Source organism: Vicugna pacos, chromosome 3 (assembly GCF_048564905.1).
Source record: "Vicugna pacos chromosome 3, VicPac4, whole genome shotgun sequence".
Taxonomy (NCBI): Eukaryota; Metazoa; Chordata; class Mammalia; order Artiodactyla; family Camelidae; genus Vicugna; species Vicugna pacos.
Window position 1 is genome coordinate 104,489,080 of NC_132989.1, and position 72,089 is coordinate 104,561,168.

General features: G+C 36.1%; 1 long non-coding RNA gene across 1 annotated transcript; it reads left to right on the plus strand.

Annotated features, from left to right (window-relative positions):
• The first annotated feature begins 29,092 nt into the window (after positions 1-29,092).
• On the plus strand, positions 29,093-42,947 carry LOC140689973 (uncharacterized). The gene is made up of 3 exons (XR_012065121.1): positions 29,093-29,758; positions 37,126-37,160; positions 42,604-42,947. It is a non-coding gene; the product is annotated as an uncharacterized lncRNA (long non-coding RNA).
• The last annotated feature ends 29,142 nt before the right edge of the window (positions 42,948-72,089 follow it).

Below are 72,089 nucleotides of genomic sequence, written 5' to 3' on the forward strand. Positions count from 1 at the left end.
ATAGTAATCAGTCTTTATCCTCTCATGGAAGAGTTGATTTTTGAAATTGGACAAATTCATTCTAGCCAATTTTATATAATGAGATGTGCCATTAAGCTGAGTAATAGTGTTTTCTGCCCCAAATGCAGCTTTACTACAAAGTAAAGAAATGGATTTTCTCGAGTGGTTCACAAACTGATCCTGTTTCAATTAGTAACTAGGAGTCTCAAATTTCTTCTGAGCTTTGGCTGTTGTGAAAATTGACATATATTCATACAGATGTATCCTATTCAAATGACTAATGTCAAGAACACAAAAGATTTCTAAGTGTTAACTGCATTTGATACCGTTATTATTTTATACCCTTGCCTTACATAGTAATGCAAATCCTTTAATACAGGGGATTGATTAATTTAATTCATTCTTCAATGCAAACCACAATACATTATTCAGCCATCTGTTTTTGAAAATAAAGTTTTATTGGAACACAGTCATTCCCTTTCATTTACATATTGTTTATGACTGCTTTTATACTTCAACAGAGGAGCTGAGTATTTGAGACAGAGGTAGGCTGTCCTACAAAGCCTAAAATATTTACTACATAGCCCTTTATAGAAAAAAAGTTTGCTGACTCCTGCTTTAGAAAATACTATATTGGTAATAATGTATTTTAGAATGATAAATCAAATGGCATCTTGTTGTACAGTAATAGTACCCTATACTGACAAAGGATTAAGATTCATATATATGCTAAGGCTAAACAAACAAAAGGCCCCCTCTGAGGGCCTCTCACTCCTGATTATTTATTATTTATTGTGGGCAAATTGGTAATCTGATTAAAAGGAAATACACTCCTTAGTCTCTCCCATTCAAGCCAGGGACTCTTGTTTGGTGTTGATCAGCACTAGACCACAGATTTACCTTCAACTGAAACTCATTGGAATCTTTCACATGTACTTATTTGACTTATGCCTAACAACAGTGAAAAGAGTTATTCTCAATACAGTAAAAAATTTGGAGGGGAGAGGCAGTCTAAATACAGATTTTAAAAACTTAAAAAGTATGACTTACAAATGTTATGCTAATCAATGGTCATTTGTATCAACTGCCTCATTTCAAGGAGCATTAAAGAAAGCTTTTATAAAAACAAAAAATTGGGGAAAAACCAAGTTAATGTAAGGATAATAGCAGAAGAGTTAGACAAGTCATAGGGTGAAATTAGCGCACAGAGATGTAAAGGCTCCATCCAGCACAATTGTAAGAACCAAGCGACAGATTTGGAAATGAGCTTTATCGCTATCAATGCAAAGGAAAGCAGTGATTATTTATATGATTCACCTTGCCTTGACTGTGGCATGCCCTGCCCCACACTGCCTTAGTGATTAGAAACAATGTTTTGGAATTTGATATTACACTGCCCAGACGGGCAAAACAAGTTGTGCGACACAATGGAAAATGAAAATTCAGAGTTCCTTGATCAAAATTATTAAATTCCAGGTAGTGACAGAAAAGCATTGTACCAGCGACGGCCCTTCTCCACATGTGGCTCCGTGTAACTCAACACGCTGCACATCCATGAAGCAGACCCTGATGCCTACAGCTTACTCGGTGGGGAGTCACTCGGACTTGTCATATTCATTCTAAAAACATCATCATCACCATCATCATCCTCATCATCGTGTCAGATGTTCATTAAGTGTTCACTTTGTGCGGTTACTGCTTAAAAATGTGAAACTATTATTCTCCCTCCAAGCCAATAGTTTAAACAGTATTGCTAGTTCAACATTAGGAGGAAAATATTCTCTAGGAAATAATTTCAAAGGAAATACTTTAGACAGTTACAGATGTTCTAGAGCTCAGGCTCAAACATGGTCTTCCCCAAACTGAAGCCCATGATCTTATCAACAGTTCATCTACGATGTTCTGGTAACTATTTTCTAAGCACTATATTCTAGATACTAAACTGTGGCTAGATAGTGACTGGGAAAACAGAGCTCCCTGAACTTCAGAGTCTAAAGGAGGCTGGGGTAAGTGGAGCAGAAACAAGAAAATAAACAACTAAGTTACAATTGTGGTCACTGCTTTGAAGAAAATGAATAGAATGTTGTGATTGTGGTTTGTCTCAGACATGTAGACACAATAGTCAGGGGATGCATCTCTGAAGAACTGCTTTTTAAATGGAGTTCCAATGGATGGGAAGAAGCCAATATTCATAACTTCTAGGACATGAGGTTTACAGGCTGAGGAAGGGGTGGTACAGGTGCCCTGAAGTGTATAAGCTTGAAGTGTTCCAGACACTGAAAGAATCCCAATGTGGCTGGACTGATCTGACCAACCACCTGGGAGAGAATGAGGTTAGAATTGTGTGCTGGGAGAAATCCTGTAGGATCATACTGGTTATATTATGAGTTTTGTCTCATTTTAATGCAAAAGGAAAGCACTGAAATATTTTATTTACTAGACTGCCATAATGAGATTTATAATTACTACATATGATTTCAGCTACTATATCCTGCTACGTTGAAGTGGAGGGAAAAATACAGAATTAGGTGGCTATTTCAGTCCATCAGGCAAGAGAAGACACTGGCACAGGGAGATGGAGAAAAGTGGACTGGTTTGGAGGAAGTTCATGATGTAAGTTGTGGACTTTGTGATCAGTGGATTCTAGGGGATGGAGGAGACGAAAGGAAGCCAATGTTTTCCTCTGAGGAGAGACGAGCCAAAGGATTACGGGTTTGGAATGGGGAAGGGAAGAAACTAACTCAAGGATTAATTTTTTTTTTCTGGCAACATATTCATTTAGGTATTCAAATGGTACTTTCAAGCACAGAAGTCAAGAAACCAGTTGGATATATGTGTCTCATGATCAGAGAAAAGATTTACCCCAGAGATGTAAATTGGCTTCTTCATAGTATCCCAGGCTTTTAAAGCCATTCAGGTGAACGGGCTTTCCAGGGAACGAAGCTAGATCGAAAAGAGAATCCAGCCCTTGATCTAATCCTAAAAATCTTCACTTTTTAGAGCCTGATAGGGTGGAATATTCTAGCCAACTAGATGGACCGGAGATGCGAGGGTATACCAGCAAACAAGATTAAGAACAAATGACCAATAAAGTGGGAAGAAAATTTAGGAGGGTATGAAGACACAGAATCCGACAAGAAACACAAACACTTAACTGTGTCAAGTGCTGCTGACAGGATGAGGTCTACGGCAACCAGAAAAGCTTTCTGAGGAAGGCAGCATGTTGCATTCATTTCCAAATATTTAGGAAGAGAGATACGCTCTCACTATCATATTTAATAGAGGCTTATGTTAGTATGCATAGAAAAGTCAGAAAGGTAGGAAGTGATTCCAACAGTCAAATCATAATGCAATGTCATAATGCAATATCAAGGACCGGATTGTCATTCAGGAAAAACAAATCTCTGTTTTCGGGCAGCCTGGCTGTTTGTTGCCAAATCTAGTGTTCCACTGTCACGGTGACTCAGCTGCACTCTGACCTGCCCTTCACACAATGAGCAAGCTTTCTCCTAATCTGCTTCAGATGATCTCATGATTTATTATTTACTTATCCATTACTTCCTTAAGAACTTGACTAATTCTCCTATTTTTGTGTGCCTCTCTGTCCCCATAATGACACTTAACCCTGACTTTCTCTGTGGATATTTCAGGTCAAATTATTTGAGTCATGTCATGTGACACTTACAGTTTGTATTGTTTGGTATAACGTAATCTCTGTTTTTCAGATTTCTCTTACCAAGCCACCTCACTTGAAATCAGAATGGTGGGATTCTAAGGTGCAAAGCTTTTTGATGTAAAAGGAAGTATTAAAAAAAAAAAAAAAACCTCTTTCAAAAATGCTTTAGAAAATGTAAAGCCTTGATGTGAATTATGGCTTCAGTTGTGTGATATTTGGACATGGGAAGGTAACAGGAGTGACGAGGAAGATTATTCTGAAGGGAATAATAACATGAATTAGGGAACAAAACAAGAAATTTTGAGGTGTTTGTGTTGGTGGCCTTATTGAGGAGAGCCTTGACTAAGAGGAAATTGAATTTCATTTTGTCAATGAGATTATTAGTATTGATGTAGTGGAAAGTATTGTGTTTCATACGACAATTCGAAGGTGTGTGTAGTTGGTTCTTTTGGTTTCTACAGTATTAAAATCTTTTTCTAAGATGCCTTCATCCGATTCAGTTCTAAGTATCAGCGCCCTCTGGTGTTCATTTTCAGTATCGTTATAAAATTTGCACATTTTAAAATTGGGTCTTGGCATCCTTCATGTATTAACTAATCCGAATGTAGAGCATGAATTTATGTTAAATGAGTATTGCTTTTGATTTTGATTTAAACTCAAGCTGAGTTGGATTTTAACAGAAAAATAATTTCAGTTTTTCAGCTGAATTAAAAATGACAACAAAAATTTTAGTATTTTAGTGTTACTTAGGAAACAGTCCAAATGGCCATTGATTAATTTACATGCACTTGTTCATTTTATTCAATCTCTTTAAGGTATAGAATGGCAAATATCCACTCTTTCATACACATACATTAATGCAACAAGTATAGAACTCACCGCTGTCTTCATAAAACCTTAAAATTTGAAAGCCTCTCTCTTTGGCACTAGCTTAGTTCCAAGGGTTTAGAAGAACTATCTAAGTGAAAGACTGATTTTTTTTGTCAAAAATATAATAAATAGTGAACTGGATTAGTCTAGTAGGGTAATCTAATGAAATCAATATTTATAGTTTATATTAGCCTATTAGATATTCATTGCGGAGACACTAGACTTCTAGCTTTGGAGAGTTCTCCCACCCCAGGTTCTCTGACCATATATGCAAAAATGGCTCGAGTACTCCAGACAAAGAGAAGATGCAGAGAAAGACAAGAAACTTTATACTGACAAGGCACCAACTCTACGCTAATATCTCCCTAATTTATTTTGTCCTCACAAAAGTCCAGAGAAAAATCTTATTACCTTCATTATATTTTTAGATGGCAGAGAGTGATCAAATAGCCTGTCATAGCATATTACTAGTAAGTAAAAGAGTTCGGATTCAGTTTCCCCTCTGGCTGACTACTACACTGAAATTACAGAACAAAATACCAATTACCTGGAAGCAAGTAAGAGTTAGCATTGAAGAATGCCTTTTTTTATAAAGACAGTAGTATACAATAAACAAAATGAGCAGTATTAATGTTCTAGATGAAGGATTTACTTGAAATAATTATTTTGAGATAAAACCACAGAGCCTAAACAAGAGAAGATTAGGACAAACAAAAAATTATCCACAGCCTAACTTGAAAAATTTTGAGATAGAAACCACAACTGTTCATCAAAGAGGGCTTTCTGCGTTCTCTTATTTCCATCACCTTCCTCTCCCATATACAAGATTAAATGTCTTTGGGAGGAGTCTTAGTGATGGCTGTAAAAGAACAGGTGAGATTATTCATTGCATGGATCATATGACAATTTAGAGGGTTGAGACACTTAACATGTGTCCAATACGAGAAACTTGAAACTAGGTATCTGAAACATGGCGATTCTATTCCAGCTTCACAGAGAAATAGACAAGGGAATAGATTTCAAGACGTATGTCTCTGGGAGATTAAGTGCACCCTGCTGAGGTGCTCAATACCATGTTTCACTATTCTCCCCTTACAGTATCTCCATAGATACTGTGATTTCTCTGGGGCAAAGCATGGGTGGATTTTGAAAGATGTTTAGCATTTTTAAGAAGCATTTTAGATGAACAGATGTTAGAGCTGTTTTAAATTGTATTTTTTAATAAACACACATTTCATTTTCTCTGTTAATGAAATGCAGCTTGATATACACAGTGTTTTTGCAAGTGTCTCAGCAAAACGGAACAACCTGCATTGTTTTTATCATTTAAAATGTTCCACTGATTTAGGAGCCCAAGAGGCATCAAAGGATGTTTTAGAAAATGAACTTTAGGTGTATAGCTTATGGTTCACATAAAAATTCTAGTGATCTTGTTTCCTTAAACTGTTTCAAAAGCATCTTCATTTTAAAGAAGAGATTATCAGCACAGTGGCTGAATAATCCTCCTGAAGAAACTTTTTTTTTCATAAACATAGGAAAACTAAAATTAAACAAACAAGTAGGGCTTCTGGGTGTAAAGGCAATATTCAATAGAGAAAGAAAAATAAAAAATGATTATTTGATACTTCAGTAATTCCTTTGATGATTATATTTTTTTTTTACCAGTGGCTGGTATTACTCACTTCATAAGGAGCACTGCTGTATGACTCCTTCTGTAAATCGTAGTCTATTCTAACCATTTATTTTAGGATATTTTAGATCGTGAGTTTTTTAACATTAGAGCCAAGGAACACGGAGCTCGAGTCTCCCTCTCATTCGGAGGGACACATGTTCTGTGGGTGGAATGGAGAATTGCCTCTGATTCCACAGTGTTTCCTTAACACAAAAATGAAAAACAGTGCAATTCTCTAAAGAATCCATGCCCTGTCAACACGCCTCCCAGTATGTTTTTTCCCCAGTGTCCAAAAAAATCAGGATCCAGAATCTACAAATGGATCTGTCGGTCCTCCAGGGTGTGCGCTGCTCTTATCCACCCCTTCCTGATATTCTGCATCTCTGTTGAGTGTGCGGGATAAATGTCCTGCCACCCCTAGAGTCCTCACACACCAGCAGGACAGGCATCTCCTGGGAGCATTTGAGATATTCAGCATCTCAGGCCCCAACCCATACCCAGAGAATCAGAATCTGCATTTTAACATGATCCCCAGGTAATTCATGTTTATATTAAAATCTGAGAAGCACTAGTAATGGGCACATGGAACAAGTGCATATAAATGTGAACTTTAATGCCAACAAGCCTGTTGGAAGAATTTCTTCATGCCCCTTCGTACCCTGATCCTCTATGCAACCTCTGATCTACATCCTCTATACACTCCCTCAAAGTAGCTCTATTTCCTTCTTCAAATTGTTTTTTTTTTTGAGATATTGTTCCTTTTGGAAGATTTATCCCTTGAGCTCAGTCCATCTGTTGGATTTTAAAACTTGACTTACTGATTCTTGAGTTAATCCCCCTTTTTAATCCTGTCTTGCTGGACGCATCTTCAGTCCTTGACTCTCACCTCGAGACTTTTTTTTTTTTTTTGTATGTGATAATCTTTTTTCCCCAGTGAATATAATTTGTGTTATTATTCTTTTTCCCAATAATGATCCTATACAGGAATGTCTCACACTAGGGACAAAACTGTCAAACTCCTGTCCTGCCAATGTTCAGCATTATCATCAGCCATGTAAAGCTGACTTTCATTCACAGTTTGACACCTGAAGGCAGCCACTGCCAACAGTAAGGCCAGAGGGATAAAGGATGCTTGATTTTGATGGACTACATCCATTATTGTGATAACAGCCTTTAACAATCCCTCTCTCAGAGTAACAGAGAAAATAATTAAGAATAAGCAGTGTTTGAAAACTATATTTAATAAGCTTGAATCAGTATATGAGAATTTAAACATCAAACAAGGTATGGAACATTAACTTACAGACCCACCAAAAACATTCACGTAATTTGATGATGCACTAGACTGACATTAAGTCTTTAAAAAAATCCAAACAAGCATTCCCATAGTCTGCATTGGCTGATCAAACTAATGACGTAAAATATCAAGAAAAAAGTTTTATTTTGAACTATCTAGGTGTCAGGGAAAATCTACTAAAATAAATTGTCTTAAAAAAGGGGGGGGGATATCAAAGTAGAATCTATTTAGGATGAAACCATAATGAGTTTCTTCCTGTCACAATCCAAAGGAAAAAAACTTAAGACAATCCTCGAGAAAGCATACTTCCCAATACATTAAGTGACAAGCAAGGACAAGCTGTATTAATAAACTAAGTGCTCAGTTTAAGTAGGAAAAGATCAACTATAAATTTAAAAACAGAAGCAGCAAGGAATGAACTAAAAGGTAAGACAGAAATCAATGCAATAAACCAGCAAGGAAAGAGCACTAGAATTGTTGATTAGTGCAATCAATTTTGGCTCTTCGAAATATTAACGAATGACAAAATATTAAAGGATAAACATTCAAAAGTGTGAGAAAGGGGAAAATAAACATATTAACAATATTAGCAATGATAATAGTAGTGCAGACAACAGAGTGTGGCCTACAAATGCTGCTGACGGGTTTGAAAAATAAAATTTAGTGTCATTCATATTTTGATGTCGGTACATATCCAACTAAGCAAGGAGAATAATAACCCAAAATTGGGAAGTTAAATAGGAGCAAATGTCTCAGGTTCCCAGAAGGCAGAGGCCACAGAATTATGGGGAAATTCTCTGTAAGACTGAAAGATAATTCTGATCTGTATTGGTCAGTTCGAGCTGTCACAATGCAGTGCAACAGACTGGGTGATGTAAGCAACAGAAAGTTATTTTCTCACAGTCCTGGAGGCTGAAAGTCTGCTATTGGGGTATATATGCGTTGGTCAGTTTCTGGTTAGCGCTGCCTTCCTCACTTGCAGATGGACGGACGCCTTATTACCATGTCTTACATGGCCTTTCTTAGGCATATGTACACGGAGAGAAAGCAAGAAAACTCTGGCGTCTCATCTTATAAAGCCACCCTTAGACCTCATTTAACCTTCATTACCTCCTTCTAGGCCCTAGCTCCAAATACAGTCATGTTAGGTCTTGAACGTATGAATCTTGAGGACACAATCCAATTCACAGCATTCCATCCCTGTCCACCCCTCCCCAATTCACATCCTCCTCACATGCAAAACACATTCATTCCATCCTAACAGCTCCGGAAGTCTCAACTCATTCAACGTCTAAAAGTCAAAGACTCATCTGAGTTGTTTTCTAAATCAGATATGGGTGAGACCCTAAGGTGAAGGTCTCTCCTGAGATCTTGTGTAAACAGGCATGTGTTTCCAAAATGCAATGGCGGACAGGCATAGCATAGCCGCTCCCACTCCACAAGGGAGAAACTGGAAGGAAGAAAGGCTTGATGGACCCAAATAAGTCCAAAACCTACCCACGCAATTTCCGTTAGCCTTTAAGGCTGGAGGATAATCCTCTTGGGCTTGCTGCTCTGCATTCCAGGCACAACGAGGTGGCTCTCTGGGGCCTCTTTCCCCGTTGTCTCTGCAGGATGCTCTCTGCAAGGTACCGAGCTTGCTGAAATAGAGGAGGGGGCAGTCCAGCCCCCAGGCCTGAGGTGGGAGTGGGAGCCCTAACAATCTCTGAATTGCCTTTGTGGTCATTTTTCCCCTTTTTTGAAGAATAAAGCACGCTTATGGTAAAATATGTCTGTTGGCCCATTTTGTTCCCTTTGGTCCAAACTGGCAGAGTGTCTATTGCTAAGGTCCAAACGGGCAAGGTTTCTGCTGGTACAAACCCATCTCTATTCCCGCTTCTGCCCAAGTGGCTGATTAGATCTTTAGCTCGATTTCACACTAATGTCCTTATCAAATGAGGGTTCAACCACATCCTTAGTACTCTCTTGAGAACAAGTTCCTCCTTTTTTTTCTCCCCAATGTGGACTGACCGAGAACTTTCCAAATCTTTAAGTTCTGGTTACTTTTGCCAAACAGTTCCTTTCCAAGTCATCTCTCTCCTCTCCTATTTTACTGGAAGCAGTCAGGGCACAGGAGGGCTCTTTCAATATTTTCCTTAGAAATCTCCTCAGCTAAATACCCAATTTCGTTGTTCACAAATTCTATCTTCCTCAAAACACTAGAACACAACCAAGCCAAGTTCTTTGCTGTTTTGTAACAGAAATCACCTTTTCTCCATCTCCTATAATCTGTCCTTGTTTCTGTCTGAAACCTCACCAGAATGGCCTTTAAGGTTCATATTTCTACCAACTTTCTGTTCATGGTTATTAATATATTCACTGAGAAAAGGGAGGCTGTCTCAACAGCACTTGTCTCTCTTGTTTCTGTATTTTAACCAAAATATCGACTCTAACACCTATATTTCTACCTACAATCTCTTCATGCTGGTCTATGCAGGTACCCCAAAGCATCTCCAGCCACTACCCATTACCCAGTTCCAAGGTCACTTCCACATTTTTAAATATTTGTTACAGCAGCGCTCCAGGCCTAGGTACCAAACTCTGCAGCAGTCTGGGCTGCTGTAACGCAGAACCACAGACGGGGCAGTTTAAACAATGGAAATTTGTTTTCTCGCAGTTCTGGAGGCTGGGAGTCTGAGATCAGAATGCCAGTTGCTGCTGAGTGCTCTCTTTCTGGCTTATAGACGGCAGCCTTCCTACTCTGTTCTACATGAGTATGCAAGCGTGCGCGCACACACACACACACAATCACAGAGAGAGACGGACGTGGGGGAACAGAGAAAGAGAGCTCACTCTCTGGTGTCTCTTCTTATAAAGACTAACCCTGTTGTATCAGAACCCATTCTTATGACCACATTTAACTTTCAGTACTTACAGGCCTTATCTCTAATACAGTCACATTAGGGGTTAAGATTTCAACATATGAATAGAGAGAAGACAAACTCCATCTATAGCACAACTTTACACAAACGTGTTGAGTGTATAGGAAAAAAGAATGATCACCCACATCATTTTATAAGGATAAAATATAGTGACAAAACTGGAGAAGATGGGTAGAGACATATATTTTTTAAAAGATGACAGAATGTTGATAATTTTGACACCAAGTAATGGACACATAATGACTCTTTACACTATTTAGTTTACTCTGTATGTTTCAAATTTTATGCAATAAAGCTATTAAATATGCAGAAGAGAAAGCTAGAGCTGAACAGCAAAGGAAGATAAATGTAGATCAGTATTATGGTTGTTGATTGAATTCTTCGGGAAGCTGACTCTGAAATGGACTTTGGCAAAGAGAAGGTTTATTAGCAAATGACCTTGGGATCTGTATCTATGGGGGGAGAAGGGAAAGAATTTTGCAGAGAGAGAGAGGATACTCTATGAGGAACCCCTGAACTACAAACTCGGTGAATTGATGGGGAGCTCTGGAGCTAAACTTTCTATCTCTGCTCTCTTGTATTGGACTGAAATGCCCTGATCTCTACTCTGTATGCCTGCCTCTACCAGTCATTGCATTTGGGCTGCCTGGAAAAGGCACGACCTCGGGTAAGGTGGTTCTGCAGTGGAGATAATCCCTGAGGGGCTGACAGACAGAGGCTCTCTGCTGGCATCACCGCCAGCATTTGGGAGACATGCTTTCCTGGAGGGAGGATTGGGTGGCACATTTTCATTCCCATTCACAGCCTCCCCTTGTGACCTTAAAACTCATTTTTTCAAAGTATTTTCAAAATACTTTGGAGGAGCAGCTCCTACTAATTCAAGTGAGCCTCCCTTTTTGGAGTAGAAGTAGTCAATGAAAGACACTCACACTGTTAAAGATGACCTTGGCATTGAAACCGATATGTATCATCTCCTCCCTCCACTACCTAATGTAGAAGCCTCTCCCCCTTCGAGAACACCGCTTCTTACCTCATGGCCTGATCCAGACCTTCAGTCCTGAGGGATTGAGATCTGAGTACCACGTCCTTCTCAGAGCAAAGTTACTACACACGTTTAGCATCACAACAGGATGTAAATGTACTAAAAGGACTTCATGTGAATGAAGTAGGTTTCAAACATACTATCCCTGCCACACTTTTTTAACAACAGGATATTATCTTCATGATAATCAGGATCAATTCCACATATGGAGATAACATTTTCTTCTTCCCTGTTTATCCTTGCACATAAGGTGTCCAAAGCACCCTTCTGCCAGTTATAAGGTTAAATGAGTCTCTTGTTATGTCTAGTAATGAAAGTGTCCCCACTTTGTAGCACACAACCTCTAAACTTGTAGAGACCAGAACTGTGGGACAGAGAGCACAGACTCTGCACGTGAACCAAGGGGAATGATCTTAAGCAGAGACATGCCTGCTTCCATCCCTGGGTCTAGGAAACTGTGTTCTTCCTGTGGAAAACACCATCCTTTATAAAAGTTTTGTATTCATTATGTATTCTGAATTCTGGAAGATGGCTCCCCATTGTTGTCAAGCATCACCTCTGAGCTAGTGTCTCAAATGTGCTTTCAGTAAGTTCTTCCATCCCACTATTAGACTGGTAGCTACTTGGCAGTTGATATGAGATACAGCTAATGGATCTCAAGGTGTTGGGCCTTATTCTACTATTCTTTTTCTGAAAAACTATGTCCCCTGGTGCTTTGTAATGTGAGATCTCGCGCCAGTGAAATGAACCCTTCACAAACCCTCAAATAGTGGTGCCAACCAGGACCCTGCAGGCAGCAAAGACAAATCCATATTTGGAAAAGTTGTCAATTCCTGTAAGAATAAACCACTGGTCCTTCCAAAGTGGAAGGGGCTTGCAATACAGTCAACTCGCCAAACTATGGTCAATTGCTTTTCTCAAGGTATTTTGACATTTCAGGGCTCAGTATTTGTCTCGTTGCTAAAAATCAAGACTTTTCATGGTGTCAACTTTGATATAGACACCCCATATATCAGAGGCCCATTCTCACCCAACAGGATGCTGACTTTGGCATAATCGCTTGCTAGCCTTGGCCTGCAGTTTAAATTGAAAATATATGTGAACCTAATCCTCAATTTCTCTGCCTTCTCAGTGTCGAAGGGTAGGAGATTAGAGACCATTTGTGCTAAGGAGACATTTTGACTTTCATACTTGGTGTAAAATTGTTTGTTAATTGCTTCAGCCTTCCATGATATTGTTTTTGTTTTTTGTTTTTTTCCTTTCTAACGTCTGTTCACTGAATCCATGTCCACCAAATGCCATCATATTTATAGTTAATATAAAGACATACTATTCGTATTTCTGGTATATCACTCCAATTAACATGTTTCATCCTGAGCTACACCATCCAATTACCCACCAGTGGAAGTCCACCACCATCTGTTCTCCACTTACCAGCAGGGATGAGGTTCCCAATTCCACTCTAATATTGTGGGACCCAAGTCCCAAACATTATCTCATCAACTATTTCTCAAACAACTTCTGACACTAACTCTCACAGGTTGGATTTTCTGGGAAGTAGATCCTGAGATGGAGATTACTGTGTAGAATGTTTACAACACCCTTGGAAGGAAGGAGATAGAAGTGAAATTTGCAAAGGGAAAGGCTCAGCTGTGAAGTATGCCTGAACAACAGGCTCAGATGAATCCAACGGGGCACTCTGGAGCTAAAATGGCTTGACTGAGTCATCCGATATTGGTCCAAAATGGTCTGTCCTTCATACTCACGCCACTATCAGTCACTGGATAATCAGCAACCTTCATGCCTAGAACGATTCTGTCCTTAACTAGTTGAGCTGATCCATGAAGAGGCTGGCAGCTGAAGACTGCTCTCACCACTCCCAGCATCAGATTAAGGAGAAGGAACTTTGAATGCTAAATATCCATAGTCATCAAAATTGAAATCAGAAATTTGATATTTCAAATGATAAATAGTGAAAAGATAAGACAGAAGTCCTGCAAATCAATATTTCATACTAGGTTGCACCGAGGAAGTCAAGATAGTCCCATTTGACATGCTTTATCCTAACACGCAATCAAACAATGACTACTTAAAAAACAAACAAAAAAATAAGCATTTTCATCAAAATTGGTAAACTGTTCATGAGAAAACTATAACACACATAGTATCTATTCATAAACTATTACAAGCCTTTCAGTTAAAATTTCAAGTTGTAGTCAATGGAATAAGAATAAAAAGAATAAATCAGAGGTAAATTATAATGCCAAAATGTTAATATTGGCAGACTATACAGTCATCTTAAAAATTTCAAGATAACTGACTGAAAAATTTTATAAACTAATATGAATTAATCTACAGGAACCAAAGTTATTCTTATATACATCACAGTAACCAATTAGAAAAGTAAATAGAAAAATTCATTTTGTTCACAATAGATAATATACTAAGTACTTAGATGAAGAACTGAAAGAAATATTTAAATCTTTAGAGATAAAATGTTACTGAAGGGCTTAAGAAATCCAAAAAGAAGGTATCATTAATAGATCTAAAAATACTCAAAAATAAATATATTAATTACCCTCTAATATTCTACCAATTCAACGCAAACCCAATAAACAGGTTCTTTTATGAAATGATTCTAAAATATATATGGTATATAATAAGTGTAGAATGATTGCTATAAAATTATGTAAAATAAGCATAAATACAAAACAGAAATAGACTCACAGACACAGAATACAAACCTGTGGTTGCCAAGGGGGCAGGGGATGGGAAGAGATAGACTGGGATTTCAAAATTGTAGACTAGATAAACAGGATTATACTGTATTGCACAGGGAAATATACACCAGATCTTATGGTAGCTCACAGAGAAAAAAATGTGACAAGAATATATATATGTTCATGTATAACTGAAAAATCGTGCTCTACACTGGAATTTGACACAGCATTGTAAAATGATTATAAATCAATAAAAATGTTAAAAAATTAGATTGTGTAAGAATATATTTCTCTTTTGGATACTAACACATAAGAAAACAATATAGCTTTGTTACATCCATATACTTATGTGTCTGTGAAGGCCAGAAACTTTTTCAAATATGTATAGACATCAAGGAAATGATCAAACACACCTTTACACACATCTGTATTTAAGCAGTCATGGTCCGTATGAATAAAATCATTAAATAAATAGATGAATAAGTTTGAAAACTGCAGAAAAAATTTTAAACCCCACAAAATTCACAAAGTAATAAAGCTAGGAGAAAATAAATGCATTCTGTAAAGTAGTGTAAGATTGAGTATCTAGAATATTTCAAAATATTTTTAAGTAAAAGAAAAATATATATACATAAAAAATCAGTAAGAAATATAGGATAAGGACATGAGCAAGCAAATCACAAAGAAGAAATTTAAAAAAAAATAAAAAAGGAAAAGTTCTCAGGCTCTGAAAAATAGGGAAAGGAAAACTAAAATGATACAAATGGCATTGTTCAAACATCAGATGAGAACAACTATAATGCTTGATCACATCAAACACGGAGACTGTGGTGGGAAAGTGCGAGTTCTCAAAGAGAACTTGAGGCAGTGTACATTCATAACCTATTTACTTATACATAAAATGCACTTGATTAAAAGACCACTTCCTAGTTTATACCTTAGGGAAATATTTATACAGATATTCTACTCATACTGCCAAGTTAGGACTCCAAAATATAGTGCAAGTAAGACAGTGCATGGCAGAATAATATGTACATTATGATACCATTTAAGGAAAACTAATGAAGGCAGAACTGTATTTTTGTAAGACCATATTGAAAAAAAATCCATAATAAAATTATCAGAAAAGTGATGGTATCTGATTAATAGAGTGAATGAGATTTGGAAGTTAGAACCAACAGAATTGCTTAAAGTCTTAAAGGCTATAAATTCATGTTTTATTTATATAATTAAAAAGACCATGTCTGTAACAAGAAAGAGAGAGCAAGGAAACAGACCTCCTAGGATATGAAATAGTGGTAAATTTTAGGTTAATAATGGGAGCAATACAATCTAGAGTAAGAAATCATTCCTTAAAAAGAGTAAGATTTGCCAAAGGGATTTAGAACTTTGAGAGAGGGGTGAAGGATTATTAATAAACTACTCAAAGGCACAGGATCGGGAAAGAATGTTTGACTGTCAAGTGTTCACATTTGGGAGTATCTCCCAAAATATACCAAGAAAAATATTAATTTGGACTACCTTTAGTCTTATTGATACCACCTAATTAACATGCAGATGAAAACAATTTTGATCTAAGTGTTAAAGTCTCCTGCATACATCTGAGGCACTGAGCATGTCAGTATCTGCACTGTGTTCATTATTTGTACCTGTTCATTATTTGTAGTCTGAACCTCACACTGTGGATGTGATTTCTTCTAAACATTTAAGATAATTGAAAGTTTAGTTCTAAACTTCTGACATCTGGGGAAAAATACTTGGATGATGTAGTAAGATTAGAAGTGAACACTGAAATTGCATATTTAAGGAAATTTTAGCTATTAAATAAACATGCAGAAATTATGGACAGAAAGTTATTTCCTCACATCTATTTTTTGGTGAACATGTATCTGTATCCTAAATTAATTTCCAAATATAGATTTTGTGCTAAGTCCTGACAGGAAAAATAGAAGCATCCTTTCCATCATATGTACTACAAGTAATGATATATTCTAAATGTTCATCCCAATCAATGGCTTTTCAGCCTCCTCAATATCTCTTATGTTGTGAGAACAAGAACCACCATAGGAAAATGGTTCACAATTAATGATATAACACATCATAGAAAAGATTTAGATCTATTGAGCAGTATGCTATCCTAACAAGTTTTTAGAAGGAAAGATAATAGGCTGGTTCTTCCAATATAAGAATTGAATTTACTTTCCTTTTGGTCTGAGACTGCAAGAGGCAGGATTCTCAACAAAGGACATTTCATGAAATGGAAATACCAATAGTGCAGTTTGACTGTGATGTATTAAAAGTCCAGGTATGATACCAACCCCAAGTGAATGTAGAGAAACATGCCTGCCAGCAAAGGGAGCACTGTTCAACCAGTAGTCATTCTTATTTTATCTTTCTAAAATGAATGCAGAGAACTTTTATAACTATGATTACTCTTTTATTCTAGCCTACATGTATCCTTCCCTCCTCAGTATACAACAGATATATAGTCTGTTCCATTCCATACAACTGAACACATATTTACTATCCTGTGTACAGATTTTTGTTTTTCCCAAACCACACTGTAACTCTTTAGGGTCAGAGATTATATATAATTGCATCCATGTAGAAAATACTAAGAATCATGGTTTAATTGACCTGAAAAGGATTATGAAGTAATACTTCCCTTTTCTTCCCAGTTCAAAGCCCGAGACCAGAAAGGTTTAAGATATTTACTCATGATTAGTTAGCTTGTAACCTGATTGATTATATTTTTATCAAAATAAAATTCAAATAAATTGTACCTTCCACTTAAGACAATTCGAAAGAAACATTTTTCATTGAATATACACCCAACAGCATCAAAAGACCTTTATCTCATGAAATATCTATTGAAAAATCCAACATTTTTGAGAATTCAAGATTTGAGGCAAAAATCTCCTGGTGGTTCTCATTAAACATACATTCTTTAGAAACATTATTTATTTTTCTCATCCATCTATATCTTAATGGAACTGTAATGAGTATTCCTTGTCACATCATCTCATAGGGAAATTCCCACTATGATTTCTTTTTGAATTCCATTGTGATTAAGAAGCAAAATTTTTTCTTCCATATTCTTATCAATATATCAGAAGTCCATGTTTGTAAGCCACCATTGGGCAACAATCCCCCTAAAACTCAGTAGATTATAAGAAATGTTTTGTTTTCTCTTTCACACTCAGAGATCTGTGGGCAAGTTGGGGCACCTCAGCTTCAGGGTGAGGTCTGCAAGGCAACAGGGAGCTAGAGTTCTGTGGTCTGGGTGGGCTGGCTCTGCTCCGTGTTTTACCTGTCATCAGTGGGCTACTGTGAAACAAAAATCACATCAGACTGTTTAAACAGGCAAGGAAGACTTTCTTCAAGACCACTTCCCTAGGGGAGAGAGAGAGAACTCAACTCTGAATACACAGAGACAACTGGTGATTTACAGCCAACAGCCAGAGTGAGAAGTCAATGGATGAATAGCTACTAAGATAAACTTGGTTAAGTATCAAGGGTGAGGGAGGAGAGAAACTATTAGACATCAAGAGTGGGTGAAGAAGAGCTTGACTGGCTATCAAGGGTGATGGGATTCTTGATCAGTTGCCTTAGGCTGATTCTTTAATAAAACTGGGTACAGAAGGAAGAGGAGAGGAGAGGCCAAGGCCAAGGAGGTGGACTATTGAAAGGAGGGCTCAGAGAAGGCTGAGTAAATCTGGGTCAAGGATAGAGCCTTGTCAGAGTTCAAATTAAGTCCTTGTCACTACCAGTGTGTGTTCTTCTGAAGACAGTGGTAGAGACACAAGAAGACAAGTTCCATTGCTCAAGCACAATGCAAGCTTCTGCCTACATCAGGTTTGTTAACACTCAACTGGCCAAAGCCAGGCAAATGGCCAAGGCATCAATGGAGTGTGGAAATAAAATACACAACCAGGGTAGAGGGGAATGGATATTTGCTAAATTACAGTTCTCACTATCACTGTGTAGAATCCCTTACTTTGTTCAGAGAAACTTCCAAGTCTAGGGTTATATGATGGTAGAAAGAGTGGGGCACTCTCATTTTAAGAAAAACTTCATTGATTTTTTCTTTTTTCTCATATTTTCTTCTCTCTCATAGAATCCTCTCCTTCCAGACCTTGCTTCCAGACATTTAGCCTGGAAATTTTCTCACTCACACCAAGTATGGAGAATAGAAAAGCTCACCCTTCTAACTGCTTCTTAATCAATCCGTTTGGCTTTAAATCATTTCTTTTCATTTTTGAGAGCAAAGCAGAATAAGAAATAGAAAATGATATACCCACAGATTAATACAGATATAGATATTTTGGGGAAATACATTTAAAAAACTAGGGGGCTGTATAAGGAAAATAATGTAAAATTATGAACATAAAATGGAAGGAAAGTTGAATGTTTATGTAGAATAAGGAAAGAAATCATGCCAAATTGAAAGTCTCTAAAAGATTACAAAACAACAGATTATCTGCCTGTCACACCCCTCTGCAATAAGATATTTTTCTAAATGTTTGTCTGCATGATTTCTGATCATCTCTTCCCACAGCAATATTATAATTATCCATAAAAATAATAGACATACTTGTCAATATTTCCTCTTGGAAGCTTTATGGTTTAGAAAATTCCCTTTCAGCTTTGCAACTCATGATGCCTTTATGCAAAACTTCAGAATTTGTGTCAAAAGTGGGTTTTAGCAAATATATTTTATATATGAAGTATAAGATTTGAGGGTTTTATTTAGTAATTTTCTAACAGGAGACAGTTTCCATTTTTCATTAGGGATCTGTGAGAACTAAACCTTCCTGTAATAATTTTATGTAACTCTTAACTGGGCAAATGTTCCATAGACTAGTTTGGTTCTGAACATATGACCTCTGGCTCTGCTGTTTTTGTCATGGCATTGGTTGAATTAGCACAGCAATTTTCTAGAATATTCCTAAAATACATTCATATACTAGATGCGTAGCAATAACTTTAACATACAAGATGCCAAAGAAGAAAATGTGCTCCCCATCACAAACCTCTTTCCACAAAACCTAGAAATGGAATACCTCATCCAAATTTATAAATCTTGAATTTGGATGCAGAATCATAATTCTGGGAAAGAAGGGAATAAGACTGGAGTTGAGAAAGCACCTCACAAAATTGACTCAACTGCCTTTCAACCTATGAATGTTGGTCATACACTGGTCCTTCCACTGGGCATGTAGAGTAGCTGGACAAGGGCAAGAGTATTGGGTTGGACTAGTCTACCCATGTAAGTTAATAATGCATGAAGGGAGATATAAGTCACTGGTCCTTAGGAAACACATGGAGATTTTTTCACACAGAACAACAAGTCCAGGCTTAAGTATAAGAGATACTGAATTAATGCACAGATACATTTAGAAATTTTCTCTAGTGAGCACTGGAGCCACACCCTCCCTGAGTCAAGGTCACCAAGGGCACTGGCATTAACATGGTCAGCCCTCGAGTGTCCTATCACATCTCCAAGTGTATGTTCTTGTCTCATCCTCTGATTCCTCATTTAGATGAGAGGCTTAGTCTAGTTAGATCAGTGAGTTTTAATTTCACCTGTGATAGTGGGCACTCCAATTTCTGATTTCTCTACAATTTTTATAGACCTCTGCCGAGTTCTCTATCTTCCTTACACATTATTATTATTTTTAAAAATTTCTGATTGTTTATTTTCTTTGTGAATAAACTCTGCCCAAAATGTCTACTACATAAACAATTTTTAAAGTATATAGTCCAGTCACAAAAGACAAATACTGTATTATTCCACTTATATGAGGATTCTAGAGTAGTCAAATTCATTTAAGCAGAAAATAGAATGGGGGTTACCAGGGAACTGAGGATGGGAGAAATAGGAATTTGTTGTTTAATGTTATAAGCCTCAGTTCTGCAAGAAGAAAAAGTTCTGGAGATTGGCTGAATACTTAACACTACTGAACTGTACATTTTAGGAATGGTTACGATGGTAAATTTTATTTTATGTGTTTTTACCACAAAAGGGAAAAGAAAGTATATTTTGCTTCTCTGAACTCTTGAGAGCATTATTTGAAATGGTCACCTTCTTTTTAGTCTTATGATGAGATCAAGTCTCTTCTACCTTCGTAACAAATCTGCTGGATCCCTCAGCCATCCCACAATGGCAGATCAAAGCCTCTGCCCTTTCAGTCCATACATTTAAAAATCCCCAAAGGAAAGTAATTCCAAGCTCTCTGAGGCTTTCTTGTACTCTTCAACAAAGACTACAGAAATGGTAATTTTATCATTCAGTAGAAATGGTAATTATAATTGTAAATTGCCTGGAATTTTAAGATTGCATATTTGATTTACGGTAAATCAAAAGAAGAGAGACAGTAATGCTTCAAGGTCCGAGTCCTTTTTTTTAAAAAAAAAAAAAAAAACCTGGCTTGAAGTTATCCCTTGATAAGTTCATTTTGCCAGAAATCTTTGAAATGTATTAGCACTCGGCTTTCCAGCAGTATGAGAACAGACAGTAAAAAATACATGGGTCATCACCATTTGATCCTGTTCCATTTTGAAATCTTTGTGTTTACTACTTAAGGTAGTTAAACTACTAAGGTATGTTAAAACACTCATTTAAAATTCAGTGTTACCAGGTAGTGTTGTGTGTTTTAGATAGGAGTTGGCCACCAAGCTCTGTTCGCTCCTTTCTCTTGGACACAGACTCAGCCTTCTTTGCAATTAAATAGGCATGCCCATGTAACTCAGTTTTATCCAATGATTTTAGCACAGGTTATGTAGTCCCAGTGCAGACCTGGTGCCTAGAAAATTCCTAGCGCTTTCCGCCATGCTCTTTATTCTTCTGACTGATTGGCAGGGCGATTGATGCCTGTGAGGTCACTGGAAGCCACATGTTGAAGACTGCAAAGAAGTAACCTTCTTTGCACTTGAGGCATTACACGTTTGGGTTTCTTTTTCACAGTATGTTAATTTATCAAAATCCTAGTTGTCATGGATCATTAAAAAGAGGCCCATAAACTGTAGTACAAGCCCCAACAGAATGTCTGGTGTGAGCCATTGTAAAAGGCCACAGGGTCATACTAACTGATAGGGGTTAGAAACGATATCATATAAACATCAACCTCTTCCACCTGCTCAAATCTGTCAAATCTGAGAATGACAACAGCATATCCCCCTCCCCTCATATATAAATGTACCTGCCTGAAGTTTACTGGAGAGCGATTTCAAGTTCAAGATCTCCTGAGGAGTAAAAGGTAGGACTGGGCAGAAGGAGAAGTTGACTTGCAAGCCACTTTTGCCAAAGGTCTGAGCTGAGCGTATGAAGAACTCTGGAGCTAGAACTGTTCTTCAGAAATAAACCAATGGAGGCACATCAGGCTTTTCCACCCCTCTGTAACCACCGGATGTGGGCTGCCCACTGCGCTAGACAGCTCACTTCTGTTGAGGGTCTCCTAGAGAAAGAGCTCAGCTGATACCTGTTGACTGACAATACTTCCAGTCACTGGAGGAAAAAGTGCTTCTGAGCATCTCAGGGACACATGCAGACATGAAGATTCACAGCATCCATTACCTAGAGGGTCATGGACACAGCTGAGAAACGTGTCTGAGGGTCTAACTGCTAATAACCAATGTACGTACGTTTATTCCTGCCAAATGTATGCCATAACCCTTATAAGTAGCTGTACTATTTAATTGTTGTTTCAGTATTTAATGCAGAAAGGGCTTCAGCCACAAGGAAGAGAAATCATATTCACAAGCTGCACTGATAGGCTGTTGAACTATTTCCTGAGACAGAACGCAAGCAGCAAGCAGAAGCCCAAGGGAGAAATGGTTGTGAGTTTGAGAATGTCCTGCAAGACAGCACCTAACACAGGTCAACTAATATCCTAGAATAGATACGCAGCACGTTCAATATGTATTTATTGACTGGAATAGAAACCAGTTTAGACTATGTGAAGGAACTGTGTTCACCTCTGTATCCTCAGGGCTTATCACAATTTCTGCCCACAGAGTGGGCAGTGAAAATAAGGTGAAGTAAATTTCATGCTTTTGGTTTGTTTATACTGAACAGCATTATATTTACCAAAAAACCTAATTGATACATATTGACCCATAAAATCAATATCACTTAAAATATGCAAAAGCAATTTTCTAGAATTCACATCTCTGTTTTTTTTTTTTGACTGCTTTTCATCAGTCAGCTTTTGTTATATTTTACTGTGCTAACAAGCAGTCCCAACATTTCAGTGGCTTATATTGAGGTTTTACTGTAGCCTCTTTGTTGGTTATAACTCTGTTCCCTATCTACAAACCAGAAACTAGATTGAACAAACAGTCCCTGTATGAATCTTGCGGGGAGATGCGATTCTCCCGAGGAGACGGGGAGATCAAGGGCAAAACATACGTTGGTCCTTAAAGCTCCAACTTGGATGCAGTACACATAATTTCGACTCATATTCCATTGGTCAAAAAGGGTCACGTGTCCAAGACTGGTATCAATGGTATGGCAAGACAGACTGCTCCCATAGGAAGCACTGTGTATCATAGTGGGCAGGGTTATATAATCATCTAAGAATGATTTCAAACAACTTACTTACAAATAATTAAAAAGCAGACTTTCATGAATCTCCACAGAAGTCAAGTGAAAATGGCCTCACTGTAAGATGTAATTTATGGAATACTTTATTTTTGATGTTCTTCAAAATCAAAAGAAACTCTTCAAGGTAATTCGTATGAAACAAAGGCCTTACGATTGACTTCATGGGAAAGCTTATTTTGAAAGCCTCTAGGTTTCTTTTAGTTCTTGAGGTCAAAAATTGAATGACCTGAGAGATACAGATTCCTTGTAGGGCTCTGGAACACTTGCAATACGGATTTTATAAACATCGAAGATGTTAGAGAAGTTCATTTTTTCACTTTTCTATTAGATCAAAAACATAGAACTCTTATGATTTTTATTCCATCAAAATCCTACTGAAAAAAACATGTTTGATTTCTATGGCACCAAAAACTATCCTTTGGATTAGATAAGCAGAAAATCTGATCTATAAGAACTCAGACATCTCTATAAAACTAATATCAAAGATAGTGACACTGGTTGCCATTTGGGAGAGAATCCTGAATATTAGGATTAAGAATTGGAAGAGAATGTCCTTTCCCTGCATACAATTTTGTGCATTTTCAATAATGCACTATATACTTACATTAGCTGTTTAAAACACACAAGGAAACAAAAACAAATGAATACATGTGCTGAATTACACACTTCCAGAAACTTTCTTCTTCATACTCCCCATCTTTCTGCTCATTTTATCTGTATGGTTTGATAGCAGAAAATGGATGTTTAGTAAGCAGTTGCATTTCTTATTAAAATGCTACCAAAATAAATGCATTTTTATTTTCAGTCTCTGTTCTTTTCCTGTTCTCTTTCTCTATGTCTCTTTTTCTATATTTCCCCAAAATTATTCTATTTCACAAGTATCTTCAGATAGCTAATAGCTGATTAGGACAATCTATCCTAAAATTCAAGAGATTGGAAATGATTTTCAAGGAGGTACTCCTGAGTGAATGTAAATACTGTGGGAAAATGAAAGTAAAAGGTACATTCTAAGAAGGTGATTTATTGCCAAAGTACAAATGTAAACTGAACGTGATCAGACTTGAGAAAAATACAGCTGCTATCTCATAATGCACAAAGAGATGATTTGTTTTGATGCCATTCTGCACCTCTAAAATAACTGGTGTACCAAATACATACTGTCATGCTTTACCGCTCCCTCTAACTTTGTAAATATACAGTTTTCCCACTCCATGTAATTCTACTAAGTGGCTGGGAGATTTATGTAATAATTTCCTCTTCCAATATGTGTATTAGTATATCATTAAAAAATGATAATGATGTATTTTCAGGATGAATATGATTAAATTGATAGTTGGAAAAAAAACAAAAACAAAAGGAACAATGTGGTATGTAGTTACCACCATTATTGCTTTTGATCGTGTATTTAAAGCCTGCCAATGGGAATTTTTCTTCAAGCTAACTTTGCTTATGCATGATAATCTTATGGTTGCTTGGTTATTATTATGAAATGATCATTGCTTCTTTGTATACAGGAGCTGAAAATGTTCCAAAATAAAAGTGCTATCTTTTGCTGTTAGCATATTGTCACTACACAGTCAATATTAAAATAACCAATCAAGTTATCAACCACATAGATAAGATTAAAAATGAGAATATCATTTATATGCAGAATCTAAAGAAAAGCCAAACAAACTTATTTACAAAACAGACTCACAGACATAGAAAACAAACTTATGGTTACAGTGGGGGAAGTGGGTGGGAAAGGATAAATTGAGAGTTCCAGATTTGCAGATACTAATATACATAAAAAAGATAAACAACAGGTTTCTACCATATAGCACAGGGAACTATATTCAATATCTTATAGTAACCTGTAGTGAAAAAAAATCTGAAAACTATATGTCTGTATATGTATGACTGAACTACTACATTATACACCAGAAGTTGACACAATATTGTAAACTGCTTATACTTCAATGAAAATGATAATTTCTCAAAATAAAAGTTACTGAACATCTACTTTAATAATGCCTACAATATCCTATCATATTTATCACAAATTATAAGCTCATGTTAGCATTTGCTACATAACAAATCTCTGTGGTTTAATTATTAAAGTGGCTTAAAGCAACAACTATTTATCTAGGTCATGATTCTGCTGGTAAAAACTTTGTTCTGGTGTAAGTTAAGGGTTCTTGGTTCTTCTAGCCTGGGCTGGACTCGGCTGATTGCGGTCAGGGTTGCTTGTAAGTCTGTGGTCTGCTGTGGATGGCTGGTCAAAGATGACCTAGATGAGATGGCATGTGTCTTCCCCATGTGGTCTCTATTCACCAAAAATTATATATTTATATAATTTCACAATAAAGAATTGGCAGTGCCCCTCACCCTCCAAGAGCAGCAGGTGGGCAAGCTCCAATGTTCAAAGTACTTTTTAAGCAATTACTTGTATCATATTTGCTACTGACCATTGGCCATACCTTGTCACATGTCCAAGGCAAGAATCAGAGTGGATGGAGACCACTGACCGAGTCACTACGGAAAGATGTGAACAATATGGAAGCCATGACTATGGCAATCTACCACAGGCTTAAAATTCATATCACTGCCAAATACTGTACATGTCTGCCTGCCTGCCTGCCTGCCTGCCTTCCTTCCTTCCTTTCTTCTTTCTGTAATTTCATTTTCTGATTTCCATAGCTTTAACTTGGCTTCTTTACTGATTTAATCCTAGCATTCAATTTGCCATGTAAATTTTTATTTCCCTTGTGCTTAGAATACTAAGATCTCAGCCATGAATCTTATTTTTTACCTTCTCCTTTAGTTGACTTTATGTATCACATTCAATTTACTTTCTGTATCAGTGAATGGCTTATTCTGAGTAAGTTCTTTATACATGACATGGATGTAAGCATGACTTTTCCAAAATCAGCATGTAAGAAATAAATCCTGTAACTATCTCCCACTGGGAACCATTAAGCTGCTGTAACAGTAGTTCAGAGTCAGCTTTCTTGCCTGTAATATTAAAGATCACCCTCCATTCCCTAAGGAATATCTTAAGTTGGGTACTATCTCTCACTTGGTAACCATAAGCAGCAGCTCTTAGCAAAAATATTTTACAAAGCACTCTCCAATAGACCCTGTCCTCTTATTACCATATGGACTACAGCTCTTACCACACACTGGGTCAACACATAATTAACCTACTAAATGGCAAGTGCAGGGATGATACGTGGTGAGAACAGTCAGAACTCAGACATTTTAATAAAAGTATGCTGTATTTCTGTAACACTGAAGTAGCAAAAGAAAATGAAACAGGAGAAACTTCGAAGTTTTTCACAAGAGACATTAAAAAATCAAGACTTGTTGAAAAATTCTTTTTCAAATAATTTTCTCTGTTCTCATCACCAAACAATATCAAGTAACTGAACACTAAATTTTGATTAGGCAGGCTTTTATATTAATCCTATGAAATTCTGCCATTAGAAGAACTGTGGATATGGGAGAGAAAATATTGCTGACTCATTCATTTTTTTTTCATTTGTTTCCCAAAACATATGGCTTATATGTAGGGGAAAAAATGATTCTAAGATGTTTATAGTGCATAGAATTTGTCATCTCCTTTAATTGATTTTCCATGAAGGCAAAGTCAATTTAATGAGAAAAGGATAGCTTTTTTTCAACAAATGATACTAGGAAAATTTGATATGTTCATGCAAAACAGATGAATTTAGCAATTACCTCACATCATACAAATGTTTAAATTCAAAATGGATCATATTTCAAAGTGTAATATCTAAAACAGTCAGATTTTTAGGTGAAGGGTATAGCTCAGTGGTACAGTGCGTGCTTAGCATTCATGTGGTACTGGGTTTAATCCCCAGTACCTCCATTAAAATGAATAAATAAATAACCTAGTTCCTCCCTCCCCCCAACAAAGCAATAAAACCTGTAGAAGAATATATGGTAGAAAATCTTTGTGACTTCAGCAAGAAGTTCTGAGATACAGTACCAAAAACACAACCATACTTCAAATAATAACATCTTGGAATTCTTCAAAATTAAAAAAGCAACACATCTTTTGCACTTCAAAAGAGACAAGAAAATTAAAATTTGAGAGAAAATATTTGCAAACCATATTTTACTTAATTTTAAGAATATGTAGAAAAATTTTAGAATGATCAGAAGACAAATCTCAATTAAAAATGTAAAAAACTTTGAATACATTTCACCAAAGAAGATCTGTGAATGGTTAACAGTCACAGGAAAAGATGACAATGCTCAAAATTATTATCCACTAGAGAAATCATAATTTAAACACAGTAAGATACCACTTCTCTACACTAGTATTGCTATAATGAAAAAAGAATATATCTCTGTGTGTGTGTATGTGTGTGTATAACCAAATCACTCTGCTGTACACCAGCTAGATAGATAATTCAAACAGTTGACAAGTATATGGGAAATTGGAACCCTCTTACATTACTGGTGGGAATGTAACCTGGCACAGTCACTTTGAAAAACAGTATGGCAGTTTATTTTTTTTAATTTATAATAAGTGTAACATCTGAAAAAATGATTCCATTCTTAGGAATGTTTTCAAAAGAAGATTCGTCCACACAAAGACTTGTACTTAACTCAGCAGCATTATTTGTAACAGCAGAAAGTGGAAAATACCCAAATGTTTATCAACTGGTAAATGGACAAACAGAATATACTATATAGAAACAATGGAATATTATTTGGCAATAAAAATAAAATGAACTGCCAATGCTACAATATGGATGAGACTTAAGAATATTATGCTAATTTAAAGATCCCCCAAACAAAAGACCATACATTGTATGACTCAGTTCTACAAAGACAGATGAGTGGTTGCTTGGGGTTGGGCTAAGACTGAGGGTTGACTGACTCCAAATTGGCACCAGGCATCGTAATGGGTGATTAGAATATTTTTAAATTGGGCTTGGTGATGGTTGCACAACTGTATACATTTATTACAGCTCATTGAATTGTATGGATTTTATGGTCCATAAGTTATAATTCAATAAAGGTGCTAAAAGTAAAGGATATTAGGAATTGCATTTTTTTCAAAATGGAGCTGTCAAGGAAATGAGAACTGGCATTGGCATATAGGTTACTGAACCATGGGTTATACCACATATAACAGCAATAGAAGAGAATAAAATCATTATTTTTCTTTCATAATGTCAATTCTAACCTTCCCTGTCATTCTACCATCCTGCAAATATGAAATTGTTCAGCTTCATCTATCCATCGATTGATCAATAGATACAAATAGGTTGGGCCTTTCTAGCTAGGATCAGAGAATTTTTTGTATTTTCACACAGATGACTTTATCTTTCCACTATTCCAGATGTTGGAAGATAGATTTTAAGCTATAACTCTGCCACTGAGTATCATTTTGCCCTTTGAAACCAAGTAGACCAAGTTAGATGCTTATTCCACATGAAAACAGGTAAATTAACAGTGCTTACTGTCTCAGTTGAGTTTTCTCCAAGTTCTCCATTATAGTCCTGGAACTTGCTGAACAAGTATTATTTCTTTTGGCTTGGACTATATTTCTAGTCATGCCACTCAAGATTGCCTTTGCTTTTTTGGCAGTCATATATTACTTTAATCATATAGAGCTTATATGAAATAAAATTCTTGTTTATCTTCATTCATGATGCTATTTAGACAGGTGTTTATCATCCAGCACTTGTAGATTTGAGTTAAACAATAGTAAAGAATTTTGGCATCCTAAAATCTGTCATTTTGTAATGTAATAATTTCCAGTATCCCTTAAAAGATTCCTCTAATCATCTTTTTATTGCAAATGGAATAAAATTTGCGGGGCCATTTATCAGAAACCATGCCTCTCCTTGGGTGCCCTTGATAAATATGCTGACTCTGAGTGGGCTATATATCACGTAAAGCCCCCAGGACAACTCAAAAGGAGAGCAAGTCTCTGTATCGCCTCGTTCAACTAAAAAGCCGGTATGTCCACTCTAGGACTGACTCAAATGATGGTACAACAGATGCCTTTGTATTGTGCTGATTTATTTTTATGTCTTCATTTTGTTGTTTTACGATGAAGCACACAACCAACTCTCCCTACCTCAAAATTTTATTATTTTCAAAAGTAGTTTGGGGACTTTGGTTTAGCCCTCCTGTGTCAATGCTGAGTGGAAAGTTTTACTAAAAAAAGGAAATAACCTTTCCTTGCCCACTGCCTTCATAATCTTGCGGGGTTTTTTGTTTGTTTTCTTGTTGTTGTCTTAAATCTCAGGGCCGGCGCGAAACGGCGCGGCTGCGTGGGGGCGTCCACAGCGGCGACGGCCGATGGGAGATGCGGCCAGCCTGCTCGCCACCCCTTAATGTTCTGTTTGATTTATGACTTGAACCGTATCCAAGATTAGCTGTGTTGGGTCACAGCTGTGGGAGTTTCCTGGGTGACATCTGAAACCAGCCCCGCGCGCGGAAGGCGGGGGGAGACCGGAGAGGCGCAGCTCCCCGGAACCCGCAGGCGGCGGGCGGCAGGTCTCCCCGCCAGCCCCCGGAACCCTGGAGGGCTATATAGACGCCGTGCCTGGGCTGAGTCACCACGCCTGTCCAGATGGTGTCACCTCCACGTCGCTTTCGCAAGGCTGCGTCCTTGGCGCTGCTCCCGCCGTGGGAAAGCGGGCAGGATTCGCCCCCCTGGATGAAGGAGGAGGCGAGGAGCCTCGCGCTGCGGAATCCAGCCGGAGGGTCAACCAGAGGTCACATCCTCGTGGTGGCCTCCTCCGACCGCGGTTTGTGGGCTTCCTTAGACTGGAGCCACTTTAAAACTGTTGAATTCTATCATTCAGAGTCAGTCTGAGTTGCAGGAATAAAAAAGGGGTATGCCTGGCCAAAGACCAAACTGATGCAAGTTTTTCAGTGTGTGTGTATATGACCTCGTACACCAATGGTTAAGAAGATAAATCTGTGGGTAAGCGATGGTTTTGGAAATACCACAACCTTTTCTTTTCTTTTCTTTTTTCTTTTTTTCCCTCTGACCTATATACAGTTGCGTAAAAACAAAGGTTCCCCCTTTCTGATTGTCTATTTTAGTGGCAGACATTTGACTATAAAACTTAACATTCATTACAAGGGCTAAAATACTTTATTTTTATTTAGATATCTTCTTACAGAAGGTAATAATAAAAACAAATAGTAATATTACCAACCCAATTAAAAATACAGGGACTATGAAAATACATACAGAAAAGAGATTAAAACTGTTAAAATGGAAAACAGGATACTGATATAAAATACAATGTTGGTGTTTCCTATTCATATCTCCAGTTTTGAGTATTTATACTTCTAGAGGATATGACATCAAAGATACATAATAAAAACTACTAATCAGGCAATAAGTAGATTTTGTTTTAAAATTAATATAATATCTACAAGGAAACTTTTATTCTCAAGCTAAACAATTGTACAGAACCACAGACGTATTTACTCAATGAAACTTTAGTGCTATATACTTTTTATAGAAAAAAAGTATAAAGTATACTTGAATTTAAAAATATCATTTCCTACATCAAATGTTTATGTAAGATTTGGTTACAAAGTTTAAATCTTTTAAATTTAGGATAGATGTAACTTACAGGTAAGCAAATATAAAGTTGTCAGATAGAAAAAAAAATAAGATTTTTGGATTTATGATGTACTCCTAAGCTGTTAACATATGCTTGAATTTCTAGAGTGCATATTCTCTGACAGCAGTGAAATTTAATTTATTTCATGTACCTATTTTATAATTATTTTACACCATTCATGTGTTGTTGTTGTTAATGTTATTCTTACCATGGAGTTGACACTTAGGTATGTAATTTCATCATGGATTGCCAAACTATTTTCTCATTTAAATTTTCTTTGTAAAAATGAATGTTGGATTAGATCCATGTTCTCCTCACAAATAACGCTAACTCCAGACTTCCCAGCATCAGTTAATAGGAGCAGTATTCCTTGAGTTATTTAAACTTGAAAATTCTGATTAACATCTAATATCATCCTGTGCATTATGACCTCTATCCAGAAACTCGTGATGTCTTATCATTTCTTATTTCAAAATTACTTCAAAATTACATTGTTATTTGTTCCTCATTTATCTTAACTTATGCCCTAGCCATCCCAGAATAATGATACTTGCTTCACACTGGTGTTCCTTCCTTGATTCCCAGTAGATTAAAAAATAAACAACTCAGTTTTATAGTTGATATAATGTATGTTGACTTAGTATATTTATCAGTTTGCCACAACACAAGTCCTAGGTCCCAACTGGGCTAGTTTACATAAGCTTCAACCTGAATATATGAATTTTTCTACCTATTCAAACTGTAATCTTCTTTTAGCTCCCGGTTTAAACCCAGCTGTATTTTGTGGTCTTCTCAGAGAACCCCAGTACTTATCAGTATTGCTCATATTTCTTGCATTCCTCATTTTCATATATTCAGCATTCCCCAGGGCTATCCCCAAAATATACCTAACCAGAGTTTTTCCTTTTGTGGGGAGTAGCAGGTGGTTAGGAAGGTGAGTGCTGGGATTCCAATGATTGACGGCAGCACACAGGCTCAAGATAAAGTGTTATTATCAGGTGGCGCTAAGTCACATAACTCAGTTTTGGGGCAGGTACGATTTTGTGAAAATAGAAAAAGACATTAGAATGAGATCCACTGTGTATGAACCATGATCCTGATCCTGACACTGTTAGTGTGACCTTGAACAAAGGACACTTCTTATCTGAAACTTAGTTATATCATCTATAAAATGACAATAAAAATATCTTCTTACCTTACTGTAACATTTACATGAGTTAATATTTATATCAACACACACATAGTCTTTAAAAATCAGTTACTTCCATATAAGACTGAGTCTCATGTACATTTCTAATCAAGACAGTGAGAAAATTATTGAAGTAGGTCTGATCTCTACCTGTTTGCAACTCGGCTGAGTCTGAAGTTCACTGTTTTGTGACAAAGACTTTTGCTAATTCCACCTTTTTCTTTATAAATATTGCATTTACTTCTGTTCCAAATGGAGATGCATGTATAATCTTGGGGCAAAATGGCATTTTAAGAATACTTAGTTTGTATATAGTTGTTGTTGGTATATATAGTTGCTGTAAATTTTTGAGGGCCAAAAACTTTTTCAATGATCTCCAGATGTCATAGTGTTTACTATTTTGCTTTCAGCATTCACCCTTGACCCAAAGCAATATTCACTGTAGAATTCAACAATTATTTGTTTGACGGATCATGAAAATATTAGTCAATTCATAAGGGAAAAAATGCTGTTTCTTAATAATCAAGATTTGTTCCACCATTGAAATAAAATCTGCAAAGCTGCTATATTCAGATTTTGTATTCATAGGGCAATAAAGCAATATTAGAAAGGCAAGCATTAGAGTTTAGTGATTATGAAAATCACTCTGAGCTCTGGAGTTCAGCTGTCATGATTCAAATTGTGACTCCACTGATTACTACATTTATGACCATTATATGTTATTTAACTTCTCTATGACTTTGTTTTCTCATTTGTAAACTGGAGAAAATAATATTACCACCTGTGATGAAAAATATAAGTGAATATTTATCCCTACACCAGACATCTAGTAAGTGCTCAGTGAACATTAACCCATTTATTATTAGCGATATTTGTTGTAGTGTTTTATTGTTTCTGGATGACTAGCCAAATTTCTTATTTCCTGCTATGCTCTTTGGCAGTTATTTTGAATAGTCAGTTCACCCAAGAGAATCTGGCTATCCTGCCTTCATATGATTCCCCAAACCTTTGACATCACAGTTCTGCAGATTTACCTTCTCCTTCCACCCCTTGTTACCCATATAACTGTTATCCTAGGATAGCATAGGCCCCTCTGATTTCATGTGCACCTGAAAGGGAGAGATGCACGTATGTGGTTGTGACTCATTTTCTTGTTCACGGTGAATCCCTCAAGTCAGAGAATGCTTAGTCTTTGCTTACTGCCCTCGGGTTCCTTTTACACTGAAAAAAAAAAAAGAATGGAAGTCACCATGCCTACATGTGTGTAGATCTCAAAAGAGGGGCAGTGTAGATCAATTGGATAAGAGAGATTCTAGCCTTCTGACTGGCAATTCTTGGAGGTATTCTGTATACTAGTCCAAAATCCTAGTGGAATCAAGCCATGTTACAGTGGCCACTTCAGATTGGGCCCCTTTATACTGATTCTGGAGATCACCTGCTGAATAAACGATGTGCATATGGGTCTTGGATTCATCCTCTGTTTTAAGCAGAACCCAAGCAAAGACGCATAATCTCCAAGATGTAAAACACTGAACTCTCCAACCTTTTTTTCTTTTCTTTACTGTCTACATCCGAAGTTTAATAAAAACCTCTCAATTATTCTTATTCAATTCCTTATATTCTTTTTCTGTTTAAAATTTTTATTTGACCATAAGTACTACATATGAAATGGCAAAGCAAAGATAAAGGAAATATGATCTTCACTCTAGAGAGGCAAACCACCTGGTAGGCAGCCTCAGCTTTTTGTTGTTTGGGGATCAAAGAGAGAATGTGGCAGACTGCATTGCTCTTCAGAATGATCGCTGGCCCTTCCCATGCTTCTCTTCCTCGAGGAAGGTGATGCATGTCTGTCATATTGACATCATGGCACCTTGACACCACCCTTGGCAATGTGTCTGCGACTTTCTTCGGCCAAGGAAATATAAACAGAAGTGATGTTTGTCACTTCTGAGCAAAAGTTATGGTTGCCTTTGTTGTTTGAATGACAATCCCCTGGTTTCTATGTCTCCTTTCCTTTTCTGTGATATTGGAATTCTGTCATTAGCCTGCATGGTCCTGGCTTAAAGAAGTGGTGAAACAAAGCTGTAGTTGACCAGCAATAGACATGTCAAAGAGACAGAGATGCTGATTAAGAGATGGCCGCCAACATCCAGGGAGGAACTCCAAAGTCTGAATCAAAACAATGACAATTGTGGATAAAATGATAAAATGATGCTTTTAGTGGTATTTAGGAAGTCTAGTTGATGGAACTCATTGATGCATTGAGTGCAAGTCTAAGGGTGACAGTGCTTGAGTTTTGGCCCATATTACATCATGTTTTAATTTTTCACAGCCTTGTGATTAATTTTCCTTTGTTACTGACTTTCTATCTCTCCTTTGCCAACAGAGTAATCTTATAACATAATTTTGATGATATCATTCCTTTTCTAAATGGCCTTCCATGGCTCCCTATTGCTAAAGAATTAAGTTCTATCTCCCTAGCCTTAATTATCTGTCACAATTTTTTAATATTTATTTTCTACTTTTCAGAGCATTTCTTCCTTAAAGAAACTCTACTCATATTATTGTTCCATGCCCAAAATAAGTTTTGAGTTTCGAGTTAAATGCCTTGTCCCAGTCATCATTTGCTTTTGCACTTGTTTTCTTACCTCTAATTACCTTAATCCTACTTATTTGTTTTAGTCAAGTTATATTAGGTTCGTGTTTCTCAGCATACCACCCCAAATCTCACTGGCTTACAAGTAAAATCTTTATTACTCTCTCAAGTCATGTGCTCATCTTGGGACAGTTAGGACCCCAATGTTCTTTTCATTCAACAATCCAGCCTGGTAGAAAACCTTTCTATGAAGTGGGACAAACTTATGTTTGTTCTTCAGTGTGCTGCTGAGAAGCAGTAATGTTCTCTATCAGTCATGTTTCAAAGCAAGTCATTTTTAATCTTTTCCAAATCCCATTGATTTCATTAATCTGATCTTGTCCAACCCATACTCAAATGTTACTTCTTTCTCAGTTCTTACCATCCATACTAATTATATAGCGTATCTTGTGATGCCCTAGCAAGGGCCAGCAGATTTTTTTTTTAAGGGATAGATAGTAAACCTTTTAGATTTCAAATCACAGATCACTGTGGCAACTACTTAACTCTGCCATTGTGGTGAAAAAGCAGTTATAGGAAATATGGAAATAATGGGTGTGGCTGTGCTCCAATCAAACTTTATTTTCCAAAGTAAGTGCTGGTCTTCTGCAGAAGTTTGCAGGACTCTTTCTCAGACTGGTGATTCTCAAACTTGAGAGTGCATTGGAAACATCTGAAGGGACATTAAAACATAGATTTATGGATACTACTTTTAGGGTTTCTGACTGGATAGGAATGGGGAAGTCCTTGAGAATTTGCCTTTCCAAATAAGTTCCCAGGTGATGCCTTTGCTGCTGGCCTGGGGACCACACAGTGAAAACATCTGATCAGCAGAACAAGGCTGTATTCAGTGATTTGCTATTTGTCATCAGCAAATGAATTTAAATAAATGAATGAAATTTTATTATAAAATTCAGAAATAAGCAATGTTTATGATTTTCATTCATTAGCATATTCCTTTCTTCACAAAAGCCAGTGACTACACTTAGCCAGAGAATGTCCTGAGTACATTTTTATTGGCTACATGAGTGAGTTACAATAAAGTTAGCATTCGCCTTTTTATAGTGACACAGCATACAATGCTGTAGATATTAGACTTCTCCATGCCTCCTTCACATGATGGACAGGTAACAAAATTGTTTTGTTTGTAAAGTCTCCCTGAGCTATTTCACCTTGTCATGACACACAGAGCTTGGCTACACCAAATACATCAACCCATTTGTATTACTTCAGTGGAACAAGAAGAGTTCAGAAAGACACATTAATTGTATTCTTATTCAACAGTGACATTGAAAAGACATTCTTATTGGAGCGGTTGTTTTAGCTACCAGTCCTGTTTGTATTTATACATATTTTTAAAACTCCATAGACATTCTATCCTCTTGAGATGTGGCATACTTAGATTAAAACACTGCTGCATTCTTAATATGTAAAATGATAATATGACTTAGATTCTCAGAAAATGATTCCCCATAAACTTGTTTAAACATATTTCTCTTCAGTAGTTAGCACTTCAGTAGTGACATTGTTGGAAAAGGTCATCAAAAGGACGTGACTGCGGGTCGACACACAGGGTCGACACACAAGCCAGTCATTTCTTGTCTTTCAGCCTCCTGAGACAAGCCCCATGCGTAAGTTTCCTTGTTATTAAAACTGGCACCTACCAATGTGGAGTGCCCGGGCCTCTGTCTTCAGTCTCTCCTTGCCCTCTATGTCCACGGGCCTGGTTTTGAATTTCACCCCTGGGGAATTCCCAAGGTTGTGAACCAACCGAAATGTAAAAAAAAAGTCAGGCTGGATAAAGCATGCAATTGTGCTTTGGGGGTTTTGCAAGAAGTAGTATTATTGTTTCAGTAGTGCTACTTTTCAGTGTAAGATTTTCTCATCATTATAATACTAAATAAAGTTGCAATTTATCACTAAAAAAATTCCCTCAGTTAGAGAAATTAATGTTAATTTAAAAAATTACAATATTTAAATACACCAAAATTAAAGTAGACTAACTTACAGCCTAAAGACTTTTTAGTACCTTACAGAATCTGGACCAATTTCTACCAGCATCACAACAGGTAAATACATTAGTAGGAATTGCTTGAATAAGGTTGTTTTATCATCAATTAGCAGCTGTTTCTTGTTCAGATAACGTTTAGAGAATGAGACAAATTCCAGGTAAAATGGACTTTATTTTCTGGTTCCACAAAAATAAAACAATCAAGCTAGTTAGGGGAGTGAGGACTAGAACCCAAGCCTTTTGCCTCCCAGCTGATAGTTCTCTGTTTTTTAACAGTCCTCCAGCAGTTAAACGCCAAAGCTCCCACGCTAATTGACCCAGGTGCCCTCACTTTCCCAGCGCCCAAGCTTCACCCTCTACTAACCTCATTTAATGAGTGTTCTGAGAGCTTGGATTCCTTCAAAGCATTATGCAATGAACGCTAGGGGGGAAAAAGAACAACCAAGATAAATTTCAAATACAGGATTCAATTACTTTTCACAACTCGATGATGTGTCAAAGGCACGCTGTGTTTTGTTTTGAGGGCGGGGAGATGACTGGGAGGGAATCCTGGGCCCCCATTGGCTGCCGCTCGGCGCTGCAGCTGAGCTCCGGCCGCTCGGCGAGCATCATTGATCTGAAGGGTAAACGTGGAGGGAGCCACAGAGAGGGGGGTCCCAGCGTTTCTCAGAAGAGAGGCAGCCGCTTCCAGGAAGAAAGTGGTGCCTACGGGCTGCCCGGCTGGGAGGACCTTTTGTGACTGAAAGGGGACACGATGCAAGGCAGTTTGCTGCTACAGTGTTAGGAGTATAAAAGAACAAGCGAGGGGGAGAGAGAGAGAAATATCTCACCTTCGTAGCAAAGCCAGGCTTGTTGCATCCTGCTTCTGCTCTTTCAGGCTGCTGCTCCTGCCTCCGCCGCTTCTGCCATCAGGTAAGGCGTCCTTTTCTGATGGGGACTGCATCGTGTGTGATTGCTTCAGGGTACACGCGCAGAAATTCATACATGATTAATAAAGTGTTGCCTAGCGCAATCAGAAGCTGAAGGAGGGACGCTGCTCACAGGTCTGGCATCTGAATTAGGAACTGGTGCGTGGTTTTGCTTTGGGAAACTTCGGTAAGTTCTAAACAAGTCTCTCGTCTTCAGAGCGAGAGGTTAAATTAAAAAGAGAAGGAAAGAAATATTTTAGCCACTAATGTACTTCAGTTGTAATGTACTTCAGTTGTAATGTACTTCACTTGCCTTGGCTAAAGTTTTGAATGAAAATAGTGCTAGGTGTTCCATTGATTATAAATGGCTTTTATGTTATAAATGGTTGGTATTTTCTTTACACAAAGTAGTCAATGCTTTATTTTCAAAGGGCCTCTGTAAATACTGGTCTCAGCTGATTTTTATTAAAATACAGTGCTACCCCTACCCCCTTCTCTACTGCTTTTTATTAAGACATGTTTTTAAACTTGCTTCTTCATTAAAAATAAAACAACTGTAAAGCAATTTAAATGTTTCAATGGCTAGTCTCTCAGTGTACAGCCATCTGAGTTTCCTACCACAGAACTAATTTGGGACGAGCTACAGATTACTAGGTCTGCTGTGGGTTATATAATAGCATTTCAAAATTATCTTAATGGTATTAATCATTTGGTGGTCCATTAAAAAAGTAAGAAATATGTATAATACAGGCCTAGCTGGTAAATCAGTTTTAAAGAGACCCTCAGCATTTTATAAATATTTTCTTCTTTTTAAGCATCGTTATTTGTCTTTTCCTCCAACTGAATTACAGAACCTTTGTAGTTGACAGTGTCTCTTACAGACATATTTCTCTGTACTCTCTGGAGAGGGAACTGACATACTTTTGGCTGCTTCTGTGACCGTGGGATGGTTTTTTTTCAGTTTCTCATCAGGTATTTTGAAGCTCATTCACAAACTGCTCAGCTAGAAAATCACCGTATATCCTGAGTGGGAAAAAAGAATTAAACAGAGCAGGTTCTGACCATGTGTTTACAGTTTTAAATTACACTCTACATGACCAAAAAACATGAAAATGCAACCATGCCAAGCAGGTGTTTGTTTGCTTGAGCTTTTCAGCACACCTGATCAGTTTCAAGATAATAAAATAGGATCGAGACACACAGCTGCCCAGAAATACCGAAGCTCATCATTCAGTAGCGTCACTTACTCATTAAATTATCCTAAGCAAGTTGACAATCATTTTAACTTCTGTGTCTTCATTATTATTTCTAAAACGCAATTTAAATGAATAAATTTTTTCTCATAAATACTTCCATGATTCCAGGAGAAGGTCTCTTCAGAATTGAAAGGCAGATGGTTACTCTTCCCAAGCCATAGCAGCTGATTGATGAATTGTTTTAGAACGCTCAGGAGCATAACTACACACAAAGTAGGAAGGAGCTGCCACTTAACTCATCTAATGAACCGGCACATCAGCTGGTTCAGTGACAAGATCTAGGGACCAATCCTCCAGCTGCAGTAGAAACTACCAGAGTAAAATGTTAAAAAAAAAAAAAAAACTACCAGAGTAAAAAGATGTTTCATATTAATTTGAAAATCCAATTCCAGAATATATTTCCCCTTTATTAACAGCTCTTACTTTGAAGACTGTCTTCCAAGTATAACCCTACCCTTGTTAAGCCCCTTTCCCATTAAAAAAAAAAAATCCCATCTCCTTTTCTGTTGTGTTCAGCAAATCTCTGGTTGCTGGATTCTTAACTTCTGCTGCTGTGTACCATTTTCAAGCAGTAGGGGGAAGTTTTCAAGCCAAAAATGCTTTTTTTGCTACTGGACCTCCTTCCTTCCACTGATCTGCTTAGTGATGGGATCATTTTAGATAATTCCCACACAAAGAGCTGAATTATTATGGGAAGGAGGATGCTATTTGTTCTACATGTGGGATGATGCACATTAAGTTCTTATCACAGCAAAAACAGCGCTTAGTTTATGGTAGAAATCCCTATTAATGTTTCACGTGACATAATTATACCTCAGTATGACTGCATGCTTTAGAGATGGAGCAAAACTGATCTCCTTAGACTGAGCATTTTTTGCACCTGCTATTTTGGCAGAATGTATTTTACATAATAGTTTATGATATTGTTTGAAATCGATCATTTATCATTTTGTGTTGGTTAGAATATCTCATTCCTGCCTCTTAAAATGTACTGAGATGAATGTCAAATCACTCTTACAGATGAAATAGAACTGTGAACAGTCTGCCTAAACTGTTCTTACATGAAATGTGAAACATTACTGTGTTTTCCCACCTATGTCATTTAGATGTCATGTCTACACCTAACAATTGTGATAGGAAGATGCATAGAGGGATGATTCTCCTCAGAAGTGAGCCATGTTTTCATATAAAAATAGCAAATCTAAGAACTTGTGTAATGAAATTATATACTAGTAGACACTGTTATAAATGTCTTTATACTTCCAAAAGAAAAGTGTAATTACAGATGTCTCATTTAAGTAAGATTCTATTATTATAGTCTTTTAACAAATTATAGCTTTTTTTAACTAATTAAGTCCTGTATTACCTTGTCAGTGTCACCACATCAATAGACATTTTGCTATAATATGGTGCCAGTTCTTGATTTTACTTACATTAAATCATAGGTGGAAATTATTTTACCCTTCCTGTTAAACAAATGCAGAGCGTCAGTTTTATGAATAGGCTCAACTTACGTGGAAAATAATAAAATAAACTTAATCATTAAATAAGGAATGAAAATGTTTGATTTTTAATGGGAATGTTCTTTTTACTTTGCTAATGTATGATAGTTGAGTGGTTTACAATCTTACAGCTTTTAAAAGCATTTTAACTTTTGGCTTTAAGGTAATTGCATTTATTTCTGGATTAATATGCTAAAAATGTGATGTATCATCACCACACTTTAAAAGATATGCTTGTGTGTGTGCGCGTTTGTGTGTGCACACGTGTGAGAATGTGAATAATGCTGCCTGTGCATATCAATAGTGGTTACTCAACGTTATTTTTAAGCATCACATGATAAGATGACTAATAATGGGGAGTAACATTTTTAGAAAAGACTAAGAGAAAGTTATGACTCCTGAAAAAAATCAAATAACAGTTGAACTTTACACAATGTTATTCTGCCTTTTGTGAGATCCCTGATAAATGTTCTAAGACTTAATTTATTCAATGACTAATTATCATTTAACTTAACAAGTACCTGTTTATTGAAAGCAGGGTCTGAGTTTACTATTTTTATTAGTTTAGCTTCATTAAGGTTTGTATCTCTCTCCATCATACTGTAGCTTATGGTATTAAGGGATAAATTAAATTTTCAATATGTTTCAGTTTTTTTTTTTTACTAAAAGATTATAGTTTTCTTTCATAATCCTTACTCTGTAAGTATCTAAGTAATGACTCTATAAATGCATTTTATTATCTTGAGTATTAGGGATGTTTCATTTAAACAATGTAAACTTGTTCTTAAAATATGTACATCTCCTGCGTGTGTGTGAAGATTCTAGCAAGAGTAGGTAAGACCCTAATCTGTGCAGAGATACTCATGAGAGAAATACAGGACTTACACATCAGCTGCTACATTTAAGTGTTCGAATGGCTGAATGATGCATACTTAGTTGCAAGTACCAAAGAAGTAGTTAGACATTGGGGCATAGGTTGTGATTATAGACTTATCCACAAAAGAGGATGCTGGTTGCAGGGGTAATTGATTGCACCTTAAGTGTGCTCTATAATCAATGGGTTCTATAACTCCTATTTGCTGGAAAATTATTATAACATGTAAAAATGGGCTTTTTTTCATGTAAAGATGAGTCATGATTTATTGTCTGTGGAAATAAGATCCACATACATATTTCTACTGTAGAAAGATAAAAATTTGAGAGTCAGACAATGGTTTGAATGCAAATTTTGAGAACTCTTCTATTGGCATTTTAGGGCAAGTTACCTAACTTTCTGATCTGTGATTTCTTCTCTTGATTTAGTGTATTTCTTCTATAAATAACACTCACTATTGGTCAGGCCTTTCTCCTTTTGAACTTTCATGACTATAGCAAGCTAGATTTGTGGAGATTAAGTACAGCCAGAGCTGGCCTGCTGGGTTAGATGAAAACATGTGGTGGCCAGGATTTGTTATCTGCTGGAATTTACTTGTCATGTTGAGATAGAAGTGGTTTTCAGGTCATTTATCTAAAAAAAAAAATTATTTTTGGCAAGAATGCTTTCAATAGACAGACATGGATGTTTCTGGTAGCTTAAAAAATCAGGGTAATTTAGATTGTGATGAAACTTTCACCATCATATTTCAAAAGGAATAGAAGTCAAGCAAAGAGGAGACTAGGAGGTAGCTAGAGAGAAAGTACAAAGTCACAGGGAGTTTGTCAGACTGTTTTTTTTTTCTTTTTCATAGGTACTTGAGCATGTGCATAGGTGGAGAGCTTTAGAAAGAGAAAGGGAAATTAATGGATCAAGGTTTTAGAGAATTGGAGGAATCATAAAGAGGATGCGATTGTAGGTTGACCCCTGAGCAATTGGAGGCTCCTCACTCCCTCCCCTGGAACATGGTTCCATCCTCCACTCCCATGTTAGAAGCTCTTTCAGGATGCAGCCTTGAGAGAGTAAGGTGTTGTTGAGACCATCTGGACTGAATACATGAGCAACCCCCTTACATAGAGGCCTCTATGTAAAGTTTAATGATTCTGGCAGGTGGGTACAGAGATCTACTCTTGCTGCTACTCAAGACAAGCCTTGTGTGTATGGTCCCTTGCTTACTAATCCCGCCACCTACCAGTCTGAAGTGATCTGCCTTTTTCTTCAGCCTCTCCTTGGCCTCTGCAGGGGTCCAGTTTTAGATTTCACCTGGGAAGCTCCCGAGCTGTGAACCAACATAGAGAAGATGAAAATCTGTAATATGCAGGGCATAGGTGGAAGATACAATTAGATGTCCTTAATTTTAATAATGCAAGTGAAATAGTATTCAGTAATAATGCTAGCGAAATATTTATCAAATAATTTTAGCTGACATTTCAACATTTATTAGAATACTATCTTGAATGTCAAAAAGGATTATTGGGAAATAATCAAGCAAAATGTGACGCTAATTAATTTATCCAAAGTAATACTTTAAAGTGTAATTGAAAGAGATCCAAATGCTTGGTAAATGTTGAGAACTGGAGGAAATTAATGTTAATAGACTCCATTCTGCCCATGAAAAAAAATGTTGGGGTGCTATCATAACCACTAAATTGTGTAAAGCATTTAAAACTATTTCTCAGGGAAGAGTATAGGAAGCTTGAAGTAACAAGCAAATGATAATATATCCAAAATGAAGTGTCCTTCTACGACTCTGAGTCAATATTTACTTCCTTGCAGGGAAGCCATGACTCCAAGGGATGTGATTTCCAGCAGATTTAAAAGCAAGATTTTACTGAAACTCTACTCTTCTCTAATTACCAGCAAAAGGATAGTGAATGAAAGTGAAAAATAAACTCTTGGCAAGGTTTTATGTTACTTGTTTACCAAGACAAGAATGGAAAGCCCAGAATAATTTTCTGAAATAGATGAGTGTCTCACAGTGAAACATCTAGTTATCTTAATGAGCACCTAGTATTTGTGCTAAACTGCCTGCCAGAAGTGCACCGCTATAAGATCCTGGCATAGAAGGAAATTCAGTAGTAGAATTTTAGCTGTTTGAACCAGAATTAAGAGTTATGTCAAGCAACCTAGCACATACAGAGAATTTCTGTATATCCTAAATATAAATAATAAACATTTTAACAGCAGCATTAAAGATATTTATTCTATAGTGCATTCAAATCTCAATATTTCACATGTTTATTTAAGGAGGAATAGTATATGTCTATGATTATACAACACCATTAATAAGAAATAAAGGTATAAAAGAAAATTTCTGGTATGTGATCTGCCCCAGCCCAGAAGTTTACACACACACCTTCAGACAGTGATATTGTCAAACTGGTGTTACTTTTGCAAAACAAAAATTAAAGTCTGGCATGTTCAATATATACCAAACCACAAAAGAACAGGCCATCTCATTTAGTTTGGGATGGATTGTAAAATGTGAAATCTTTGTGGAGGGAAATTTGAGAGTATCCATCAAAATTTAAAACCCAGCAGTTCCAATACTCAGATCATATTCGGCAGAAATATTTTCACGTGGTTTTCACTGCCTTCTGATTTGATTATTCTCTCCTTGGCTGCTGCTGCCTCTCATTCTCCTTTACTGAGTTCTCTGTCTGCAGACCTATGCATTTGACCCTTGGACGACACAGGTGGTAGTGGTACTGACCCTCCATGAAGTTGAAAATGTGCCCGTATTTCATAGTCAGCCCTCCGTGTGTGCTGTTCTTCTGCATCTGTGGATTAACCAACTGCAGATCTTATAGTATTTACTGTTGAAAAAAATCTCCATAGAAATGGACTCTGGCAGTTCAAAGCCATGTTGTTCAAGGGTCAACTTCAGCAGAAATGATCAGAGTATCCTGGGCCCAGTCCACAGCCCTACTCACCTCTTGTCTAGGAACTCACTGAAGAGGTAATCCCGTCCTATAGCACAGGCTTAAATGCCATCTGAATGCCTCTTTCCCAATCGGTATCTTTGTCTCCTATCCCTGTGCCAAGCATCAAATTCCAATTTCAGAATTCCTACTCAGGATTTCCACGTTCAAGTCTGCATTAGTCCGCTTGGGCAGCCAGAACAACATACCAGACACTGAGTGGCTTAAAAACAGAAACTTATTTTCTCACAATTCCAGAGGGTAAGAAGCCCAAGATTAAAGTGCTGGCTGGTTGGATTCCTGGTGAGAGCTTTCTTAGCTTGCTGATGAATGTCTTCTTGCTGTGTACTCGCGTGACTTCTTGGTACTGATACCGAGAGGGTGAGTTAGCTCCCTGGTGTCTCCCCTTGTGAGGGCACTAATCCCATCATGAGGACTCCATCCTTAAGACCTCATCTAACCCTAATTACCCACCAAAGGCCCTAGCTCCAAATACCCTTATGTTGGGGGTTCATATTTCAACATATGTGATCCTTGAATTTTGGGAATCACACTTCTAGTCCATAGCAACATCTAATCATTTTAAGCACAACTTGTTCCAAAAAAACAAACTCTTGATTTCTGCCCATTCTTACCACAACCTAAATAATTATATTAATTTTTAAAATCTTCATCTTAGTAAACTGTATAAGTATTCATTTAATTTTTAAGCACTTAGGGTCAACTCTGAAGCCTTGTTTCCCCGCCGCCCCCCACCACACACACAATCAGTGCCACTGCTGAGTCCACTGGCTTCAAAGCTTTAGTGTCTACATATAACTTTAATTCAGTCACTTTTCACTTCTACCATCCTTACCTTTGAGTCAGCCACTATTATCTTAGTCTCCAAACTGGTCTTTAAAAGACCAATACGGTCTCACTGTGGATAGTGTCCCTGATTCCCCCATAGGCTCTACAATTAAAATGAACCTCCCAGGATACACTAAAAAGGGGGAGTGAAGGCTTGTAAAGATTTGTCTTAATTGGCTCTGAGATTCAGTTTTGTTATCTGCTTCTACTTATATTTCCCTCCCCCAAGAATTTATTGCACAATGGCCAGTTGCAAACCCTCCAATGTCACTGTCAAAGTGCTTTCCATGGCTTAAAGTCAATGTCTGGCCTTGCCCCTCCATTTTTCTTTCTCATTATGCCCAGTTCACCCCAGTCATAGGGACTTGGCATTTACCCAGCTCCCCCTTATACTTTATGGAGATCTTGGTTTAAATATCCTTACTTCAGAACTACATTCTCTAACTACTCTGTGAATAGCTCTTCCCTCTCCAGAAGAATTATCTTCATCCTTTGTTCATTTAATTTTATTTAAATCAGAACTGCTTCAACATACATGATACTGTATTGTATTGTTTGTCTTCCAAAATAAAATGCAATCCCCATGAGGGAGGCCCTACAAAAGCACCTGGCACCTAGGAGCCCTCAGTAAATATTTGTTTGGTGAGTGAATAAATGAAGGGAAGAATGTAAATGGGCACATAAATTCACCCAAACTAACACATGTGTATAAAGGAGTTAAAACAATTTACATGAGGATATGCTAAGAGTGATATTTAGGGAGGAAAGTGAGGTATATCTGTGATTTATTTTAGAGTAATTTATTCATGCATATAACTTGGCTCATAAATGTAATAATCATTAGCTAGTTATGCCATTTGTATTAGGATTCGGTACTGAAATAGTGTTCTCCCACTGAAATGATTAAAGGAATTAAAAAAAAAAAACACAATTTGAGTGTCAAGCTACCAAAAAATGGCTTTAAAGTTAAGACAATAATTTGGACAAATACTAATTATCTTTTCATCCCAAGATGCAATACTGTCTCACTGTGGATAGTGTCCCTGATTCCCCCATAGGCTCTACAATTAAAATGAACCTACCAGGATACACTAAAAAGGGGGAGTGAAGGCTTGTAAAGATTTGTCTTAATTGGCTCTTGAGATTCAGTTTTGTTATCTGAAGAGAACAGAGAAGAATCAGTGTGAACACCTGGACTCGTGTCTGTGCAGGGTCCTGAGCTCTGAACGGAACAATTAAATGGCTTAATCTTAAAACCCTCTAAGGTGTAATTCAGTAGCTCTCTTTAGAAGACCATTGCTAATTCTTCCTGAATTGCTGCTGCTGCTAACTGCACTGCCTTAATTTGAACAGTATTCAAAATTCCATTCTTTCTAATGGAGTTAATTGCATTATGAAAGTCGGCTTAGAGTGGAAACTTGTTTCCTCTTGTGGAGTATCTCTCTATAGAGTCCTTTTTTCCCTCCCTTTCAACTTGACACCTGTGCACATTTATACAGAATAATGTTCACAGATGCACAGTGTGCCCTATTTAAACTAAATTTTAAAGACTATTCTTCAAAATATTTATAAATACACCAGGCCAGGTTAGCTCTCCAAAGTGCCTACAGTTTTGTACATGCTCAGGCCGTCTGATCTAATAGACTCTAAGTCCTTGGAACATTAACAAATCTCTGAGCTTTTAAATAGGCTGTGACCTATTCATTTAGAGGGCTACTTCAATAAAGCGAAGGCTCACTTAGGTTAATGATGGATCATGGAGCTATTCGATTTGCAGTGAGCAAAGTTGCCCATTATCCCCTAACATTCGTGTGGGTCATGTTATCACAACCAAATAATGAGTCAAGCCCCTTCCCTGGTTCCTGTAGATTTCCAAGTCATTACAGGAAATCTTAGTGTGTAAGTCCATGAAGCTTTATGCCTGATAACTGTGGATGAATTACTATTTTTGCTGAGAGTATGAAATTTCAGCGAAGGGTTCATTTCTCATGAGAACATCAGCAGCTTATTCAGAGTTCATGAGTATTTCGAACAGTAAGGCAGACATTCTCTCCATCTCCTCTCACCCCCTCAGTTAAGCATCCTTCAAAGCGTATTCTCATTTACCATCTACTCTTGCTCCCAGATGCATATTTACATGGAGATGCCCACAGACTCAGACAGGTAGACACTGAATCAATTAGTAATTTTAAAAAAGTTACCTTGATTATAAATGTCATATTAAGGAACCAAAAATCTGTTTTATGATACCGACATGGTGACTGTTTCCTTTACATGTCAGTTTTCTGTTAATACCATACAGTCTTTTTAGAGGCACATGTTCATGCTAAGAAATCTTTAAAATTAAGGAAAAGTCACTGAAAATCTATTTTAAGTGTATTTCAAGTATTTCTGGGATGCCCTCACATTCCATGCTTACCACTCCTGTGTCCATGCGTGCACACACATACAAATGTTAAAAGCAACTTCTTCAGTAAGATCTCTAAAGCTAGCTGTTTCTGATGCAAGACAATAAACCCTTTTGGCATTAATTGTTCCTAAAAATGAAATACTTCCACACTATAGAGAAAGCTATATAAAATATGAATGACAGGAAGAAAACAACTTCATTTATTCTTGCTCTGCGATTTATGGTGTGGAGATGGCAACCACGGGGGATGTGAAGAATGGCGAATTCTTCTGTGTTTGATGCTAATTTTACAGCACAGCACAAAAATAGAACATTGTGCCGTACTCTGGATTGCTAAGTGAGTTTGTTTAAAGATGGTCGATTAGTTCATGTCACCATGGAGAGCTAGTACGTTATGAACGTCTTTACAAACAGACTTGGGGAAAATTCCCCACTATTGTGGATTCACAGAGGATGATGCTGAAAAATTATTAGATTTTGCTTCCCAGTTACAAAGCTATGATTAATAACTTTAACACAGAGCCAAGATATTTTCACTAATGGTTACTTAACCAATGTTTCGAAATATATTTATTCTTCCATTTTATAATGCCAAGGAAGCTTTCAAACGCCATGAAAGAAGGTAATTAGGCTGAAAAGGTAGAGCCAACATTCTCTTATCAAGAACAAACAAAAAGTGTACCTATCATTCTCTGACAGAAGTTAGAGTAAATACATTACAAAGTATATGAAGGCATTTCCTAACTTTCTCTTTGGCTTATTACACATTGTTTAAAATGTGTTTAACTATATCAGGATATTTTTACCATGACAGAAATCAGTTTGAATATTTTTGATGGCCAATTACAAAAATACCAAGACCTCTCATAGTCTCTATTCCCCTTCCTTTCTTTGTTTCTCAAAATATTTCCAACTTCATCTGTGGCCCCATGTTAAGAAATCCAGGTGGTTTAGCATTTCTAATTTTATTATAGAATTTCATCTTTATTTCTGGGGTGATCCCTCACCTTGTAACTTACCCTTCTAGAGCTGTCTTGCCTTATCCTTGACTTACCGTGTACCCTTGACCTGTAAAGTCAGTGGGTCATTAGTTAACACTTGATTCCAGATAGTTTACTTGACCTTAGTCTGGTCCCTGTCTATTCGCAGCCTCCGTGATGGTGAGTGGCATTTCGGCACTCCCTGTGGAAGACTTGTGGGCCCTGTCTTTCATGGACAGCCTGATGTTGGATTACACAGCCCTCCTCTTGGGCTCTACAACCTGTCTCCATCCATGTTAACAGATTCACAGAATGTTCATTTTCCCCCTTATGTTGCCTACAGCATGTTTTTAGCTATCTACATTTAATAATTGTAGCCATCTGCCATTTAAAATACTTTTGAGATTAGTTATTTAACATTATTCATTTCAGGTGACATGTTTATATTTCAAAAGAAGCCATCTGGAGGTAATGTTTAATCCAAGTCATGACTAACAGAGTTTGGGATTCCATTACTGTTCCATGGATGCTATTTTGAGGATTTTTTTTTCTTTACAAATATAACTTGTTTGATGTTTTCATCAGTTGTCATCTGATGTATTTTGTCACTTAGATGTTAATTGCTACTTTTCTTGTTTAAGTATATTTCATAATTTATTATAAATGTAGTACATACTCATGGTGAAGAAAATCAGTTATTACAGAATGTGTTAAACTGAAATCATCTCCCTTCTTACTCACCTTTATCCCATTTCCCAGACATAACTGCTCACACAAGCAGTTCCCTATGTATTCTTGCAGAAACTTTCTACCAACATACAAATGCATGAATATAGAGAATACTGTTGTCTGTCTTCAATTTACCTGATGATTGACCCAGTTAATTTCTCTTATTAATACAATATTTTTCTTTCACTTGAATTTTCAGATAACTACAACTTTGGTCTCCCCTTTTTACCCCACTGGCAATCCCTTCTCAGTTTTATTTTCTGGTTTCTTCTTTTTCCCCTTAATATTGAATCAGCTTTGGGTTTTCTCCTGTCTGTCTACACCCACACATCCAAGTGATCTCATCCAAGTTCATAGTTTTAAACACCATATGTTGACAGCTCCCAAATATATATCTCCAGCTCAGATCTCCCAAAATCTGATCTCCTATACCCAACTGCTTTTTTGGCAAATAATACACTTGTGTACCTAATCAACATCTCAAATTCACGTGTCCAAAATGAACTTTGAGTCATCAGTTACAAATATATTCTATTTTCAGATTTTACCATGTCTGTTGATAAACTCCATCCTGTTAGTTATTCAAGCTAAAATTTCTCAACTCTCTTACACCCTCTATTTCTCTCTAATCGTATATCTAATATGCTAGGAAATCCTGTTGGCTATACTTCCAAAATGTATGTAGAATCTTTCCAATTTTCAGCAATTTCCCTGATCTCACCATGATGCTAGTAGTAGTAATTGCCCACATGAATGACTGCATCAGCCTCCTCACTTGATTCTTGCTAGCCCTCCAAAGATTAGCCTCAACAGCAAGGGTCATCCTTTGAAAAAAATGTCAGCTCATGTCATCCCTCTGTTTAGAAGCCAACTGATAGCTCCCTATTTACCTCGGAGGAAATGCCAAGGGTCTGTATAATCTGTGCCCCCTCATCTTATTTCTGGTCTCTTCTCCTACATTCTTCCCCTTACTCATTCTACTTGCACAACTCCCCTTGCTTTTCTTGGAACTTACAAGTCTTATTCCCATCTTTGCTGGTCATTCCCTCTGCTGGAATTCTGTGGACCAGATGCCTACTTGCCTAGCTGCCTGCAGGCATCTTTGTGCAAGTCCCCCCTTCTCTATGAGATCTGTTCTTAACCACTCTATTTCATAGTGCAAATTGCACAAAACCCTTAGGCAATACAAGCACCTTTATCCTGTTCTACATTTTTCTTTTTCCACATCGTGTTTGTAATTTATTTACACCTCTCCTTTCTGGAATATAGATGCTTGGAGAACAGGGATCTTTACATTTTGTGCACTGATCTATCTCAGGAAATAAGAACAGCATCTGGCAGACTAGCACATAGTATTTGATATATATTTGCATGTACATTTTATATATATAAATAATTTAATGGCCAAATTTCTCCAGATTTCTCATATGACTTTAGTGTTTTAGAAGCATACAGGAATATATATTAGCCTGAGCACACATAGTCTTTTTTTAAAAGAATAAGAAACATAAATCACTTTATATTTTCATTTATAAGCAGAACAATGTGGCTAAAGTTTAAGACTGTGAAACAAAACGTCTGCACTCAGTTTGTTTGGATTTGTTTGTGTGTGACTGTAATTTTGTGATTTCAATTGCACTTGGTAAATTGAAATCAGAATTTGAACTTGATTGTTTCTAAGATCCCTTCTCTGTGATGGTGGAGGAAGAGCAAGGTAAAGATTCTCTCTGTCTGATGCACTTTTTACATTTAATATTCACGTACTTTACCCTTATACTCTTAGGTGTTTGGCTATTTACAGTGTGGATGTGCCTGTATATGAGCACATGCATGCAAACACGGGTCTACCTATGTTTCTAAGTGATTGCTACTACGTTGACTTACAGCAAATGAGAGTAGGTAAGTTCCCAGAGGCATAAGTCATTTCAAGTGTAAATCATGCATGGAAATATGTACACATAGACAGTGATGGGGAGAGAGGGAGAAGGAGAGATGGCAAATTTAGATGATTTTTCTGAAGAATAAGAATTATACCCATTTATCTGAATTATAAATATTTTCCACTTACAAATATTTAATGCAATATTTAATCATTTATTTTTTTTGTTGTTGTCACACAGAGAATCTATGGTACACCAAGAAAAGAGAAAGAGTAAAGGAACTATCAAATTTATTTCACAAGCAGCCTTACGTTAATGTAAAACAATATTGAAAGTTAACTTTAAGCTTAGATGGCAAACTTGCATGAAAGGCTAAAATATATATATTTTGAAATATCTATCATCTTAGGTAAATTCCCTTTTATCTGACTGTCCTAGTCCTTGGGCTGCTGTAAAAAATAGCACAGACTGGGTGTTTATTTCTCACAGTTCTACAGATTAGAAAGTCCAAGATCAGGGCAGTGACTGATTCTGTCTGCACAAGGCTGTGCTCCTGGTTCATAGACCTCCCTCTTCTCGCCATCCTCACCTGGTGGAAACAGTAAGCGAGCTCTCTGGGGTCTCATATCGGGGCACTAATCCCATTCATAAGGGTTCCACTCTCATGACCTAATCACCTCCTGATATCATCACACAAGAGGGCCAGGATTTCAACGTGTGCATTTTGCAAGACACGATAGCGCTGCCTTTAATGGAAGGTTTTGGTACTGTAGTTTCAATATTGATGGAATTAACTGTTGAATCAGTGTATGAGTCAGGCTTCAGTCACGGAAGCAGAGCCCACTCTAAAGTTCATGAGAACAAGGGATTAATTTTCAGAATGAATTTACACAAGCGAGGGTGATCTGGGGAAGTGGAAGTCTGGGAGGAGGAGACTGAAGTCAGAGAGAAGCTGCTGACGGTTCTGCCCAAGGCTCTGGTGGGAGGCAGGGGGGTCAAAGCCGGCACAGAGATCTGGGAATCCAGGCACGCAGGGCCACCGAGGCGGGCGGGTCCTGACAAGATGCTCAAGCAGAGGTGGGCCAGAAGCTGTTGGCTCGGCTGAGCGACTGTGTCTGTGGGTCTGCATTCAGGTGAATAAGGCTGAGTGGGTCCGAGCTGCTGTGGATCAGTGCAGCCAGCCTTCAGGAGTGAGAGCTAACAGAGGAACACAGCAGGGGCGGGACCAGCTGGACCCGCTTGTCCGCCTCTGGGTCTGTCCATTCAATATTTGACCATGGTGGTCTTTGGGCATAATGGTTATTCCTTTGCTTCTGTCTTTCAAACTGTGTTTCTGATCGGTGCTCATCAGCAACCATCTGGAAACATATTCCATACTTCATATTTATGAAACATATTCACAGCTTCGTCAAGCTGATGTAGGGCAGGGCAGTAGGTCTGCTCCTCATCACCCTGGCATCAAACACGCCTCCTTAAACCATGTTTGACTTCCACATAAAGGAAATAGCAAAATCAGATTTCCACCTAACACGGTAATTCTATGGTTCAACATCTAAGTGCAGTTTCTAGGTAAATTATATTTAACGTTTAATAGCTTATATTTAAGCTGCCTGTTTTTCCACTCTGGTCTAGGACAGATTAAGCAATAACGAAAAGCAATGTGCAGTAAACGTTCAGCACTACAATTTGTCCAGAATGTCAATGAAAATACATGATGTGATCTTTCACTTTTCTCTTCATAATAGTGAACATATTTTTACAGGACTAAAATGTCAACAACCTGTTGGTATCCTCACTTATATTCATGTCTAATACAAAATGTTTATCCGACAAATGGCAGCATTCTGGAGGGCTTTTGAAATTTCACCCCCATGTGTTTGGGGTTATTTTATATTGAATCTGATGTCCCAAGATTGTGGTTTTTTATTTCATTGTTTTATTTAGTAAATATTTGTTTAGCAATCTACTGTATGCCAGAGCCTATTTTAAGTACTGTATACATAGCCATGAAAACTACAAAATCCTTGACTACGTGGGACTTCAAATACGATTCTTCTTTAGCTTCTAATCCATATATCCCATTAAATAACTCCATTGGAGCTAAAGCTGTTCAGATAAGGAATTTAAGAAAATTAACTAGTGTGTTAGTTCTCAATTAGTCACAATCTTGTAGTTACTACAGAAAGAGTGGGAAAAGTCATAGTGTCCACGGTGGGGGTAAATAGTTACACATTTACCCTTAGTTTCTAGAACATCCTACATTAGAATTGTGGCAGTTTTGTAGCAAAGAACCAAGTTTCTTCACTATGTCTGAGTAATCTTCTAAACCCCAAAATAAATGCCCATAATTGTTTTTTTTAAGTTCATATAGCTTTCTTTTTTTAAAAAAATAGATATAATTGACATATAACATTGTATTAATTTTATATGTACAACATAATTTGATATATGTATGTATATATTGTGAAATGATTGCTACACGTTTAGCTAACATTCATCACCATAAATAGTTACAACTTTTTATTCTTGTGATGAGAACTGTTCAGATCTATTCTCTTAGCAATTTTCAAACATACAATACAGTGCTGTTAACTATAGTCACCAAGATGTAAATTACATTCCATGACCTAATTATTTCATAACTGGTGGTTTGTACCTTTTGACAACCTTCTGCTCTTCCCCTACCCTCACCTCCTACCCTCTGCCTCTGGCAACTACCAATCTATTCTGTTTCTGTGAACTTTTAAATTTTTTTTGGATTCCACATATGGGTTAGATCATATAGTATTTGTCTTTCTCTGACTTGTTTCACTTCACATAATGCCTTCAAGATCTATCCATGTTATTGTACATGGCAGGATTTTCTTTTTGATGGCTGAATAATATTCTATTATATATCTATCATATTTTCTTTCCTCATTCATCTATTGCTGAGCACTTAGGTTGTTTCCATGTCTTTGCTATGGTAAATAATGCTGCAATGAACACAGGGCTACAGGTATCTTTTTTTTGATAGTGATTTTGTTTCCTTTGTATACATACTCAGAAGTAGAATTTGGAGTCACATGTTCTGTTTTCAAATTTTTGAGGAATCTCATACTATCTTCCATAGTGGCTACACCAATTTACGTTTTCACCAACAGTGCACAAGGGTTCCCTTTTCTCCACATCCTTGGAAACATTTGTTTTCTTGGTTTTCCAATGACAGTCATTCTAGCAAGTATAAGGTGATATCTCATTGTGATTTGACTTGCATTTTCCTGATGATTACTAATGTTGAGTACCTCTTCATGTACCTCTTGTTCATCTGTATGGTCCAAGTGCAGTGGTGCTTATAATTCATTGATTACAGTCAGTCACATGGCGTTCTGATTCTCAAAATATTCATTTGAATCAAATTGTCTCTGTTCTATAGGGAGGGATCAGATGTTTCTGCCTAGCTCATATAGTGATGTCTCTTTAGATTGGGCCTGTTTCCTGATCTGATTCTTATTGCTACATTTGAAGTTTCCTGTTACACAGAGCACCCTTTCTACAACTTCTTTTGAAGGAAAGAATTACACACTTCCTATACAGACATCATTATAGTTGACCAACAGTTCACTGTCTCTTTCTGGGAAAACAGAAAGCTTGTAGTTTCAACGATACTGACATCAGCTGGCCTCTGACTTAGTTTACTGAGTGGAATTCGCGCCTCAGGGATAATCACTTACCTGCAGGAGAAGCTGAGCGCTGGGTCTTTCCTCCCTGATCCTTCTACCTGCCACGTCAGCTAACAGCTGTGGAATGATGAGCGGATTTGGAAATGAACGGATGAGCATCACGCTGAGACAGTTGCCCTGGAGAATTGCTCAGATCCACAGTTAGGTTTATATGAGTGAAAAATGAATAAATCTATAGTTAAGGAAGATGGGGTTAATGGTTTGTTTGTGGAAGATGCTATAGTGAGTGCAGATGCAATCCCCTTGCCAGAAACAGGCTACTAATGAAATAATACCATTGAAAATCATTAGATTCACAGAGAGGTAATGACAGCTAGTGAATGATCACTGAATAATACAACTCCTTATATTAGTAAGATTATTTTCCTTGATCTAGCTCTGATTCAAAGAATAAATTAATGTGTAGTTATATTTTTACTCCTAACACCAGAATAATACTCAAATAATACTTAACTCCCCAAGCGAATGATATGATACTTTGAAATATTAACATAGTTTATAATGCTGTATACCATCTATAATTTTTATTTTAGAGTATTCCAGTTTTTAATAATTTATAATTCTTTTAATTACTAGATTGTTTTATATTTCAAGTATATTTTTTCCCATTCAAGAATTAGAAGATACAATAGGCATACAAATTTCAGTGTTGAGAAAGCAAAAAATAAGTGGTATTTGTGAATAGAGTGTGAACAGGAATATAGGAATGGTAAGAATATGATAATTAGATTCACATTGAGTTTTTCTCAAAGAGTTGTACATTTTTACAGAGGACTAACCAATTCTTAGAGCAGAAATCTTCAGAATCCTTTCTCATTACAGAATTTTGCTAAATAGAAATGCAAATTTTATTACAATATTGTGCAATTCTTTATTTTATGAGCATGTTCAATGCTTTTTCAGTTGCTGAAGTGCCAAGCTTATATTCCATAGTGATTTTATTTCTTCCCTCTCTTCTTTCTCTTCCTCCCTCCATTCTTTCTTTCTTCTAGATTTTTCTGTAAAGTATAGTATCCTAGGGGCTCCATAACTGGGATTCATTTTTTGAATATATTTTCTTACTTTCTTAATATTGTCATCCCAGTTGAACTTGGTTCCTTAAGACACCTCTACACAGTGTACATTAGTATCTTTCAAGGAGTGTGATACCTTAATCTCTTATGTAAATGCCCATCTAATTTTAAAATTTTCCATGAAAGCCTTTGACCCCATGTATCCCCATTATTTCAACATACTTCTTATTCTTACTTGTAGATCTACTGTAGGGTTTACCAACATAATACACTGCTTTAATTTTTTCTTATGTAGCCAGTAATTATTTGTTGAGCACCTACTATTTTCCAGTCACTCATTCTACACTGAATAAAATGATGAACAGGATGGACATATTCCATCTGCCACCGTTCCCCTCCCTTTCTTAATATATGCTGAATGTCTCATTCTTTGTAAAAGAACTACATAAAATGTGGTCTTTTAGAATTCTCACTAGTAAAATCCGATAATATATAGTTGAAAATGATTGCAATTTTTAAAAATATCCCTAAAATGTCAGTAATAGAATAATTGGCTTCCAGAATATTTGATCTACTAAGTGTGTGATTTCTATGAAATGAGTATAACCTCTTTTATTCAGGGCCATGCTGAACCTTTTCTTGGCTTTGTATTGAAAAGGAATAAGATTGGAAAAGGGAGTTTTTAAACTACACCTGTTTTTAAATCCTGGTGAAAGAGTGCACTGTTTTTACAGTAAATGTGCTCAATGCAATTAACATACTTAATTACTTCATGCCTAGGAGAGCCTACTTGAAAACATTTTTGTTAGTGTTGAGGTCAAATTAATTAAGTACTTGAATTTTCTCTGTAAATATGTTGTCATTTTTTGTTGTCTTCCCTATAATTGTTATAAATCATTCAGGTATTTTATGTTCCCACTGTGCTCTGAAAATCGCCATGCTGGCTTTCAAAGGTGGAGGACCAGAAAAAGCCATTTATTTCTTTTTCCCTCTTCCCTAACTTGCACAGTAGAAATGGTACTAATGTTGCCCACGCATCTGTTCCAAAATATAAGGAGGTTTAACAAATGAATGAATTTTACAATGAAAAGTGCAGTGGAAACCACAAAAATATTTTGTGTTCAGTGACTGAAGGTCCCAGATTACTCACTAAAACATCTGATGACCATGCCGTCTGGCACATCTCATGGGGAAATAGTCAGGGCAGAGCTAATGGAGGGTCACGTCCTTTGGTTCAGAATAAAACTAAGAGGACAATCGCATGTCTTGTATGGAGTAGTTGTGTTCAGTGAAATTTTGCTTTGTGATGGCTTCACCTGATATATGAAAATAACCATGACTTACAGCATTGACTACTTGGTCAATGTAACAGTGATTTTGCAAATGTGACAATGGAATTTTGGAGTATCATAACGCATCTTGATTTAATCAAGTGCCAATTGAAACATTATATGTTATGACTATGAAAAAATATATGGCAATTATATATCTAGGAAGGAATAAATTATTCCCACAGAGTATTTCAAGTAAAATTTTGAATACATTAAATCAGGGTCACTGTAATCTACTGTTCCTGAGTTTTCTGAAATAATATTTCCATATACGTACCAACTCTGACTTTGCAAGTCTCAATAATTAGTTATGCAATTGTAATAAGGTGTTTGATGCTCAATTGTTTAACAATAAGAGGGTGTGTCACTGTTAATTATAGTATGACTTCCGCATTACCTATTTTGCATAGTTTGCGTTATAAACCTATTCTATGATTTCACAAAATATGTGGTGTACAGGGTATTTTTATTGAGTCTCAACTATGTGGCATGGACCATGCTCTGATCTGAAGAGATTATGATGAATGCAGTTTTATCTTTGCTTTCTCTACACTGCCCTCCAGTCAGTGTGCTGCCAGCCCAGTGCAATGTGACACTGTCAGGGACACAGGAACTCGTCTGGATTTTGTTACATTCATTATATCCACTACACCCCTTAGTTTTGTGAGGCATTACATCTAGATTCTAACTAAACTTAAAAACACAATCCAAACTACCAGATATCTAGTTGAGAATCATTAAAAAATAGTTCACCCAGACTAGGAGAAAAAACAAAAGAGTCATGAAAAACCTAAACGAATTACCAGATGTAGAGAGAATGCATGGGAGAAGATACATTTTCAAAAGTAAACTTTGAATTTTGAAAATAAATTATGTACTGTTTTAAAGAAGTTAATGATCTTGAAAATTAAAAAAACAAAACAAAACCAGGGTGCTACTAAAGATGCTTATCAAATGTGAAAAGGTAATTATCATAGATTTAATTAGGGCATTATTGGCCTCTGTAGGCTCAGATCAAAAATAATATTTGTATCAAAAATGTTTGTTGGTAGTTGAGATGTTTGCGTTTCTCATGCTCAACAATTTTCCCTGGATCTATTGCAAAACCACATACTTGTTAAGTGTTGAAATGAATGACACTAAAGGAATGAAAACATTTTATTATTTTTAATTGTCTTATAACTAGCTTATACTATTCTGTTATTATTATATTTTACACTACTTTTTTTTTTTTTTTTTTTTACTATTCCTCATCCTTATGCTTGTGTTTGCATTTTCCTTTGTTCGTGTTTCCCATTGAGACTCTGGTAACACCTTTGATTCCCACATCTCTTTGCCTGTCTCACCCAGTATACTCTTTCTTAGAAAAATCACCAGTATAATAGTTTTAATGAACAGGTGTATGCTAAATAGTCCCAGATGGACATCTAAAGCCATGGCCACTTCCTTGAACTTCAGACTTTGCCAAGACTTAAGAAGGAACAAGTGATACTTACAATCCTGTGTTTACTCCCAACACTTAAGAAAATATTGGCTAATGTTTTAAGTGTTAACATAATGTCAGGTATATTTTACATATGTTATCACAGTAAATGCTCCAGTAACCTGCTAGTCTATTGCACTTTTCATTTTCCATATGAAGACACCAAGTTTCTCAGAAAGATAAATTTAATGGCAAGGTCACAAAACTATCAGGTGGACTAGCTGAGGCTGGAAGCCAATTGCGTCTGATGCCAAATCTTATCCTCGTAAGTACGATTTATGCCTCCTCCATTTTTCCCCACAGTCGGCAATAGTATCTTCCACTCAGTTATGCAAATCTGTAACCTGGGAGTCTCCTTGACACTTGCTTCTCCTCCAGTCTCTTACCTATTCAGTTATTGCTTCTCCTCCAGTCTCTTACCTATTCAGTTATCAAGCCTAGCTAAGTTAAATTCTAAATATCTTCCAAACATATTCCCATTTACCATTGTTTTTATGTGGGCTCTAATTACTTTTCCTAGAAAGTTAGACTTATTTGCCTTTTTCTTTTCAAAACTTATCTTTGAAGACAGCTGATACAACCTCTCCAGGAGGAATTGACCATACCCCTTTTACATGAGCCCCTCAATTTGCTTTCTATCAGCTGTAGAGTTTGAGGACCTGAACATGGTACCTAATGTATTCTGTCCCTCATTTCTCCAGGCTCATTCAAAACACACACATACACACCCACACATGCTCATACATGTATGCACATATCTGTATTCTTGTGACTATTCTATTCCATTTCTCAAAGTGGCTCCCATTTTTCCTCAGCTAACACACATTCATATTTGTATACATAATTTAATCATTTCTAAGAAAGCCTTCCTTGAGTTCAACTCACCTTCAAAAAGAGGGAAGATGTCTTCTCTTTCTTTAATGGAAATCTATGGTAGCTCTCTCCTTTCCCTTATAACATACCATTTGATTTACTGATTTGTCTATTTCTCAACTTAAATTATAAGCACTTGGAGGAATCAGTATGTACTGACTCATCTTTGAGTCATGGAATATAGCATGTGATAGGCATTCAGTTGTGCCTGAGCTGAACTAAAATGTGCTACACAAAATATATAAAATTATTGATATAAGGAAAATTCTTTGGCTGTAGTTAATTAGTGAAATGGAACTTATGTTGATATTATTTTTGCTTTTAATATGTTTATATTCATTATTAGTTTTTTATGTATATGTATTTATTGAAATATAGTCAGTTTACAATGTTGTGTCAATTTCTGGTGCACAGCACAATATAGGAACATACATATATTCATTTTCATGTCCTTTTCCACCATAATTTACTGCAAAATATTGAATAGTGTTCCCTGTGCTATACAATATGAACTTGTTTATTTATTTTATATATCGTAGTTCATATCTGCAAATCACGAACTCCCAATTTATTCCTTCGCACCCCTTTCCCCCTCCGGTAACAATAAGTTTGTTTTCTATATCTGCATATGGTATTTTTCTTTCTCTTTCTGGCTGACTTCACTTAGAATGATGATCTCCAGGTCCATTCATGTTGCTGCAAATGGCATTATTTTATAATTTTTTATGGCTGAGTAGTATTCCATTGTACATACATACCACAACTTCTTTATCCAGTCATCTGTTGAAGGACATTTAGGTTGTTTCCATGTATAGACTATTGTAAATAGTGCTGTTATGAACACTGGAGTGCCTGTATCTTTTTGAATTAAGGTTTCATATGCCCAGGAATGGGAATGCTGATTATATGGTAAGTCTATTTTCAGTCTGTTGAGGAATCTCCATACTGTTTTCCATAATATCTACACCAAACTACATTCCCACCAATAGTGTAAGATATAGGACGGTTCCTTTTCCTCCACAGCCTCTCCAGCATTTATCATTTGTGGACTTTTGAATGATGGCCATTCTGACTGGTATGAGGTGATACCTCATAGTTTTGACTTGCATTTCTCTGGTAATTAGTGATATTGAGCATTTTTTCCTGTGCCTATTAGGCATTTTTATGTGTTCATTAGAGAATTGCTTATTTAGGTCTTCTGCCCATTTTTGGATTGGATTTTTGTTTTTTTTCTTACTCAGTTGTATGAGTTGTTTATTTATTCTGGAAATTAAGCCCTTGTCAGTCTCATCTTTTGCAAATATTTTCTCCTATTCTGTAGATTGTCTTATTGTTCTGCTTACAGTTTCCTTTGCTATGCAAAAGCTTATAAGCTTAATTAAGTTCCATCTGTTTATTTCAAGGCTATTAATATTTAACATTAATTATATACATTATGTAGCAGTATTCAGTAAAACATAGCACACACAAATTTAAAAAGGAATGCAGAATATATAAGGATTTTAAAAATTCTCTCTCTAATAGAAACCATTAATACTAAATTAAGGTAAATAATTGCATTTGGATTTTAAAATAAAATTTAAATATGCTTCACATTAAATTCAATTCTAAGGACAATTTGGAAAATCACTCACAATCTTTTTATTGGAATTATAGAAAATAATTAGATGAACTATATATAGAGCAGAAGTACATGAGAAGGAAGAGAGTTTATTAGATTTTAACATGAAAGAGAACACCGAAAACAGAAACTGCCTCTGTATTCTTTGTAATTGGATATTTTGCAGTTACAGTTGGGAATTAGAAATAATCATCATATTTAAAAACATATACATAAATAACTCAAGTCAAAGTTCTAGTTAGGGTTCATTTTTACTATGGGATAACATTCATTCATATACTAGGATATAACAAGTTATTGTATGTGTATATGATATATAGAGTTTTAGAGTTTTTAAACTACATGAATATTAATTTTTCTATTTTCATACACCTACTAGATAGAAATACATTAAAACTTTCCTTATAGAAATTATCTAATACAATATTCAGAATAGATGAAAATTTGCTTTTTAGATTTACATGACAGCATTGTGTATTTTATATTCTTTACCATGAAATAATGGTTAAAATAAATAGCTCATGCTTATTAAGACTTTCAGGGATTAAATGAGAAGGAAATTAATTTAATTTGCAAAATAAAGCTTTGATTTAATATTAAAAGATACAGTCAACCTCTAGTAGTGATATAATAACTATTATACGTTCTAATAATTGACACATATATTCTATGCCAATTTAAATAGAAAAAAATACCCCACTCTAATGTTATAGGATCCTTGGCTTCTCAGATTCATCCATATCAGTCATCTATTATAATATTTCTAAATAAGAGACCATCCACAGCAAGTGTTCTCATGCTCATGTGTCTACCAATTGTGATTTGGCTGATCAAGTCTGGGCTTGGCTGGACAACTCTGTTTCATGTTCTCGTTAGCTAAGTCTCGGTCATTGTAAATGTATTCATCCTGGGGACCTGTAAGTGACAATGGCTACTTGGGCAGAATCTTCACATTATGAAAATATAAACCGAAGAGGGCAAGTTAAACCAAACAAGAACATTTAGCATTTCTGCTCTCTTCAAGGTTGCCAATATTCCCATTGGCAGAGCAAGACACATGGGCAGCCCTAAGTCAAGGTGTGAAGAAGAGCATTCCTGCTACCAGGATGCCAAAACAAGGATGTGGTTGTATAACTTACCACAAGGGAGTAAATAACTGGGACCAGTAATTCAATCTATCAAATCATTTTGTAATGATTTAGAACTCTTTGCAGATAGTTTTGTGTAGGGAATTTAAGAGACAGCCACCTCAGATTTCTCATCTGTAAAACGTTACATGTCTTGAAGGTGATGCAAAAACTTGTGAGATATTGTGAATTATCTGAGAGAGTTTTTATAACATGTCGAACAGTTCTCAGCTTACCTAACCCTGAAAATATTAGCTTAAGACTGCAGATAGTTAACTAACTTCCCCAAAGTCTTTCAGCTAATAAAAAATAGAAACAGAATTTAAATCTACTTATGTCTGAATAAAACATCTGCGCTTTCCCTCACTATAGTGTGCCTCCTTTTCCAATAACTCATCTATTATTAGAATTCCTTTTACAGCAAATGCATTATGAAATTGACCAAACTTCCTTTGATTCCTTCAATAATGAGAACCAAATTCTTCTTGAAACTGCTGCTTTGACCTTCAGAAAAGTTGAAAATGATTTTCATCTGGCTTCCATTTGATAATCCTTATTTGAGCTCTAGGGAAATATAGAAAATTTATTTCCACAAGAATATTTAGGTAATCAATTAAAATATTTATTGAATGAATGAAAACACATACACACAACTACCAAATTCACCATTCCCACCTTTTTAATGAATGCCTCAAATAACATATTTTTCACTTACATCATTCTCATGTCACATTGCTCTGTCTAAATTTACCTATATTTCACCATCCCTGGAAAAACCTATGATTTTTCTAGGAGAGAATATAGTGAGAATCAGGACTTTCATCCACTCAAGATATTATAATGCAAATGATTTGCCCTCGGATCATATTAGTTTATCTGGTAACCATAAACATTTATTTCTTCACCTAATGTTCTTACTGGTTTTTAAAATCTTTGTCTTTTTCACCACACACTATGACTGGATTTAGTCATTAAGATTAGTTTTTCAATTTATTTCAGATTATTGACCACCCCTTACTGCTTCATGTTAATCAGAAATGTATATACAACCTTTTATAACCCTTAACTTGGATGTATAGGTTAGCACTTTACAGGTTGATGATGGGTCCCAGTTACATTCTAAAGAAATGCCTATCAGACTTCTCTTTACTCAAAAATCAGCATTATTTTGATAAAGCCATTTATTCAGTTGGTGACTATCTAATTTTTGAAATTTGTTCACCCAGTATCTTTAAATTTTGTCCACTGATATGTAACCTAACGTATAAAGATAATATTTATAGACAATTCTTTCTTTTCAGATCCCCTGATCCACAAGCCTCAAAATATTTTTAGAACATAGGTTTACACTGACTCCCATTGTCATGAATTGTTCTATGTTTTCTAATCAAATTATTTGCCCTTTCATATGCTACAATTTCTTTTTTGTATCTGACTCCAACAATTGAACCATATAATCCAGGACCACAATGTGTGGTTTACTGGGATTTATGAATGTGGAATTTCAGAACTCATACCCATGCTATTTTACGTTTACAATGTTTTTTATTAAGTATTGAGTAGATTCAAATGACTATTTGTAAACTATACGTTAAACACAGTAACTGAGGACCGGAAGAATACCAGTGCAAAGAATAAAATTAGTGTTATGAACTTTGAATTACCCTGGGCACCCTGTGCAATTTTCTTTCCTCATTCTTTTTTAAAGGCAGTTACAATCCAGAATGGTGAGCTCATCATTCCCTTGCTTTTTTTTTTTTTTTTGGTTTAACAAATGCCTGTTACCTTAAGCAATTAGTCTCAACTTTTGTCTAAAAGCCTTTTAAAAATTTACATTAGTGGTTGATGCTGCGTGTACTCTTCTGAAGAGTGTGGGTAGAGCTCAGAAAGGCAGAATGCTGTAAAGAACTTAGACTCAGTAGGAAGACTGCTTAGGTTTGAATTCTAGCTCCTTTCTTAATAGCAAATTACTTAAAATTTTTGTGTCTCAATATTCTAATTTATAAAATATGGAGAATTAATGAACCAACTAATATTTTTGAGAGGATTTAATAAGTTATAATATTTAACAGATATAGAATAATGGCTGGCACATTGTAAATACTATGTAAGAGATTTCCACTAGTTTCTTTTGATAGTAGTTCTATGTTCTTGAGTTTCATCATATTGATATGTGTGTATGTGTGTGTGTGTGTGTGTGTGTATGGGATAGCATGAATCTTGATATAAATCTCAACTTTGTGCTACATCTTTTAGAGGTCTAATAGCCATTCTTCATACTTTACTATTTGTAAATTTTAGTCTCAGCTTGTCAAATTCCAAACCAAAAACAAAAAAACAGCAAAACAGAAACAAAAAGACTCAAGTCTGTTGATACATAGATCCAATTAAGAAACACTGAAAATTTTTGTCTCAATTAAAAATAATTTGTATTTATTTATTTCCTTAATTTATTATAATAAAGTGTATTATTTGTTCTTGTAAATATTCTATTAAATTTATTATTAGATATTTTACTTTTAAAAAATTGTAAATGCCATCCAAGTTTTAAACATATTTACTAATTATTACTTGTGTATAGAAACACAATTATTGAATATGAATTTAGTACCCAGTAAACTTGCAAAATTCTACTATGTCCATAATATACCTAAAATTGTAACATTTCCTAAAAGTGAATTATAGTATCTGTGAATAATGAGTTTTTTTTTCTTTCCAATGCTTATTCATTTAACTTACTGTCTAAGTTGACGAAGATCTTCAGTATATAGGCCAACAGAAATGGTGATTGTGGGCTTCTTTGCCTCTTGCCAGAACGTACATGCTCATTCATTATTATTCTGTCTAAATTATCTTTCAGTGATGAGATGTGTCCTACAATGTATATACAGACTGACCAGTCATTAGCTACTACTGATCAAGTCACCACCATCCTTTTTCTTGACGTTAGCAGTGTTTTGCCGCCTTCTGTTCTTTTCTTACCTATAGCCTATCTTCAACACAGCTGCTAGATTGATCCTTCTAGTTAGAGTTAGATAATGTCACTATACTAGTCATTTCAGAACTCTCCAAGTTTGTATCTCTTAATCTCCTTCTTCTAATTCATCACTCCCGCACTCTCCTCTCCTCTGGCAGCCACCAATTTGTTCTCCAAATTGATGAGTCTGTTCTGTTTTGTTCATTTGCTTTTTAGATTCCACATATAAATGAAATCATATGGTATTTATTTTTCTCACTCTGACTTATTTCACACAGCAGGATACTCTCTAGGTCTAGGTCCGTTCATGTTGTTGCAAATGGCAAAATACCATTCTTTTATATGACTGAGTAATATTCTATCATATATATCTACCATATCTTTATCTGTTCATCTATTGATGTACACGTAGGTTGTTTCCATATGTTGGTTATTGTAAATAATGCTGCACAAATATGAGGTTTCATGTATCTTTTCAAATTAGTATTTTCTTTTCTTTTTCAGATAAATACCCAGAAGTGGAATTGTTGGATTATATGACAGTTCTATGTTTAATTTTTTGAGGAACTTCCATACTGTTTTCCATAGTGGCTGTACCAATTTACATTCCCATCAACAATGCATAAGTCCCCCTTTTCACCACATCCTTACCAACACTTGTTACCTGTGTTCTTTTTGATAATAGCCATTTTAACAGGTGTAAGATGATATTTCATTGTAATTTTGATTTGCATTTCCCTGATGATTAATGATGTTGAGCATCTTCTCATGTGTCTTTTGGTTATCTTCATGTCTTCTTTGGAAAAATGTCCCCTTAGTTTTTCTGTTCATTTTGTAATTGGATTGTTTTCTCAATACTGAGTTGTATGAGTTCTTTATGTAGTTGGGATCTTAACCCCTTATCATACATATCATTTGCAAATATCTCCTCTCATTCAGGAGATTTCCTTCTAATTTTGTTGAGTGTTTCCTTTGCTGTGCAAAAGCTTTTTAGTTTGATGTGGTCTCATTTGTTCAGTTTTGCTTTTGTTTTCTTTGCCTGCGGAGACGTATCCAAAAAAATATTGCTAAGACCAATGTCAAAGAGAATACTGTCTGCTTTCTTCTAAGAGTTTTATGGTTTCAGGTCTTTCATTTATGTCTTTTAATCTGTTTTGAATTTATTTTTTATATGGTGTAAGAAAGTGGTCTAGTTTCTTTCCTTTACATGTAGCTGTCCAATTTTCCAACAGGATCTAATGAAGAGATTGTCTTTTCTCCATTTTATATTCTTGCCTCTTTTGTCATAAATTAATTGATATATGTGGGGGTTTACTTCTGTGCTCTCTATTCTATTCCATTGTTCTCTGTGTCTTTTTTTTTTGCCAGTATCATACTATTTTGATCACTATAGCTTTGTAATATACTTTGAAATCAGGGAGCATGCTATCTCCAGCTTTGTCCTTCTTTCTCAAGAGTGCTTTGGCTGTTTGGGAATCTTCTGTGATTCCCTATAAATTTGGGGATTATTTGTTTTAGTTCTGTGAAAAATGCCATGGATATTTTGATAGGGATTGCATTGACTCTGTAGATTGCTTTGAGTAGTATGGGATTTTTAACAAAATTATTTCTTCCATTCCATGAGCATGAAATATCTATTTATTTATGTCTTCTTCAATTTCTTTTATGGGTGTTGTTATATGTCTTTAATCTCCTTAATTGCATTTATTCCTAAGAATTTTATTCTTTTTGATTCATTTGTAAGCATAATTTTTAAAAAATGTTCTCTTTCTGATAATTTGTTATTAGTGTATAGAAATGCAACAGATTTCTGTATATTGATTTTACATCCTGCAACATTATTGAATTCATTTATTAGTTTTAATAGTTTTCCAGTAGATTCTTTAGGGTTTTCTATATATAGAAGATCTATTGTGTTCTTTAACCTTACTGGAATTTATTATTGTTATTGTGCTATACAGTCAAATTTTGTTTAAATTAACCCCTTTATTTGCAAATTTCTTTGCTCATCATTCTTTCTTGTACATTCCACCTAGATAATCTTCCTTTTTTTCCCCCTTATGTATATCTTTGAGAATTATGCTTGAGGGAGTGTGAAAGTTTCACACTCAGTTTCTGTTTGCTTGAAAATGTCTTTATTTTAACATCATTATTGAAAAAATAATTTTTGCTGAGTATACTGTCATGAGTTGACAATTTTTGCTCAAACTTTGAAGATAGTATAGCAGTACCTTCTAGTTCTTATTAGTGCTATGATTAGTCAGTTCTAATTATAATCCTTTTGAAAAGGATTACTTTTTCCTCTTGGAGTTATTATAATTATCTCTGTCTTTTGTGTTCTGAGGTTACATCATTATCTGAATTTGTTCGCATTGATTATAATTCATTTCACTTGGATTGGATTTGGATTAAGATATTTGGATTGGTATCTTTTATCATTTCTGAAGTAATTAAGATGCTACCTTTTAAGTATTGCTTCTGTCTATGTTTCCTCTTCAATATTTTTGAAACTTCATCTTGTTCACATTAACCACATTTTCCCATTTTTTATTTCTTGGTTTCAATATGTATCATTGCCTACAATCTATTTAGGTATCTTTTTGTTTACTAAATTTCTATTTAATTATATCTGGACCACTATTAAAGATACCAATTTTCTGTTAAGTTTCATATATGTTTACTATATGTATATCTTAGATTTCCTCTGTTCTTTCTGTCTTTCATCATTTATTCTTACTTTCTTCTTTCTTTTTATATTTTTAAAACATTGGACATATATTTTGTATTGTATTTGATAATTCTCCAATTTTTATGTCTCTGATTCACTTGTTTTTGCTGGCGTATAGTCATGGTGATTTGCTTCTTATAGAGTGTGTGTGTGTAGGTGTGTATGTTATATTTTATCTGTGATACCATATTTTTTTAACATTAAGTGTAGGCATTTTCTGAGTCCTTCATGGAATTAGCTTTCCTCCAGAGGTAATTTGCATTTCTTTCTTTTAGGTGACTAATGGATCTCCCAACCAAGACTATTTAAAAAAAAATTCTCAGTTGTAGATTTTTTGAACCACTCAGTTTATAATGGGTGCAAACATATATAAAGGGGGCCTTTGGGTACATATTTTAAAAAGAGATTTCCTCCTTCCTTCCTTCCTTTCTTCCTTCTTCCATATCTACCTATTCCATCCAGCATCGTCCATTCAGCATCGTCTCAAGACAGGATTCCTTGCTAAGCCTGAACTGTTGGGTTGATTTCCAGTTCATTCTTATATGAGAGGTAACATTCTATTAGACTTACCATCTTAGGAAGGACCACTTTGTCACCTGTTTCTTTAGACCTATGACCATGAAAATCAGGCTCAAGTTCTCCTGATGAAAACACCACCAGTGTGTGTGCCTGATTCGATTTTCTCCTTATATACCACTTCTTCACATTTATTTTTAAAATTTTTTTCCAAACTTACTCATTTTTGAAAGATTTTTTAGCCAAAGCTTTCCATACTTGAGCCAGTCATGATTTGTAGACTACCATACTGCTAGAAACAGATGATAATAAATTACCTTGAAACAAGTCTCTTCTCTCAGTAAACATATATTATTTCTCTCCAGTTGACAAAATGTACAAATATGGCTACTGAAATCAAATTACCAGCAATATGTTAGGTCTTTAAAGCAACTAATGAATTTTATTTTCTAGGCATATTTCAGCAACTATGTCAAGACGAACAAGATACTTTAGCTATTGTCTATAATCAAGACTCCGATGGCAAAAGTCAATTATACTTACTTGGTTAGAAACCTGTGTGAGCTCTCCCTAGACATTAAAGTCATTGAAATGATTAATTTTTAAGTTAAAGTATACCATATTAGACAATAATCCTTGTTGTAAATTTATACGTATTTAAACATCCTGTATTTCAAAAGGTGTTATTGCTTGCCCATCTTCATGCCACCATCCTAAGGAATAAACAGATAGGCTGCTAACATGTTAGGCCCTCTTTTCCTGCAACTTCAGCACCCTCTCCATCCACCACACACACATATATTCACACATGTGTACTGGCAGACATACACATGTGCATGTACACACACACACACACACACACAGAGTTGTCAGAGACCTAGGGAAGTTAAGCAGCACTGTTTTAACAAAGAATATTTCTTGGAGGTGAAAGAAAGCGATAGAAGATGAGAATGAATGGAGGGCAGGATGGTGGGTTGGAGGGAAGCTGTGATGTATTCACATCGTGTGTAATACACACTATGAAGAAATAGAACCATTTGTTAGAAAAACTAGGATAGAACAAAGTCTCCCAGTAGAATAGAGCTGAGCAGGACTGTGAGAGGAGAGAGAGATGCCAGGGCTGGAGTCTGCAGTGGGTGTGAATGGTTGCCTTTACAGTGTATTCTTGCAGCCTCACCAGGACAGCACGTCTAGTCTAACTGAAAATATAACTTTAATGGGAACAAACTGCTATTTGCCGAAGGTCTTTGATTCTGGTCTAGTTTTCTGATATTCAAAAGGCATTATTGAACGTCTCCTACTCTTTGCTGCAGTTTGAGTTTTATGTTCTATTTTTAAGCACAACCCACATACTACACACTTCTTCCGTTTTTCATTCTTCAATACCTTTCACTTTCCATGGTCCACAAAATCTATTTCAGGGTTTACTTGGAACATAACTAGCTGCATGCCTGTCATGAATTTGAGATGAACAGTTCTAAAATTTAAGAATGCCAAATATGTGCTTTCTGATTTCTTTTATACATGAATTATGATATCGGCAATACAATTTTGCATATTTTAGAATACATGGCTGATAAACTAGACTTAGAAGGAAGTTGTTAAGCATAATATATGGTAGTATCTTCTCAGGAGATCGTAAGTTTATTAAGAGCATATTACTTAAAGGTATATGTAAAACATTGCACAAGAACTTCTGGTTAATGTTATTAGAATTAAAATAAATTTTTGCCACTTAACAGAATGCTGGAACATACATAATTTTCTAAAACAATGTATAAATAGCAATGTTAAAATGAATATTTTATTGGCTATTTGAAACTCATTAGATTAATACTCAGCATTTTTGGATTTTTAATACAATTTTTAGGAATAAACATATAGACATTCCTCTAATATCAAGAAATCCTTAAAATTAAGGATTAACACATAACACAAGTTACTATGTATGTATTTGTTTAAATTCAACTACAAAATTTATTAAAATTTATGTTCATTTAGAATAGGGTTGTGACTTTTGTATTTATGTTTCTGTGTGTTATATGCTATGGTGTATTATTTTTATAACTACAAAACATCATAATTATGGTAAAGAAGACGGATGCTTGCTACTTAAAAATAAAGTTTTTCAGGTTATTAGCAGGCATCACAGAATTGACAGAAGTATTTGATGAAATTTTGACCAATTCATATCTTTTATTATTCTTATTCCCTATAGGGTTGGTGAATGTTAGCCCAGTCCTTGAAAGTTTTCTGCCAATGAATGGCTTCAACAGACTTCAGTAGTTCACATGAAATTGGTGGTGCTAGCCATGTCCTGTAACACAGTGATCATGGTAACGCTTAATAAACTATGTATCATATAGTCATACCGACACTGTAAGTAGGTCCTGAATTATATCATCAAATGTGTGCGTGAGTAAATTAACTGAAAACGTTTGGAGAAAAATGAAATGTTTGCTCTAAATTCCAAGCTATTTGTTTGCTGTCTAATATGTTATTTTGTAATTTTTACAAATTAACCTTTTGATTATTATGACTTACGGATGTTACCTCACTGTAATAATGCCTTGGACTTCTTAACGACATCAAACACTTTATGTTTTGCAGTCCCCATAGATGAGTCAAATGATCATTGGCATGATCAGAACTAAGGATTTACGTTGAAATTATGACACACAGGTTTTATACTCTTCCCAGTGAAGGATATTGAAAGTCAAGATGAATTTAGATGTTTGACTAGAGTGAAAATAGACTAGCTAAATAATCAAATCAGTGTATCTCATTATAGAAATTCAATGATACATATAAAACTATAGTTAAAATGTTACTGGAAAATATTTGCAATCTGTATTTTTATAATTAACAAATGTCTTAATCAATTTTTCATGTAACTGCAATATTTGTGAGTCAAATTATTGAAATGTTTATTTTGAGAATATAGGTGAGATCATTTGAAGGAAATATTTGGTCCGTCAAACTTAGTTACATCATTTTATTTTCAAAGATTGTAAGTAGAAAATAAGTAGGCTTATTATGTCTAATAATGGTAGGTTTCTAATGTGAATAAAATACATTTGGAAACCTGAGCAGAAATACTGTAACCAGTAGTAGCATTGTCTTTGTATACAGCCACCACAGGAAGAGGCTATTGAGAAGTAAGGGAAGGTCAATTTAGATGTGATAGAGTTAGACAAGTTTAGTTTGAAAAGAGAACTCATATTCTGGGTCAGAATACTGAGCAGGCAGAAGGAAATAAATTATTAAAATCTGTTTTGCAAAGTTTCTTTTCAGAGGAATCATTAATCATATCTGTTCCTTACCTATTTATGTAGCAAATACTTAGAGACATGCTTGACTTTTATATTAGTTTGCAGTTGCAAAAGAAAACCCTCCACCAAGATATCCATGGATTGACAGGATAGAAACTTACCGTTGACTCCAACTGTGGGTCGGGTGGCGCCGAATGAGTCTACTCAGGGACTCAGGCTGAAGAAGGCTCTGCTGTAGCTGTATTAGCTAAAACTGTGTCAGGTTATTGTCTTGAGCCACATCTAATCAATGCTTAAAATGTCTGAAAAATGAGTATGTTAATATACCTATTTTGCTTGGAAGCAGGGAGACGGTCTTACTCCATAGTAGCTATATTGACTTAATCATCCAAGAAACGTAGATGCTCTGCTCCTGGTTCATGTCAAAACTGACAAATTGATCTTTCTTGGACTATTTGTTAAATATTCCCGTCTGCCTTTTCAGCCTCACTGACGAGGCGAGCTCTCTGCACTTAAGAAATCTAGCTGTAATAAAGGTTTCAGAAAGGAATTCTGCAGTCCAGGCAGAGGTAAACCTATGAGCTGTCTGGACAAGCCCTTGGTTTGAATCCTGTCAGGATGACTTCCTCGTGGTGGGCTGGTGAACCTCCCTAAGGCTTCATTTCTTCTTCTGTTAATTAGAGATGGTAACACACCCACCCGTCACAAAGCAGTAACATTCAATTTCATTCAAGTTTCCCAACTTGAAGGAAATTTTAATATAAGGAAGTAGCTTTCAAGTAATGTTAGCAAGGAATTAAAATTGAAATTTACTTGTGGAGGTGTGGTGC